At 41.1% G+C, this 72,089-nt stretch overlaps 1 protein-coding gene across 1 annotated transcript; it reads left to right on the forward strand.

Annotated features, from left to right (window-relative positions):
* The first annotated feature begins 6,984 nt into the window (after positions 1-6,984).
* On the forward strand, positions 6,985-45,888 carry LOC134624771 (nuclear receptor ROR-alpha A-like). Its single transcript, XM_063469818.1, has 11 exons — positions 6,985-7,088; positions 25,226-25,311; positions 28,473-28,614; positions 30,200-30,456; positions 30,542-30,740; positions 34,900-35,021; positions 35,405-35,537; positions 35,727-35,834; positions 37,351-37,461; positions 37,575-37,687; positions 38,557-45,888. Exons 1-11 carry the CDS (start codon positions 7,061-7,063, stop codon positions 38,719-38,721), a joined length of 1,464 nt encoding a protein of 487 aa, XP_063325888.1. The 5' UTR covers positions 6,985-7,060; the 3' UTR covers positions 38,722-45,888.
* Positions 45,889-72,089: the final 26,201 nt, after the last annotated feature.

A 72,089-nucleotide genomic window follows, 5' to 3' on the forward strand; every position in this document is an offset into this window, starting at 1 on the left:
CAGCAGGGTGGTGAATGAGTTCAGGCTTCGGTGGAACAGTTAAAGCCAGAATAGTAAAGGTATAGGATATTCTTTCAGGTTATAATGTCATGGTTAATAAGTCAGTATTGTACAGAAATGTGCAACTAGTTGTAGGAAAGCCACCGCCGTAGACAGACTCCCGCAGAGGTAATCTGTAGGGGATGGTGGATCTGTCACATCAGCTTCATAAATGTGGATGTGTATTTCAGCTTTGGGAAACTATAGGAGGTAAACATTTGATTTGGGTTTGTTTTTTCATTTTATTGGCAAAGTATGAAACTTTCCCAAACACACTCTGTTGCCTCTAACATTCTGTGGAGCGACGTCTATGGGAAGAACAAAAATTCCCAGCAAAAATCCACAAGATGAGATACTTACACTTGCTCTTGCATCGACAGTGAGCTAATAGTCTCTCATTCTACTGTCATTAGCAACAATAGCTACCACAATGCTGTGCACAACACAGACTCCAATGCAAAAACCACCGGAGACAAAAACATGAGATTGGAAAATCTGGATCTGTTCATTTGAAAAAAGGGGAAAAGCAACACTTTATCTCTGTTGTGTCTTTCGGGTTTGTCGGCAGCTGTGAAGAAGACACACTCATGTGAGTTCTGTTTTTGCATCACTGTGTATTGGTTGGTAAAACTGTTTTATCTAGAAGTTGTATTAATAACATGAATGCTCCTCATTTTTAGGCACACTGGAGAGTGTTGAAGAATAGGTGAGACTAATCAGTAAGAACAAGACAGCGAATGTAAAACTAAATCCAAAGCATGAGGGCCAAAAGACTATCAAAAGTTTTGCATGAATAGATTTCCTTTGTTTGCAATCTGGCCGCTGTCCCCTGAACTAATATTCTGAGGGTAGGTGGTCTAAGTCGATTCACTCGATGAGTTTTTAATGAAGTTTCCATTCACTGTGGAACACTGAAGGTGTTTCCCCCCAACATTATAAGCAGTTTTTACTGTAAAACATGCAAGTACTGTGAGAGTGAAGGATAGATGAGGACAAATGTGTGACAGGGGACTTCTGCTAGAGTGGAGTCTCTCTCATTAGAGCTGATAAGGCTGGATAATGAATGTGAGATCCTCCTGCAGTCATCTGTGCGTGGGACTGTCGGAGGGAGGAACGCTGATCCTCCAGGCGCTGCCCAAACAGCTCCTAACATGCTGCTGTGAATCTACTGACTGGGCCTGATGAGGGGAGGTGGAGAGCTCCGACATCGGCCGAGCGGCTTTTCCAAGCGTAAATCATCCCCATGTTCTGCCAATTTGGAGGAAGAATGAAACTCCTGCTGCACCTCAGTTTCCTCTCTCTGCTGGCAGGAGACACTCTCGCCTACAGCACTTTGATATTTACTCAGCACGGCTGTTTTCAGGAAGCTTAATCGTTTTCACTGATGCTCCACAGCTCAGTCGGGATTTGTTTTATGAAGCTGAGTGGGATGGTGGGTGAGGTGCCCTGTAAATATATCTTTAGCTTTATTTTATGAGGGAGGTTCTCTGTCACTGCACAGATTCGCTGAGACAACATGAGAGGAGGAGAGACACTTAAACACCACACTGCTGTGTTAGAGGGGATATTACTGCAGGTCAACTGGAGGCATTTTGTAAAGTTCCTATAAGCTATGACCTAAAGCTAGGTGCTTTGTGAGACTTACTCATAGGTTCAGGTTGTTATTTTGAACTGTGTAAGTGCTTAGTGCTTGAAAAAGGGAAATCCTACAACAATCAGAGTATACAAAACTGTTTCCTCAGGCACTGATATTCAGTAGGAGTTTGAAGATTGGTCTTAGCTGAATGATTAGATGGAACGGACTGTTGTGGTACTTTTCACCACTGAGTGCCTACAGCACTTCTACGTTACAAGCCACATTTACCCATTTATACATGGAGCATCTCGCTCATGGATATTTCAACATGTGAACTGTGGAACTCCCCTTTCTGTCAGTGGAAATGAAGTTTAACTCAACAATGTATCCCTATGAACATATTGGAGATAATTTATCTGAATTTTAGGAGTGGGATCAAACCTCTATACATGCCCCTACCGATTCTCTATCTTTATTTCATTGGATTCTCTTTCAGGCAATCCAAGAAACCAAAACTCTCTGAACAACATATCAGGTGCTTCAGAGAGACCAAACTCCACCGGTCATCCTTGGGAACCTCATAGCACTTTTTCTCACCGCTCGGCAATCCGGTCGGCTACATCCATCTTTCCGTACATCAGAACTCCTCTCTTCGCTCCATCCAGATATAAAGTGACTTTTACCCAAAAAGCCGACACACGTCAACGCTGACTCAGACGGCATGCCGTTCCTATGTACCGGGAAGGTCTCGTAAAAGTATTCTTCTGTTGAGGATCCAGACTGGACTGTAGCTCGGTTACAATGTGTCCTAAAAGAGAGAGGCTTTTTTTTTCATTGTTGTTCTAACTTTGTAGCTTCTTAACACTCGCATATCTAAAAGCCAGTTGAGCAGAAGCAAGTATAACACTTCCGACAGCAGCTGCTGTGTGCCTTGCAGCTTGACCCACCCACCAGCGCCAGGTAGCATAGACAAGCTCTGGTAACAGAAAAAGAAGCATCCCATCACAGTTCCATGCAGCCGCCCCCTACCACAATTTGATGCGCTGCTGGAAACCAGTCACTACTTCCATGCTCTGCTGCCCCTCCAGTGCTGTTTATCTTGGATAGGCATTAGGAAGCCAGTTTTTCTGTTTTCTATCCCTGCTTCGCCAAAGTGGAGAAGCAAACCTTTCTATCACTGGGATGGCATTTTTGCTGTTTTCAATGCCTGCTTCACAAGTGCAGAAGCAACACTTTTGGCACTGGGATGCCAGGTTCTGTCTTCTCTATCCCTCGTTCACAAAATGCAGAAGCAAGTTTTTCAACCACTGGGATGCCACCTCCTCTCTTCTCTATGCTTCATCATCAAAATGTAGCAGCAAACCTTTCTGGCACCGGGTTGCCAGCTTCTCTACAACCTATCCTATCGATTATTTACAAAAAACAACAATAAACATTACTGGCACCGGGTTGCCAGTTTATTGCTCTACTATCCCTTCTCTGCAATATGCAACAGCAAACTTTTCTGGCACTGGGATGCCAGTTTCTCTCTGCTCTATCGGTCCTTCGCATCATCATATGTAGTAGTATGAATTGGCTTGGAGGAGGTCCTTCATATTTTCCAGAGCTGTCCACCGGACCAGATTGGAGTCTTTGCTGGTCCATTTGTGGTCCAGTCTATGTCTTAGTAATTATTCCCATGTCCTGTTTTGGTTTGGTAAATGTCTTTGCTCATGGGTTCCTCTCTTGATGGTTTCCACCTTTGTCTTGTCTCCATTGGTGTCTGTTTTCCCTCCTTTGTGATTGCCTGTCCCTCCCTCATTGCTTTCATTTGTGGACAGTGTGCCCTGGATGTGTCAATAGGTATGTTTCTCCCATTGTCTGATGGCCATTCATCTGTTTTTCCTCCCATGCTAACAGTGTATGTATCTGAGTTCATCCTCTTCTGCTTAGTTTGGTTTTGTATGTTTCTCATATGGACTCTGGGTTTTTAACTTGTGTTGCTTAATTTAATAATCTTCTTTTTAAAGACTTTAGGAACTTCTTTGAAAAAAGTGCTGAGCAGAATTTTGGATACACAATCCATCCATTGCCTGAAAATGTTCAAAAGAGCTTATTTGTGATATCTTCAAAGGCTTGGCTTTTTTTTTCTAGTAGCCCCTTAAATGTTCAGTGGTGTTGAAGTTGGGTAACTGTGTATGAAAGTCCATGACTAGCAGGACTCCTTGGTCATCTTTGGTCTTCAAGTAGTTCTCAGATCTTTGAGGTGTGTTTTGGCTCATTATCTGGTTGTAGTATGAATTTTTCTCCATAAAGATGAAAAATGTTGGTTATCCAAAGCTAAAAGTGAAGGTGGACCTTTTCATATTCATTATTTCAATAATAATTAATAAACTTTGACAAGGGTGATGCATTTCATTAACTCCATTTCTATATTTATGCAACGGGAAAAACAGATCTTATACACTGTTTTCCTTGTCCCTTTATCTCCTTGCTTGGCATCAGACTCTGTGCTCTGTTAATGTTTGTAACTGTTCCCGACATCTCTGTAGGGTTATATCCAAACCTGTTGCTTTGGCTTTAAAGTGCTTGACATGGGTTTGCCGTCACCCCGGCGGGCGGGCAGCATGGACGCCAATATTTGGGAACATGATCACTGGAGATTGAGACGACGTAGGAAAAACTGATTCTAACTCGTCCGAGGATTTACAAGCTATTTAGAAGACTTGATGGTCAGAGGTTTTAGTTTTCTGAAAACCTGTGAACATGATAACTTGAGAGACCTCCTAAGATTTTGAAATTGATAACATAATGTTTGAATCTCAGGAGATCAAATTTTCTGAAAATCTTGTGAATGCAAGGCAGCACTAGCAATAACTTAATTAAGAAAATCTCAACATTCATGTCAGTTTTATTGTGAATTGTGTGTGTAATCTATGAACCGGTTTTTGCCAAATAAGACGTGCTAGTCCTTTGTTCTCTGCACTTGAAACCCGGGTTTGGTGGATATCTTTAGACTCGTGCTGCTGGAGGCCTGGATGTAACTGGCTGACAGATTTCTGCTGAAGCTGCGTCTCTCAGCGGTTTCTTGCTGCGTCGTCCTCTGTTATCTTCCTCTTTGCTTAGTTTTTGCTGTTCGTTCTGTCTGTCTTTGCATTGTGCTCTCTTCCTTCCTTTTCATGTCTCTCCTACCTCTTGTTTCTTTGAACTGTTTGTTTTGTCAACCACAGCGATGGAGGGCGGCAGCACGACACCACACGACTGCGTACTTTTTTCTTTGTCACATTCCTCTGCGTCTCTCCTGAAAGGGAAAAGTGTTTTTTATTTTCATTGCAGCAATACAACTCTAAATCCAACTCCAACTGAACATGAACTTCACCATCTTTTCTGCTAATCACTTTCAGGGCTTTTGTGCTTTTATTGTCATTTCTTTATTTTCTTTTTCTGTTTTTTCTTTGTGTTATTTCCTGTCTCTATTATGTCATTTTTCATGTGGTTGTGGACAATTAAGTCATTTTTTTATGTCTGTTTGTTTCAAATGCAAAACTGTGATTGGGTGTTGTTTTGTGTTTATTTGACATAATCTTGCTATTTTTAGGCATTATTGTGCATCTCATTTGTCTCTTTGTGATGTATCTGTGTCTGCACCGCTGCAGATCTAATGCCAGGGTTTCATTACGAAAAACTATCTGAAGTAATTGACCTGCGACATGAGAGGTTTTTTTTTTCTTTTTAAATTATGGGGCACAGTGATAGTGAAGAATGTTGTTTTCTTCAATTTGACCTAACGATAGCAGTGCCGTCTCACTGCTATAATGACCAAAATGCAAAGATAGCACAATAATGAGAAAGCCTGTTTAATAACTTATTGTCACAGAGAGAACCAGTCAAACATCTTTGGCATGTGGTAAAAAGTGAAACTGGCAGCATTAATCTGCAGCTGACAAATCGGTAGAAATGATGCACTATGGTTATGTTGACATCTCAAAGAAAACTTTCCAACGTCTCAGTTAGAGCTGAGGGTGTTTGAGAGGAAAGAGGAACCCCATTTCATTTTAGCTGTTGCTTTTAAGAGATCTGATAAACTTCCCATCTAAATGAAACCTCCTGCCTCACCAGGAAGCCAAATGGAGGAAAATACATAAATATAAAAAAAAGAAACCAAAAAATTTTCTTATTTTTATTTAATTTAATTTATGTGCCCTTAGTTTTAATAGTGTAAGAGACTCTGCTGCATTTTGTCGCCTTATTATGTTCATGCTGGTTTGTGTGTGTGAGGTGGAGAGGAGGGGAATGATGCAACACCAAAAATGACTTAAAAATACAGTCGGTGTAGAATATGGCTTCCTTCTTCAGAGTGTTTCTCAAGTGTTCGTTTCCATACACTGTTTAAATGTCCAACTGTACAGCATTAACAAGCATGTTTGTACTGCAACAAATTTTGGAATTGTTGACTTTGGAATCAGCCTGGATTACCTCACTGACGTTACTGTTTAGTATTTTAGATTGCAACATTATAATTATAATATTGATCAGCACCATAATGCCATTACTTTACCAGCGAATAACTGGTAAGGTCAAATAAAAACTGTTCTAAAAGTATGACTGGAGGCATTTAAAAGCATCTCTTCTTGAGATTTTATTTTTTCTTTGCTGGATCAGCACCTCACAGGTGGTACAGAACTACTAGGCTGCCTGACTACGGTCTACCTGATATTCCTGTGCTGGTGTTGTTCATGCGTCATCATAATGTTTGTCCAGGATCAACATTGCAACTGGCCTCTCACCTTGTTGCATGTCATATCTTTGGAATGTGGAAGAAGGAGAAAAAAAATGCCTTTGTTTATGTAAAACTCTCTTCTGGAACAAGTGCTCAGCATTTCAGGGTTTAAAAAAATTATTATTAAGTATTATCAAGTTAGGTTTGCTATTAACCAAATTTAGGTTACTCGTGTTCTTTTGCTAGTAATAGTTTTTCATAGCATTAGCTAACTTCTTGGCTAATGCTAACTGCTTATACAATGTGATTGGTCAGTTGCAATGTTGATCCTGGACAAACATCATGATGACGATGTAAGAACAACACCAAAAGTTGACTGACATTAATGTTGCAGATTGGTCATTTTGTTGATTTTGTGTCCCTTTGTGGTACTTTGTGTTTCTTTGGTGTCATTCTGTGTTCCTTCTCATCAGTGGTTCATATTTTCGTGTTGGGTTTTTTTGTGGTTTTATATAATTTTGAGATTGTACGCTCACGCTGTTTTAAAAGTGTCCTCTCATTGGCTGACAGCTGTGTCAATAAGAGGGGCAGGTAAGTGATGGGGCGGGGCCAGAACGATGACGTTGCAGTCACATGTATCCTCATGCTGTGCCGAGCAGCCGGAGGATGACAGTGCTGATAGAGCTGCCGCTGGTGTCACACAGGGAGCTGTGTTACTGTTTTCTCCACGAGCCTGGATTATAACTATGTATTTTGTCATTTCTGCCATGAAAGGTGAGTGTAAAAGGTGTGTGTGTGTCATTTTACTTTGGGTTTAGAGTTTTCTTTCAGCGCTTCAACATGATTGTTGGTCCACGGAGAAGCTCCACTCTGCTTTTTGTTTTGTACGTTTTCCCTGGTTTGTGTGCGCTCATCCCCACCGAGCTGTCAGCGCTGCTCTACATGTGTTGTTGTGTCTGATAACTGTTGGAGCGCAGAAACACGACACCCTCACTGATCGTGGAAATGCTATTTTGGGAAATGTGAGTCAAGTTAGTGGGACTTTAAAGTATGGGAGGTGGAGGATGAGGCGGACAGCAGTCTGTGAAAGTTGACGATACGGTCTTGAGATGCGCTCCGTGTAAATGAAAGTTGCGGGGAGGAGGATTAACTATTTCTTTTTTAAAGCTTGTGGCATTGCTCCAGGTTTCTCCATGTGCTTTTGTGTGTGGAGCTCTTTGCTTCACATCGAAATGGAAAAGAAAATCGAGGTGTGGGCAGGGGCGGACTACAAGACGGTGTGTTCCTGGGCAGTCGCGCATAAAAGCCCCCCCAACCAACTTAGACTTGCTGGATGTGCACGTTCTCCTCTGTTAGATAAAAATGGGACAGAGTTCAAAAGCTCCACTACATTTGTGGCTCTGTCTCATGACCAAAGCCCAAGTTTATGTATGCAGTATACATACTGAAACATTTGGACGGCTGATGAGCATGCTGGGAAATCCACTGCATGTATTTCCTTTGTGTTTTTGTCAAGAACTGAAAGGCTGTTCCGACTTATATGTTGAAAATATGCAGTCACATGTATGTGTGGACTTATGTGGTTGATTTATGTAGAAATTAGTCCAGAGGAAACAGTTATTGAATGAGTAACTCTATGAACGAGTGTGTTTGTTTAGTACAATCCCCCGTCCACTCAGCCTGTGAGGATCTGTGGTTCATGGGCTTCTCTCATTTGTTCCATGCTTACAGACTTTACACTCGTCTTCAGGTTACAATAGCAAGGCTCAATCTGTAGCTGAGTAGTCGATTCATTGTGAGCTTGTAGCATAAACTGAGGTTAAATGTGTCCATTCGCCCGACCTCTGACTGCAGTTGTTGTCCATGGTACTGATCAGAAGCTGGAAAAATGCTGTTGGTGTTATTGATTATTGCTATAAGATATTAGTTTTCAGTTTCTGTGTGTGTGTGTGTGTGTGTGTGTGTGTGTGGATGTGTGTGAGAGAGAGAGAGTGAGTGAGTTAGCAATGTAACAATAAGGGCTCAAAACAATGATCTGCCCTGGGGTTGATCACATGATCACAGATGTGTGGCACGCTCCGGTCTCATTTTACATATTACAGGGTTGTTTTTGTTGCATTTGTAGCTGTCAGTCATCTAATTTAATATAATTTATCAAAACTGTGCTTTGGGTTTTTTCCCTTTTAGGTCTTTGCTTTATTTCTTGTGTAGAGATGCAACAATGCTTATATTTTGACATTATACACGGTATAAAAATGAAGTGCCTTAAACCTGCATTCTGTTTAATGGTTACTGGAAGGGCAAACCCTGTGGTTGCACTTTTGGGTGTATAGAGGTTTATGGGAAATGGACCTTCAGCTCCCTTGCTCTGTGTGTTTCGGGTCTCAGTGAATCAAAAATGAAGTGCACTTTGTAAATGACTTTAGTCTTCTGAATGCAGAGTGAAATATCTTGCCACAGGCTTCAGCACTTTTACTGTGGTAAAAGTTTTCCCATCAAATACAAACACTGGCGGTCTGGCTGATCACTTCTTCCCCACTGAGAGCGAGACCTAGAAGTGCACTGCCCTTTGTAAGGAGATTTGTGGGGTAAATTCCCTGAAGGGTTGTTGAACTGGAAGTGCAAACTCAGGTCTTTCATAATCTTTTAAAAAGCCTCTATCTGCAGAGTTCATCTAGAGTTTAGCTTCAAGCTAAATTTTTAAATCCAGCTGTTGATGTCACTGTGATGCGTCGGCGCTTCTGATACGAGGCCAGACTGTCATGTTTAATGTGTCTGCAATAAGTCATAAAGACACGATTCTTTAATTGAGTTCAAACTGTCAGTGCTTTAGTCTGCCCAGCAGATTCAAAACCGTCATTTTTCTTTGTTTCATGAACGATTTGAAACACATGCTTACATTTGGCTCATCATTCATTTAGCCAACACCCAGGTGCTTCTCCTTTAGTACGAAACTTTACAGCTGTTCAAGTTGATTTGTATTTTCTCGATAATTGCAAAGTGTGTGTGTGTGTGTCTCTGTGTGTGTGTGTGTGTCTGTGGTTTAATGCTGTCTGTTCCAGATTCCCAATCTGTGAGAAAACACTGCAGGAGGCATTTAGCCAGCCTGTTATGTCAGAGGATTACAACAGCCAGGAGATTATTTAACTGTTTCTTAGGGGGAGGGGGAGCATGGTGACATCACTGGTGACATTGTGATCAAAAAGTGTGCGCAGTTGTTTACATAAACAGAAAAGACAGAAAAAAGTATGAATATTTTAAACAGTTTAGAAATATTGTCGATTATGGCAGAAAGCATTTTTAAATTCTGCACAATAATTCTAATCTCAGCTATAAAAAAAAAAAAAGAAAAAAAAAGAAGATGCTTGGGCTCGCTGATTCCCAAAAGGGCTCCAGTGGATGGATCCGCATGTTGATTTCCTTGAACTTCAAATATAAATTATGATAAAAATAACAAAGTGCTGTCTGGTATTTGGAGCTCGATGTGACTGATCGGCTTCGCTCGACTCGAGTCAGTTTTTAGGGTTTTCCATTAAGTGGTAGTACCTGGTGCCGGTTCCTTTTTAAGAACCTACTCGCTGGAGTTCCAAGCGCTTGGAAAACCATGATCGCAACAGACTGCATGCCACCGATTGGCTAGTCACTGATGTCACTGTGAGTCGTGAGAGCAACTCCTTCAAGAAAATCAAAACCACCATTTTTGAAAAACAACGATGGCAATAATTGAAAAAACAACATGAGTCTGACGCACATAAGGTGGGACTCAATTGTAATGGAAAATGACCGAGTACTAGCAGCAAAGGGCTGTGTGAGAATAACCGTGGTTCCCCGGTGTTGTGTGTCCTACACTGCCGATGTCAGCAGGTCCAATTGTGGCCTGTACGCGGCTCAGGCTACACATCTCAGGAAACCCACGCTGTACGCATGCAGGGAGTGATTTAGAGCTGCGAACAAGGTGACAGACCCTTCGTGATCCAGAACAGAAGAGTTTTAATGGCTTTTAGTTCCTCTTGATAGATCTTGTTGGCCAAAGGCTTTTTTGTTTTCAGTCATCTTTTTCTGTTGGAAGCCAGAATGGAAATTTCAGTTCAATTCCATTAATTCAGCAGCTGTAGCTCCAAGTGCACGTCAGATGAAATTACATGGAGCCGATGACGTCATTGTTTCTGAACCAGCAACGTTTTGCACAAACTCGTTAGCAACATTTTGTGAATGCACTGCATGACTCTGCTGCATGTGCTGCACACTCAAACTGTCTCTGCATTCATTTGTGTTTATAAATATCTCCCAACATGTGCAGGATACAGTAACTATTAAAATACCTACAGGACAGCGCTGGCTATCTAAACCTCACAGATATCCAGGAGTTATCCATGAGCACATGATGGAGTCTTTTAGGAAATATCTGTTGGGATATCACACTCTGTCAGCTGTCATTTATAAATCAGCATGCTACAACTGACCAGGAACTCTGCTCTGCGCTGTATGAATCACTGCCTCTAGCAGACTATAGGACTCCTGTAGTTTTTCAGGAGTGCGATAATCATAAGTAACCATAAGTTACTGTCCATTACAGCTGCCTGTTTTATATTTCCTGTAGGAAATAGTTGTTGTTTTTTTCTTAAGACAGAATGGATTCATCCAGTTTTCTGGTGGATCCAAGTCTGGCCTGGATTTTTCACTCTGCATTTAGTAGCAGCTTTTCCCCCCCAAACAACTAAGTTGGTCACAGTAAATGATAAAACGCCACACAAAAACAAAACACATTTTGTAAAAATAAAGATGAAAATAATTCCTCAGTAAAGCAGAATGTAAAACCACGCATGCATTTCAACAGAAGACAAAGAAGGAGGCCCTTTTATTAACCATCAAACAAACCTTGACACATTTCTGAGGCTGAGCGGCGTCTGCTCGGCCCTCCTCTCTCCCGCTGCTTTGATCCAGTGTCTGAGAAACGCTATTTTTTTTCTTTCTTTAGAGCTCAGTTTCTGATAATTTATCCATTAGGGATTTGTTTTGCTCAGGCTTTAGCATTTTTGGAGTAAACAGCAGTGGCTCTTGTGATATTCTTTCTTGCTCATTAGCCTTCACTTAGTGCTGCTATCTTGCTAATTACACATTATACTGTGGTATCTGTACAGTAAGCAAATGCAGCATCCCGAGGGAAAACTCTGGAAGTTCATCTGGATTCCTGGTTCAAAGTGAAAGTAAGATATTTTTTGTGTACTGTTAAATAAAGTAAAAAAGCAGTGCAGCGTTAGAGTGAAACAAAAAAAGGCAGGAGGTGTGGGGAAAAAGACAAAAAGATAATGAAAGAAAAATGAAATCTTTCATGTTTATTTATTACTAAACTCTTCATTTTAATCATTAATTTTTGTATGTTTTCCCCACATTGTTAAAATTCTTCCATGTTTTTAGTTATTTGGGCATTATTTCACATGGTTCCCTTTTCTCTGTTTTCAAAAAAAAGGTTAAATATCTTTTTTCTTCATTGTGTCTGCATGACAGTGGCAGACACCGGGTTATTGTGGCTTCTCACGTGCAGAAATGTGGCTTCTGTCGGTTCATTTAAGCCCCCTGTATGAACCAGTGCAGTCCAAATCAGCAGTGAGGTCTTTGAAACAGAACTATGGATGGTTACGCATGCGGAGGTGAAGCAGAGAATCGCGGTTTGGCGATTAGTGTGCCGACCTGCTAGAGAGGTGACTAATCGAACCACCAACTGTGGCTGATGAACAAGCTGCTGCTTCATCTGCTCACAGCCTGAATGAGCGTGTTGGTGCTCCATGTGTGGCACCATATGTCTACCGTTTTTACATCGACTCTGAGAATTTGGAAGCTGGACGAGGAGATTAAAGAACGGAGCCTGTTAGCAACGTCTGAGCAAGAGCAGTTGAGGCGAGATCTTGGGTCCTCCTGTGAGTGAGCATGGCCTTTGCTGTGTGGTGGACTGAGGACTAAACTCACGCTGGCAGCAGCAGCGTTTCATCTGTCACTCACTTAATACAGTGATTCAGTTTTGCAAGCTAAATCACAGAGGACAGAATTTTTAACTTCATATATCAGCCAGAGGCCAGCTGAGAAAAGTGTCCTATGATATGCTCAACAGCATAATGAGCAATGGGAGGGATCTGCACCGGAAAGCTGAGACAAATCCGAAAAAAAAATCTTATTTTGAACTTCAACCTCTGGATCTTGCCCAAGGATATTTAGGCATGCAGACTGGAGAAGCAAGGGGTCAAACAACCACCAACCCTCCAATTAGTAGATGACCTGCTCTGCTTCCTGAGCCGTGGCCACCCCAGACTCAAAGTGCTGAAACCTATTTTAGGGACATGTTCCACATCTTGGATCAGCGTCACCTGCCAACCCAACGAGTTGGAGTTGGACTCTTTCCAAGGATAGGTAGGCTATGACATCATTTTGGGGGAAGTAGCTGGATGTTAAGACCTACCACAATAACAGCCTGGCCTATGAGACAGCTGGTGAGGGAAAGACGAAGTCTGGAAAGGTCTGGGGCTGGCTCCTTAGCAGCGACCAACCTTTTGAAGGAAAGGTGAGCAAATCAATTGTCGGTAGTGTGTTCGTCTCAGATGAATAACAAATACAAAGAAGATACCCTAAAAGTTCCGTCCATGTACACTCATATTACTGTTAGTTTACCTGGGTCATCCACCCAAGTCCACATGTGGGAGATGCAGATAACTAGGACTGAGCTGAAAGCCTTCAGTGTCCAAATCAGGATTAATTTTTCAATAAGAAAAAGAGATGCCAACATTATTCATTATCCATCAATTAGAATTATTATCACTAATCACCACTCGTCTAGCCCTGACACCGGGACAGGGATACATAACCACGTGACCAACTTTTCTTTGATCAGGCTGTTGGAAAAGTCAAACATCTGGAATTAGTCTGTGGTCTGGAATAATAAGTACTATTGTATTTTTGCCTTTAGCATTTTCTTTTTCATAGATTCAACTAAAGAAATGTCAACAAATTATGTTTTTGTTGTCTTTTTTTGACAACCTGAAAGTGCCTAAAGATGCATTTTAATGTGTTTTGCATGATTATTTCCTATGTGTAGGCACAACATGGGTTCATCCCTTGAATTACACCCAGCAAGCAGAACATTATGAACACCTGCCTAATACTGTGTTTGGTCCCCCTTTTGCTGCTATTAACAGCTCTGACCCATCAAACCATGGACTCCACTAGACCATGGTTCTGATGCTCAGATACCCATTGTTGGCTCGTTTGGTAGTCCACAGGGTCAGCGTGAGCATCCTGCTTTGTTTGTTGCTACGCAGCAGCCATACGCAATAATCTGTGATGCACATCAGTGAGCTGATATGAGTCACCATTGTTCCTTTCTCTGATGACTTTAGATAGATCCTGACCACTGCGGGCCAGGAACACCCCACCAGAGCAGCATCTTCGGAAATGCTCTGACCGAGTCATCTGGCCATTAATATTTAGTCCCCTGTTGAAGGCGCTCAAGTCCTTACGCCTGCCTGTTTTTGGTGATTCTACACATCAACTTTGAGGACCAAATGTTCACTTGCTCTCTAGAAGTGCCACCATGACGAGACGATCAGTGTTATTCACTTCACCTGTCAGTGATCACCTGATCGGTGGACATGACTTTTTGTGCTTCGGTAGCTTAGCAAATAAAAAGAATTGCTCTTATTGTTGAGATAAAAGGACTGGACTGAAAATGATGAAGATGACATCATAATTGGTCTTTAAGTAGTGGAAATTCATATGTTGAGTGGTACCCAAGTTTATCCTTGTTCCAAGTGGTCTTTTCACTATGTTATATTAAAAACCACCGATGCAAGCATGTTATTCATCAAGTAACTTAAAAATATGTAGAAGATCGGGCAAAATGTATAATACGAAGAACAGTGCTAGGTACATGTTAGGGCCACTGATGGTAGGAAAAAATAAGGGTCAAAATGTGGCAGATATGTGAAAAAAAAAACTTCTCTGTACAACAACCCAAACACAACGCTTTGAATATAAGAGTCAGCAACAACCTTGGCATCGTTATTTGTTTTTTATGCCTCCATCCAACAACGGAAATCATCAGTGCATCCATGAATCCCTATACCATAAGGTTTATCCTAAGAGTCCATCTGCCAAATAGCGTTTGGAACTTTAGTGCTGTTGCTAAGATGTTGACCTCTTTGAGTCTCCACACTGTGGGGATCAGTTGCTTTAATAATCAGTCAGAGTGTGTCCTGCGGTACCACAAGTCCCATTCGAGTAGCTCAAAGATGTAACCAGTGATATCCTTGCATCTGTTCATTGTGCTGTTGTTCTTGTCTGCTCTTTTCGTTTGGATAGACCCAGGTCACAACAGCATCTCTGCAAAGTCTGCATGCTTATGATAATATGGTGATTCTCAGGTAAAATCACAAACATTTCTTTGTTGCTAAACCCAATTCAAAAGCATAATTTAATTAGGTCAATGTTGGCATGGTGCATAGCAAACCTGATGCCCAAAGTGATGAGTTTCCTTAACCAAAAAACACTATTTTCCGAGTTATCCATTACAAATGTGCCACGTTTTTCTCACAACTTTAAAACTTCAGTGTCAAAGTTTTTCCTTCCTTCATTGAGCTTCATATGCCGTCGTAGTACATTAGAAGATTAGACACATGAATTAATGTGGGAATATTAAAGTACACAACTGTAGAAGAGCTTATATCACCTTCACTTTGGCCATTTAGTGAGGAAAAGCTGCTAATTTCAGTCTTTCAGCACCTCCAACATGATCATTTTCTGCTTTTTTTCTGTTTTCTTTTTTAAATTAAATTGCTGTAAACTGATCGTATATAGGTCCAGGGCTAAGCAATGAAAAAGCATCATCTTGGGTTTTGTGAAATTTTGATGGTCTGACATTGTAATGATGTAAAAAATAGAGCAAGAAAATGTAACAAATGGTAATAATAGCAGTTGGTGGAAATAAATCCCCGAATGATCAGGATGAAATAGCCTTTATGTGACCTGGGGTTTAAATAAAATTAAGGAGTGATAATTATCATGATATTGATTTTTACCCTGCAGCTTAAGTTGACCTTTGGTTTTGATAAGTAAGCTGTGACAACGTGCCACCCCCACCTTCTTCTTCTCACTCTTTACATCAGTAACCCTCGGAGGAAATTGTTTTAATGACTCATCAGCTGTCATAGATGCAGCCATCAAACTTTCACAAAGCTTTAATGTTTGTCAGCGTCTGCTCAAGCGTCTGCTGTGAAAACACCCGTCAACCTGCAGAGCATGTGGCGAAGCCTCTGTTTGTGAATCGGTTTAAGCAGTACAGAGTTAGACCTGTGTATGAAGCTCCCTCAGAGAGAGCTCAGCTTCTGCTTCACCCTTTTTCTACCCTTCATCTTCTCTGCTCCTCTCAGATAAAACAGTGTTCATGGTCTCTGTCATCCTTAGTGCAGTCTAAGTGAGAAGAGATTTCTGACAACATTTCACCAAATACCAAGGTGGAAGGAGGAGGACGAGGTCTGACTCCTAACACTCGTAACAGCAACAAATAAATTGAGAGACCAACATTTGTCCATTTCTAAACAATCTTCCAATGTGATGATGATTAAGGATTAGGATTGTGTTGATGGGTGATGAAATCTGGGATCCATGATGTTTAAAGTGGTACACCACCAACCTGTTCATGTGTCTAACCGTTTTTCCCCACTCGGTGACACACCCGCCGGGGGTCAAACTCTGGTAATTGGTGATTCTGTTCTCAGACATGTGAAGCTAGAGACACCGGCAACCATAGTCAATTGTCTTCCTGTAGTTTTCTCTGGTCCCCTCCCCAATCAGACCAGGAGTGACATATTTAGCCGCATGTTCTCCTTAAATTGCTGGCTGTCTGAGTGGTGTCCCAGAAACGATGTGGGCTTCATAGATAATTGGCAAACCTTCTGGAGGAAACCTGGTCTTGTTAGGAGAGACGGCATCCATCCCACTTTGGATGGAGCAGCTCTCATTTCTAGAAATATGGACAAATTTATTAAACCCCCCAAAATATGACTATCCAGAGTTGGGACCAGGAAGCAGAGTTGCAGTCTTACACGCCTCTCTGCAGCTTCTCTCCTCCTGCTACCCCCCCAAAAACCCATCTCCATAGAGACTGTGTCAGCTCCCAAACAGACAAAAAACAAACTAAAAACCAGCAACAAACAACTTAAACATAAAAAAATCACAAAGAAAGAACAATACAGTATCCACATCTGAACCAAAGAGTAAAACAGTGAAATGTGGATTATTAAATATTAGGTCTCTCTCCTCCAAGTCTCTGTTAGTACATGACTTAATAATTGATCAACAAATCAATTTACACTGCCTTACAGAAACCTGGTTGCAGCAGGATGATTATGTTAGTTTAAATGAATCAACACCCCCGAGTCATTCTAACTACCAGAAACCTCGAAGCACAGGCCGAGGGGGCGGTGTGGCAGCAATTTTTCACACCAGCCTATTAATTAATGAAAGACCAAGACAGACTTTTAATTCATTTGAAAGCCTGATGCTTAGCCTTGTCCACCCCAGCTGTAAAACTCAGAAACCAGTCTTACTTGTTATCATCTATCGTCCACCTGGGCCTTACACAGAGTTTGTCTGATTTCTCAGACTTTTTATCTGATTTAGTGCTCAGCTCTGATAAAATAATTATTGTGGGTGATTTTAACATCCATGTAGATGCTAAAAATGACAGCCTCAACATTGCATTTAATCTGTTATTAGACTCAATTGGCTTCTCTCAAAATGTAAAAGAACCCACCCACCACTTTAATCACACTCTAGATCTTGTTTTAACATATGGCAAAGAAACTGAACATTTAACAGTGTTTCCTGAAAACCCTCTGCTGTCTGATCATTTCCTGATAACATTCACATTTACAATAATTGATTACACAGCAGTGGAGAGTAGACTTTATCACAGTAGATGTCTTTCTGAAAGTGCTGTAACTAAGTTTAAGAATATAATCCACCCACTGTTATCATCTTCAATGCCCTGTACCAACATAGAGCAGGGCAGCTATCTGAACGCTACTCCAACAGAGGTCGGTCATCTTGTTAATAATTTTACCTCCTCACTACGTACGACTCTGGATACTGTAGCTCCGGTGAAAACTAAGGTCTCAAATCAGAAGTCCCTGACTCCGTGGTATAATTCTCAAACACGTAGCCTAAAGCAGATAACTCGTAAGCTGGAGAGGAACAAATTTAGAAGATCATCATTTAGCCTGGAGAAATAGTTTGCTGCTCTATAAGAAAGCCCTCTGCAAAGCCAGAACATCTTACTATTCGTCACTGATTGAAGAAAATAAGAACAACCCCAGGTTTCTCTTCAGCACTGTAGCCAGGCTGACAAACAGTCAGAGCTCTGTTGAGCCAACCATCCCTTTAACGTTAACTAGTAATGACTTCATGAACTTCTTCACAAATAAAATTTTAATCAATAGAGAAAAAATTACCAACAATCATCTCACAGATGTAATATTATCTACAGCTACTTTCAGTACCATTGATATTCATTTAGACTCTTTTTCTCCAATTGATCTTTCTGAGTTCAATAATTACTTCCTCCAAACCATCAACGTGTCTTTTAGACCCCATTCCTACAAAACTGCTCAAAGAAGTCCTGCCATTAATTAATGCTTCAATCTTAAATATGATCAACCTATCTCTAATAATCGGCTCATGTACCACAGGCCTTCAAGCTGGCTGTAGTCAAACCTTTACTTAAAAAGCATCTCTAGACCCAGCTGTCTTAGCTAATTATAGGCCAATCTCCAACCTTCCTTTCATATCAAACATCCTTGAAAGAGTAGTTGTCAAACAGCTAACAGATCACCTGCAGAGGAATGGCTTATTTGAAGAGTTTCAGTCAGGTTTCAGAGCTCATCACAGCACAGAAACAGCTTTAGTGAAGGTTACAAATGATCTCCTTATGGCCTCTGACAGTGGACTCATCTCTGTGCTTGTCCTGCTAGACCTCAGTGCAGCGTTCGATACTGTCGACCATAATATCCTATTAGAGCGATTAGAGCGCGCTGTAGGTATTACAGGTACTGCACTGCAGTGGTTTGTATCATATCTATCTAATAGACTCCAATTTGTGCATGTAAATGGAGAGTCCTCGTCACACACTGAGGTTAATTATGGAGTTCCACAGGGTTCAGTGCTAGGACCAATTCTGTTTACATTATACATGCTTCCCTTAGGCAGCATCATTAGAAGACATAGCATACATTTTCACTGCTATGCAGATGACACCCAGCTCTATCTGTCCATGAAGCCAGATAACACACACCAATTAGTTAAACTGCAGGAATGTCTTAAAGACATAAAGACCTGGATGGCCGCTAACTTTCTGCTTCTTAATTCAGATCAAACTGAGGTTATTGTACTCGGCCCTGAAAATCTTAGAAATATGGTATCTAACCAGATTCTTACTCTGGATGGCATTACCTTGGCCTCTAGTAACACTGTGAGGAACCTTGGAGTCATTTTTGACCAGGACATGTCCTTCAATGCACATATTAAACAAATATGTAAGACTGCTTTCTTCCATTTAGGCAACATCTCTAAAATTAGAAATATCCTGTCTCAGAGTGACGCTGAAAAACTAGTTCCTTCCAGGCTGGACTACTGTAATTCATTATTATCAGGAAGTCATAAAAACTCCCTGAAAAGCCTTCAGTTAATCCAAAATGCTGCAGCAAGAGTCCTGACAAGGACTAGAAAGAGAGAGCAGATTTCTCCTGTATTGGCTTCCCTTCATTGGCTTCCTGTTAAATCCAGAATTCAAAATCCTGCTCCTCACAAACAAGGTCTTAAATAATCAGGCCCCATCTTATCTTAATGACCTTGTAGTACCATATCACCCTATTAGAGCACTTCGCTCTCACACTGCAGGCTTACTTGTTGTTCCTAGAGTATTTAAAAGTAGAATGGGAGGCAGAGCCTTCAGTTTTCAGGCCCCTCTTCTGTGGAACCAGCTTCCAGTTTGGATTCGGGAGACAGACACTAGGGCTGGGCGATATGGCCTAAAATCCATATCATGGTATAATTTGAAGCATGTACGGTAACGATATATATCGCGATATATTCTTTTCTTCTCTATAACGTATTTTACACACTATAAGACACACTTAAATTCCTTTAATTTTCTCAAAAATCGACAATGTGCCTTGTGTGAATTCTGGTTGTACTCACTGACCTCGAACCGATTTTATGTAGTACACGGGCGCAGAAATCTGTCAAAAATGTTTTAGTACAACTTTGGTAAGTTATGAAGCCGCACCGCTTGATGGATTGCCGGAGCATTACGGCTGCCGTAGTCAGGAGCCTCGCGGAGTAATCTGGGTCCAAAACTCCGTCTGCTTCAGGTCCCAAACGAACGCTGCGGCATCACTGAGAGTTACAAACTGTCTAAATTCTTTCATCTTTAATGAAATGATCAGTGTTGCTGCTTTACCAGGTGTAACACTTAAGTTTAACATCCAGGCATCCATGAAAACAGAATTTATTAAATTCAACGGAGTTAGAAGTTAGCAGGAAGTTAGCTCGCTATCTTCCACCTAAACATGCTATAGCATGTTCTGACTCAGAGATTTCTGAAAGAATTCAAACGTACAGCTCTGCTATCACTTCCAACATAAATGAAGACGGAAAACTAAACAGCAGTGACGTTTGTAGGGTTACTGAAGTTGGACTAGCTGGTATATAATGATGTGCTATGTGATTGCTAGCAAAACAGCTATGTTAGCATAACATTAGCACAGTGAAGCTGAAGGATGGCTGCTAACCTTTTTCCACTCGATAAAAGTTAACCTAGGGTTCCCGATGGTTAGGGACAAATGCAATTGCATGGTAATAATCCATCCACAATACCAGGTTAGTCATTAATATACTGCAACAACATGGGAATAGAGCAGCTGCAGAGAATTCAACATTAATGAATCAATGGTACAGAAGTGGAGGAAGCACAGTTTTCGGCTTTCCCCATCTTCCGAATGTGCTTCGTCTCTTTGCTGTTACTGTCGCCCAGCATAATTTGCAGATATTGTTGTTTGCAGCTGCTGCAATGCTTTCGACCAAAACAGACGCAGCTTGATGACACCATCAACATGCGCTATCGCGGTAGAGCGGTATAGTCAAAATCTCTACCGTTGGCCAAATTTATATCGTTTCTACCGTATACCGTTTATACCGCCCACCCCTAACAGACACTTTCTCTACTTTTAAGATTAGGCTTCAAACTTTCCTTTTTGCTAAAGCATATAGTTAGGGCTGGACCAGGTGACCCTGAATCCTCCCTTAGTTATGCTGCAATAGACGTAGGCTACCGTGGGATTCCCATGATGCATTGAGTTTTTCCTTTCCAGTCACCTTTCTCACTCACTATGTGTTAATAGACCTTTATGCACTGAATCATACTTGCTATTAATCTCTGTCTCTCTTCCACAGCATGTCTTTATCCTGTCTTCCTTCTCTCACCCCAACCAATCACAGCAGATGGCCCCGCCCCTCCCTGAGCCTGGTTCTGCCGGAGGTTTCTTCCTGTTAAAAGGGAGTTTTTCCTTCCCACTGTCGCCAAAGTGCTTGCTCATAGGGGGTCATATGATTGCTGGGTTTTTCTCTGTATTTATTATTGTACGATCTACTGTACAATATAAAGCGCCTTGAGGCGACTGTTGTTGTGATTTGGCGCTGTATAAATAAAATTGAATTAAACTGAGTTGTTGTAGCCCTCCCCTCAATGATATTTCCCAGCATTGCGAGTTACATCTGTTATAAAACCTTTACCTGTGAAATTTGACCCTCTAAATATTATCAGTGCTTTATTTAATTTTGCTATTAGCAATGCTGCTACATGTTTTAAACATTTAATCAGTTCTGCAAGTTAAAAAAAAAACCCTTCTGCATAGCATTATAATAATTAGCTTTTAATTTGTCCTACTTGCCTCTAATCCCAGCTGTATGGACAGAGTGGCGTTAATCTAGAAAAAGTGAAGATGGAAATGATTAATTAGAGCAGCCGTGATTCAGACTGAATATTCATCAGGATCACTGGTCCAGCCTGTTATGTGCTTCAAGTTATGTGTTTTCTAAATGTATTGTATATTTGAAAGCACATCATACCTCCTGTAGAGTTAGCTCTCTCTGACTAAATGTAGCTAAATTCAGTTATTAAAACCAAGTGACAAGTGTTTGTTTTTGTTTTTTACAAAAGTTTCTCGATGGACTTTAAACACTTAAAAAGTACAAACAGCTCGTGTGGTCACAGAGTAACATCTTGTTCACACTCCACTGATGCGTCTGCTCACGCTAACCACTACTTTATGAGCTGCTGAGTTTACCACATATAACATCTGGTTTGAGGGCTTCCTGTGCATTTCCAAGGACTTGAGAAGCGCTAACTCTGGGCTTCAAAGAATCATGTGGTTGGTGTACTGTTCGGGGGAGCGCTGACAGCTGTATGCACTCTGAGCTGAAGCTGGTGATCGGGTGTGATCAATGGGTGGTAAGCCCATCCATTGAACTGTGGGTTTTGAGATTGTCCCTTTCTATGGCGACCTTACCACACTGATTGTGCTGGATTTGATTTGTATAAAGATGATGAAGGATGAATGCTGCTCATAAAAGTTGTCTTAATACATAACTGAGAACTTTACAGCACTTTCCAGGTCTGTAGACAGACAAAACCTCTGTGGACTGAGCAGTACAGTAAAGGAAATATGACATGTGTGTGAACACATTAAGTTTCACCCCTGTTTTAATTCCATTAGATGGGCAATGAAGTTGTTGTCTCTGTCAGCCTTCAATTCCACCTGCATCAACCCAAACCTAACCACATTGTTTATTTGACTTGTAATCAATTTGATTTATGTAGCGCCAAAGCAAAAACAACAGTCACCTCAAGGCGACTGTTATAAGGAAACCCCCAAAATTAGACAACTCCCTGTGAGTAACGATTTTGGTGACAGTGGGAAGGAAAAACTCCCTTTTAACAGGAAGAAACCTGCAGCAGAACCAGGCTCAGGGACAGGAGGGGCGGGGCCATCTGCCACGACCAGTTGTGTATTGAGGGGAGGGACAAAAAGACATGCTGCGGAGGACAACCAGGGATTAATAATAATTCTTAATTAATTACAGAGTGGTGTAGAAACACATGGCCAGTAAAAAAGGAAGGCTCAGTGCATCATGGGAATCCCCCAGCAGCCTGGGCCTATTGTACCATAATTAAGGGAGGATTCAGGGTCACCTGATCTATAAGCTGAACGATATGCTTTACCAAAAAGGAAAGTCTTTATCCAAACTGGAAGCTGGTTCCACAGAAGAGGGGCCTGAAAACTGAAGGCTCTGCCTCCCATTCTACTTTTAAATACTCTAGGAACAACAAGTAAGCCTGCAGTGTGAGAGCGAAGTGCTCTAATAGGGTGATATGGTACTACAAGGTCATTAAGATAAGATGGGGCCTGATTATTTAAGACCTTGTATGTGAGGAGCAGGATTTTGAATCCTGGATTTAACAGGAAGGCAGTGTGGGAGAAATGTGCTCTCTCTTTCTGGTCCCTCTCAGTAATCGCTGCCAGGCTAAAGGCCTGTGGTACGTAGTCGACTCATAAAGACTGAAGCAATAATTAATGGTAGGACTTCATTAAAGTAAAAATAGTTTTAAAAAATAACCACTGTAACATTCTTTCTGTGCTGCTTTCTGTTCTATATTACTTAAATTGAAAAACCTGCATATACATGCTGAGTTTACAAAGGATATAAATCTCATTTATCAATGAATACACACTCATGCAGATTATAAAATCATTTTAAATACATTTAAACTCTTCTACTAACAAATTAAAATGTGTCATTTGCATTTTAAGTATTTGCATGGAGTCTTTGTTTTGTTGTTTGGTCATTTCCATGAAAAAAAACAAACTGTCCAAACCCCACTTGTCCTCTGAGTGGCTTCTGCTTAGGAGGGTTGTTGGAGATTTTCCTAATCTGAGTCCCGCTGTGGTCGACTGGGTTCAGCAGCGATCGTGCAGCCCTTCATTCACTGGGTCAGGTGGTCAGTCATTCTGTAAGGGAGGGGCGAGAGACTGCAGCGCCACACAGGTGTAAAGGGAGGGAGCAGAGTGAAGTCACGCCATACAAGCTGGGTGTCGTGTGTGTGTGTGTGACTGGAAGAAACTAACAAATGTGCAACAGCTTTAATATTGATGTTGTTTTATGGTCATTTTTGTCTTTGTTTCTTTGTACTGAACTGACTATTTTGGGGTTGTTCAAGCAAAACAAGACGTTTGAAGAGGTCGCCTTAGTAAATATGCAAAACTGTACATATCAATTAAGAATTCATGTTTTTTTTAATTGATTGAAATATAATAAAAATAATGTTTCTTGCACTCCTAGTTTCATCCTTGCAGACTAGTGAGGCATTCTTTATGCCTTTTATTAATTTTGGGGTTTATGATAAGTAAATAAATCTGTCTTTTTTATTATTTCAAATAAATTCAGGGTGAAGAAGAAGCTGATCAAAATACTTAAACCAAACCTGATGATTTCCATTTTCTATAATTGTAGTCTAATAATTGTACAAAGGCGGTTCTTCTCTGCGTCTTGTTTGTTGTGTCTCTACGTGAAGAAAGCTTGTGATTGTGTGTGTGTGTGTGCGTGTTAATGTGACTGCTCACTTACATAACTTTGCTCTGCTAAAAATAGCATCTCAGAGCTGAGCTGTCACTCTGTTCCAAAGTGCTGGGAGTATAAATACATGCAGTGAGTGAGTTTTCAGCTGTGCTGCTGTCTGAAAGATGAGCTCCTACAGTTTAATCAGTGCTGCATGTACCCGCTCTCTACAGGAAACCTGTAAAAATGCTTAAGAACTCCTCACCTAATATTAGGGGCTAATTTAGGCAGGAGCCTGAGTGATATTAGACAATATTTGCCAATATTTTTGTATCGGTAAACTGCCAGTAAGTGAAAGAAGTAAAGAACAGACAAGAGAAACACCCTTCAACCCTTCATAGCTCCTCCAGAGGGCGCTCTGTAACTAACTGTAACTTCCTTGTTAGCAGCTAGTGTTTGGCACAAATACATCCAGCCGAGCCCAGCAGAGTGAGACGAAATGTTTAAACTACATTATCATAGTTCGGACTACACATCACAAATGTTCAGAAAATCTGTTTGTTTGATTTGTATATAATTGAGGTAATATAAAAATATCATTACACAGAGGCAGACATTTTGCTGAATAATGTTTGACACAGACTGTTTTAACTTCATAGAGTTCCATCCACCAAACACAGATTACTCAGCACAGTGATTACCAAGCACACTGTCCTGATTACTGCAGAGAGCGCGCACTGTTCTACACCTGGATGGACAGATGAGTCGACTCCAGCATTTTTCAGGGAGATTTTCAAAGTCTCCTTTAGCTTTTGTAAATGGTGGCACCTCTTTCTTTTCTCCAGCTGTGACCACAGAAGCTTAAGGCTTGTGTTTGCTAAGGTCTTACAATCTTTCATATGAAGCTAATTGGGCCTATTTTTTTGTCCTGAATTTCTTCCAGTATCATAGAAATGCGGTTCTGCACTAGACCTGATGCCCAGGGGTTGCATGATGTTACTGTGGCACTAAATCACAGTGGTACATTTTGTTGTTATTGTGTCTGGTTTCGACATTGTAACAGCTGGACAACTTTGAAATTAAACAATTCATATACCGCATGTAACAAGGTATAGTGACAGCTGGACGGTTAAGTGGGGGCCAGTGGAAAACGCCTTTATTTGCACATAGATGAAACCTACATGACAAACTGTGATATATCAGCTGTTCTGATGTCCTGTGTGTGACCTACTGTCTTTCTTTTCCCGCTGCAGCTCAGATTGAAATAATCCCCTGTAAGATTTGTGGAGATAAATCATCAGGGATCCACTACGGGGTCATCACCTGTGAAGGCTGTAAGGTAAGCTCCTCCTCCCTCCTGTTGTCTGCTAAAGTCAATTTGAGCGTGTTATAACCTCAGTTAAACCCAACTCTAAAATACAGTAAAGGGTCCAAAATGTACGGCCTCCTTCACATCGTCCAAAGTTATCCACTGAGTCAGTTTGGATTCTGGCCCCCGGTGCTTATGTTTGATGTCCCTGCTTTAAATGATAAGCCTTTCCAAGTCGTTCAATCACAGACTGATCTTTGGTTACATCTGTGCAACAATTAATGTTTGAGAATAGTTTGCACTCTGAACCCTCCGTATTTTGTCTTTTTTTTCTTTAACCAGGAAAAGGCCTCTGCGATCATCCATCGCTGGCGTTTTTATGTGGCACAGCTCACCAGTGCATTTATTGTGGTGTTAAACCAGTTTTCACTGACGATGTAGTTGATCATTTGAGTTTAAAGTATTTACACGTATTGCAATATGATTTTATACTCATACCTGACCAGGCACGTTTGTATGTTTCGTACAGAATCTGGTCTGAAACATCAGTCACGAGCATCGGGCTCTAAACCATATTCTACCTGGTGAGAGCGGCTCTGTGAACAGGCAGGTGTGTTCAGCCACAGCAGCTGCTGATGTGACAGCTGGAGGCTTATTTCACAGCCAGCATGCAGCTGAAGCAGCCTCCAAACAAACCACAACATCTGCACTAAGTCGCACGTTAGATGTAAATGATCTGCTGCTAATATGACATAATGTTATTACATAATGTCATCTGAGAGAAATCAATGTTTTCCCTTTAAAGTTACTACTGTTCTCTTGAGCTTGACAGAGAGTGGCATCATTTGTTAATTTAACTATAATTTGAATTACAGACATTTTTATATTTTATAATTTTGATGCATTTCCATTCAGATCTATACAGGCTATAGTGGCTCTATGAGAAGAAGGGTTATAGGCCATCTGTGATGCATCTATAAACGTACCGGGGATATGGTGATCGTGGGCTGAACCCCAGTTTGCTTCATGTATTTCTTCACACTTTCAAAGTGCTGTGAACATTTCCTTTTCACTGCATGGTGCTGAATGTAATGTTGACTTTTATTCTATAACTATGATGCTGACATCTCTAAAGCATTCTCACATGTTTTATGTGGTTCCCACATTTCTTGAGGTAGAATGCAATAGAATAGAAAAGAATAGAATAGAATAGGCCTTTATTGTCATTGTGCATATACAATGAAATTCTGCTTTTTTTCCCCATCAGGTTGATAAACAGTTAACAGCTCCTTTGTGCTCTGCATGGCACATGGTCTCCATTCTTTGCCTTGTGATTACATTCACATTTCTGCATTGCCTGTTAGATATTCACTGACTGCTTGTGAGAGTGAGCTGCTGGCAAGCAGAAATAACTTTCATGTGTTTGTCATCTGATAGCCTTTGTGCTCCTTGGTTTATCAATGTCTCTGTATATGCTAATAGGCCAGTCTGCCATTACTCTGTGACATGGCTCATACAGAGGTAAACGGGTGGATACGGTTTGTTTGTTGTTGTTACTGTTGTTGGACATCCAATGAACACTATATTGTGAAGCATTTGCTCATCTGCCTTCACACAGTGACATTCATTTCTTAACCCAAAGGGTTTAACGGGATGTGCCTCATCCTTTGCAGCTGTAACAGCTTCAACTCTTCTGGAAAGGCTTTCCACCATGTTTAGGAGTGTTTATGGGAATTTTTGAACATTCTTCCGGAATCGAAAGGAGGAATGCTACATCACGTTAGACACTGATGTAGCATGACAAGGCCTGGCTCACAGTCTGCGCTCTAATTCATCCCAAAAGTTTTCTATTGGGTTGAGGTCAGGACTCTGTGCAGGCCAGTCAAGTTCTTCTTCGTCCATGTCTTCATGGACCTTGCTTTGTGTACTTGTACGCAGTCATGTTGGAACAGGAAGGGGCCGTCCCCACACTTCTCTAACAATTGTCTAACTTGGATGTCTTGGCCAAGATATCGTCATCATCAGTGATGATGTCAACCCCAACCTCAGCTCCAGTTCCAGCTCCAAAGCCTAATCCTTTGCTTTTTTTAAAAAAAGCATAGGGTTGAAAAAACAACAAATTAATATTAAAGATGAATTTAAAAAATAGGGTTAGGATTAGGATGACTCTAAATCAACCAGTGGCCATTAGTTGGAGCCTGGAAGCAGCAACTTTAAGCTGAGTTTTGACAAGATAACTGGCTTTGATGAAGAGGAGCTGTGGCTCTTGATATGATTGGAGACTGATGAGACCGCCTTGGCTTCACATACTTCCATATTTCAACCAGACCGTGCTCTGTGTATGTTTCAGAGAGTGAAATGTAGTGTTGTGTGAACAAGTGTTTTAAGTCTAGGAATGTTAGATTAGTAACTTTGTACATATTGCAAATATACTAAGTATATTGTAAATACTAAAAAGCAGTCCTAGGGAGGCAGTTTAGAGGCCTGTAATTTAGTTCAGTTTTTATGCTGGTAGGTTAGTTAGTTTTGTTCTATTTTATTTTTCTACAAAATCTCACAGTAGCTCCAGTCCTTGTGTGGGAGTCACATTTGCGTTGTGCTCTGGGCTCCAGAGTGCAACAAAAGACAACCCCCTAGACCCCAGACAGTCCCTCAGATTCTGATGATAGTCTGAAGCATTTGTCTCTTTGGTCATTGCAGTCTGGATTAGTTTATCATTGCAGAAAAATGTAAAAAAAAGTTTATTTTTTCAAATTTCATTTATTCTTATTAATTTTTGTTGTGAAGAATATTTTTGTCATTCAGTACACGTGTTTGTGAAAGACTTGATTTTATGGGGGTTTTTCAGTATATTTTATTTCCAATAAGAATTAGAATAGAAATGAAAACTGTCACATGAAGAAATTAAATGGTAAGTGATAATGGGGCTGTGCATCCTTCAGGAAATTCATTTTGAGTTGTAGCTCCATGAGTGCACTGAAGATGCCAAAAGATTGTAAAGCAAAGAGTAACCAGATTTGATGATTTTATACTGGGGGAAGGTCTCACAGTGACGCACATTTCATCCTTTGCCTCTATGATCTCAGACATGAGCACAAACATGAAGGCTTGACTGTTGTTTCAGTGACCGATCATAGAGATATTTGGTATGAAAACAATGATTTTAATAGAACTCTTTCTTGCTCTCTCAGGGTTTCTTCAGGCGTAGTCAGCAGAGTAACGCCACCTACTCGTGTCCTCGCCAGAAAAACTGTCTGATCGACCGAACGAGCCGAAACCGCTGCCAGCACTGCCGTCTGCAGAAATGTCTCTCTGTGGGCATGTCCCGAGACGGTGAGGCAAACACATGCACAGCAGATCTACACGTTACGAACATATCGAACCCACCTCTATGTCCAGAATCACCCGGAAGTACAACAACTGTGTGCCGTATGCGTAACCCTAACCTAACCCTGACTCTGATCCAGTGAATTCATAAAATGTAAATAGAAAATATATTTGATATAGGAATGCAACGATACCAAATTTTTCAAACCGATACTATACCGATACTTGGATCTGAGTACTTGCCGATACTTCTACTACACACACAAAAAAAATGTAATGAATTGGAAAACAGTTTTATTTTATTCTCTAAAATAATAATAAAAATGACCACAAAAATAAAATTTCAAGTGAAAAATAAGCACTTCTGTTAAATTATTGAATTACAAGTGTCCACATTGTAATTCAACTATTAGGCTCTGTCTCCAGCTTTCAGAATAATAAATAAGCACTTCTGTTTGGAATAAAATCAATAAGTTGTCGCTTTTCCAAAACCTGAGTTAAAGTTGGCTGTTCTGGTCTTGCGTTAGCCTTAGCAAACTCGGTGCATGATGTGTCCTCAGATGTTTTATTAAACTGCTTGTATTGAACGATTCCCTCCCCTGGACACCTTACCGGTGCACAGTTTGCACTCGGCCTTGCTTCTGTCATCTTCACATATTATAGGTAAGTCCACACGGACACTGACATTTTGTTTAGCGTAGCTACAGCAGCCTCCAGTTTGTTTTTTTTATCTGGAGCCGCCAGCCTCACTCGCCTAACCCTGTTCTTGTTTAGCGCGACATGTCCCCCCAGCGGCCAATCTAAAAAATTACAACAGAAATGACAAGCCACCCTCTGACTCATGAAATAAGTTGGTATCAGTTAACTTTTACAAGTATGAGTACACACACATTATACGGTACCGGCCTGATACCCGATACCAGTATTAGTATCAGTGCATCCCTAATTTGATATCATATAGATTTTTTATGTTGTTATTACATGAAAAATATACCAAAAATGTCTAACTTTTGTTTTAGACTAGAAAAGCACTACATCTGAACCAGTGTAGGATCTGATATAGTTTCAGTGTCTGTGTAATTTCTTTCTGTTTTCTACAATGAGATGTTCTGTAATGTTGGACTCATGTCTGCAGCATAAAGGTGTAGATTTGCAGACGGCTGTTCGATCAAAGATGCCACGCCCATAACTTCAATATTTAGGTGAATGAGAAATTTCAAACAATCCCATCTAGAATATTACTCAAGGCTGACGCTATCCACAGTTAACATGGGCGTCTGTTGGGACTGACCTGCTCTCACGAGGTCTCTGCTGGATTGTAACGGGTGAAATGTATGAAATCCTACGTTTCTGTCAGCTTGGTGATCTAGTATGAAGGCAGATAAGGAGGCTAATCAGTGTCAGCTCTACTTGAACACTGGTGGTGAGTCTTGTTAAGCGAATGAGTGCTCCGCCTCTGAAACCATAACGGCTAGCTTTCACTTTGGCTGAACTGTCACTCAGACAGAAATCAGCACGTTTTTGTTTCATTGTTTCCAGGCCTTCATTCTCTGTCAGGTGGCTAACTGAAATCATTTCCTTCTCTCCTCAGCTGTAAAGTTTGGTCGCATGTCTAAAAAGCAGCGGGACAGTCTGTACGCGGAGGTGCAGAAGCACCGCCTCCAGCAGCAGCAGCAACAAGGTCACCACCTCTTGTCCCATCCCAGCCTCGGCAGCCCGAGTCCAGTCGAGTCCGAGTCGCTGTCCTCTCACTACACCCTGTCCTCCACCGGCCTCACAGAGCTGCCTGATGAGGGGGGGCACTACGTGGAACAGAACTCGCCTGAAGGCGGATCTTTGTCATCTAAGGTTTGTTGTCTCTGTTTTCAGGACGGTTGATAAACTCAATGATATTTCCTGCGTTTTCTACGTCAATCTTTTCCTCCACAAACAGGGAGACTCTGCAGGAGGAGGGGAAGGAGGTGGTGGGGGGTTCTACTTGGATATCCAGCCGTCTCCGGATCAATCCGGACTTGATATTAATGGCATCAAACCGGAGCCCCTGTGCGACTATGGATCCAGTAACGGCTTTTTTTCATATTGCTCCTTCAGCAACAGAGACGTGCCACCCACGGTGCCCATGGCTGAGCTCGGTGAGTGGAGGACTCAGGAGAGTGAGATGTTTGTGCACATTTTACTGGAGTTTGTCTGTAACCTGCCTCTTTAGCTCCTTTCAGACTTGCTTCCTTTACTTAAACTTGTCTGGCTTTTCCATTAAAGTCATCGATGTGGCTCAGTAGGCACCGAGTTGTCCACCTATTGAAGGATGGATGGGGTAATCGTCAACAAACATGCTTTACATAAATACAATCAAACCATAATTTCTTCCTTTTTTTAGGTCAGCTGTCAGCCAGTTTGTGTTCCTCCAGATTAAAATAATTTAAAACACTGAAACTAATGTAAAAATAAACATTTAGAGAACAAATTCAAACAAACTGTACCTGAAAAATATCGTCAATTGTCTGTTACATATAGCAAAAAAACAGGAGGCGACAGACCAAGGAAGGAGCACAGGACTTGTATCGATGGCTTTTTCATGAGATGGAGCTGGAAAGGTTGTGCAGCAGGTCGGGATGATTAAGCAAGGAGATGGAAATGTACCAAAGAGTCAAGAGGGAGTGTTGAGAAGATGAACGGAGCTGATGGAAGACAGTGGAGGATGGATGGAGGGCAGTTAGTGAATCAGGAAGTGTAGGTGGAAGAAAGAAGAAGAATGACGAGTGGAAAGGCAGTCGAACCAGGTGACGTATGTGTGGCGGTGTGGAGCGGACCTCAAAGATGTGGGAGGAGTTGTTGAAGCTAAATCAAATCTCTTCACCCCCTTTTAACCATGTTCGCTTTGCTGATGGAGAAGGTTAGGAGTTGCACTTTGTGGATCTAGAGGAAGTGTGTTACTGTATGAGGAGGTCAGTAGTGGCAGAGACGTATGGTAGACTGGTGCATGACATGTATGATTTTTACCAATATCAAAACCCACTTTATCAGACGAAGGGCACACCTGAAATGAAGTGGAGAGGAGTTATTTGCATTGTTTTAATCCTACAAAGCTGCTCAGCGGCTTGAGTTTCATGTTTATTTCCATTACGGCCTCTCATCATGGATTTAAAAAAAAAAAGTCCTCCACCTCTGACTGTGCAGTGCTGAGAACAAGACAAAATAAATACAGTAATAAAAAGACTCATCATTTAGTCGAATGTTGTCGGCAGCTACACAAAGATGAGGAAATATCTTGAAATAGGTGAAGCAAAAAGAAAAGAAGGGGAGAGATGGAATGAGAGGCTACAAAGGGAGTCAGACAAAGAGAGAGAGAGAGAAGTGAGGGGCAAACGGAGACAGAAAGGTGGTTTAAAATAGCAGGAGGTTGGAAACTCATCTTCAGAGCTCATTAAAATCTCTGTGTGGTAATTAGCTGTCTGTTAATTAGGGCCAATTGGGACGTGGCAGGGCGCTCGTTGGGGGAAATCATCTTTTTTTTTTGTCCTGGGAGATTTTGTGATTCACTCTTTATTGTAATAACCCCCACCCTCATCCAGTGTGAGTCTTTGTTATGTCACTGTGTTTTTTTAGCATGTATTGAGTTGTGTTGGTTTCTAGTGTTGTTTTATTTGTGCTTACGATAAGCAACAGCACAGCGGGACAGTCTGTACGTGTGTTTATTCTGGGTTTGAGCTGCATTCACAAACATTTTGTCAACAGTTTTACACTTTACAGTAAAAAGTTCAACATACAGCTGGGAGTTCAGGGTATTAGTGTCGGCTTGATGTAGAAGGAAGTTTGTGGTTGGAATTATCATCACTTATACATGGACTGGCCTTTATTTTGGTCACAGTTAAAGACGGGCTGGGCTAATAACAGTTTCACTCTTCATGTTATCTCAGTGGTTCTCAAAGTGTGTGCCGCTCTGACAGGTGGGGCACAAGTTACCTGGCAGAGGAGTCATGCAGGACTAATGTTTAACATCGAATCGTGTTTACGGCGAAACAAAGAAATTCGTGGCAGTTACGTTAATAATATGCGCATCCGCGTGTGTAAGTTGACAGCCGCAATAAAGAAGTGTAGTGAAAAGTGCGAACATGTGGTCGGGTCTGTCGTGCATCGTTTGCAGTGGTGCTGAAACCCAGGACTGGGGCACGAGTGACCACGTGTTCACACTTCTTTATTGCGGCTGTCAACGTACACACGCGGCTACAGTGTACACACGTCATCATCATCATCAACAACAACAACAGGACCCAGTTCATTCTGTTTTAAGCCGGCGAGGCGTGATTGGGGATGCCGCTCAGGTGGGTCCGCCTCTCCTGCAGCCACGCTGCAGACCACGCCCCGCCACAGCTCTGCAGTCAAACACAGGCTGACTGCAGCCACTAACAGTCAATAATATTAAACTCTCACTAAATTATGTATTTTTCATCTCTGCTCACAAGTTTCTAGATTTCTTTTTTTATAAGACTAAGACTGGACTTTAGTTTTCCATCTTTGGCGATGTTCACGTTCTGTTTAACTGGTTGCTGTTTTGAAGATGTGCTGCAGACGAATGAAGCAGTCGAGTGCAGCGGTCCCCAACCTTTTTTGTTCCACAGACCGGTTTAATGTCAGACACTGTTTTCATGGACTGGCCATTAAGGTGTCGCAGATGAATACAACAAAATAAAACGATACGACCGAGACAAAAACTGTGGTGTTTTGTAAATATAATAATAAACACAAATTCTCTGTGTAATTGTGTAACTTTATTAGCAGCGTCCTCCTGAGATGCACCAACAACACTGAGAGTAACATCCTCCTCTCTGCCCCTTAATGCTCGCTGGTCGCTATGGTAACGCATAAATGTTTCTTTCAAAATAAGACACACAGGTACATCACGGGAAAGACCCAGGGAACCCCAGTTAACGATAAAAACCCTGAAAACCATCAATTTCACACCCGAGCCTCAACTCTCGCTTCCCGGTACCAAACGACTCACGGACCGCTACCGGTCCATGGCCCGGGACCGGTCCATGGCCCGGGGGTTGGGGACCGCTGGTCTAGTGACAAAAGTTACAAATAGTTATTTGAAATAAAAGTTGTTTATTTAAAACAGAAGTGACTGAAGGATTCATTGTGAATGAGTTTATTATGTAAATAAAGTTGCAGCTCGGCTTTTCTGTCATTGTTTGTTTAGATGGGGGTGAAAATGTTTCTGGTCTGGGAGTAGGGTTGGTTTTTGGTGACAATCTCACCTTTTTATAGAATTTTCACCCCTTTCACACTCTCATGAAACCCAACCCTGAGCCTAGATGTGCTGCTGGGCGAGGTTACCTTTTCGAAGCACACTGTCTGAGGCCGCTTGACATGGCAACATATCAGAGCAATGGCACTTGCTAGGATCCAATATTGAGACTAATCTGATGTAAAATATTGTACGTGACAGCTTCTTAAAGTTTTTGTGCGCCTTGCTACAGCGCATTCGTTTATGCTCCTGCCACCCATGGAATTAAGGAAAACTGGGAACTGCACTCAGAGATGGTGCCTGGTCTTTTGACTGAAAATTTCCTCCAGTCAAAGCGTAAAATTCCTTTTTGCTGGAATTCTGTTTCCGTCACACATCTGGCACCTACTCTGCTCAACTCGGCTTTTAGGGTTTTCCATTAGGCGGTAATACCTGGTACAGCGTACTTTTTTGGAGCCTTCTCGTCCGGGGCTCCAAGTATGCTGAGCTGAAAATGCGACTTCAGCAGGGTGCATACCGCTGATTGGCCAGGCAGTGACATCACTGTAGTCATGAGAGCCACTCCTTCACAAGACTCAAACCCACCAACAAGGGAAGTGGCTGCAAACAAACTTCCTTTACCCTGAGTCTGACAACAGCTGAGCAGCAGGTATACCATCACCTTGTGTTATCTACAAATGATGTCACGGGCCCTGCTGTAACAACCCCACCCACAGTGAGGTGGTATTCAATCATAATGGAAAAGGACCAAAATTAGATTCCATGTGAGTTGAAATGAGGAGGTGCTAATGGAAAAGAGGCTCGAGTTCTTCCTCATTGTGTCGGTATATTTGTAAACTGAAAAACCAAAAGTCCTTTCTGAGTGAGAAATGTAAAACTTGACCTTGTCAGAGGTTGATCGTGTCTTGTTTACAGGTTTCCAGACTTTTCTTTTAGACTTGTTGTCTCTCACACTCGCGTCTCCCGTGACTTTGCAGGAATCCGAGTAGGCCTAAAACTCGTGAGCAGCTTTACGTTCAGCTACTGCGTTTGATTTGTTTCAGATCACTTGGCCCAGATCGTCTCCAAGTCTCACCTGGAGACATGTCAGTACCTCAGGGAGGAGCTGCAGCAGATGAGCTGGCAGAGCTTCCTTCAGGATGAGGTGGAAAGCTACCAGAACAAGGTGTGCTTAAATATGTCCACCCATGAATCCGTAAAGCCAAAAGCCTAGCGTCAGGTGATGGTGGCAGCAGGATAAGCAGGGTAGTTTATCCATTTGTCTCCTCAGTACCTTTATTTAGGTCCCCCTGGAGAATCCTGCTGCGGTCCCTTTAGATATAAAATAATTTAGCATATTCTTAACTCCACGCAGAAACCATCCAAAACACATCTGAACTGGATTCTTTGACCTACATCTAGGGGCAGCAGTAATACTTTGCTCCAGTAATATTTTTATTATTTTAAACCCATTTATATTTTCTAGAGACGGTTAGATGTTCCACTTTGACAAATTCTTAATTCCCTTTTGTTGAGCTTGTTAAACTCTTGCTGCTCTGGTGTGCGCAGCCTCAGGAGGTGATGTGGCAGCTCTGTGCTGTGAAGATCACAGAGGCCATTCAGTATGTGGTGGAGTTTGCTAAACGCATCGACGGCTTCATGGATCTGTGCCAGAATGACCAGATCGTACTGCTGAAAGCTGGTGAGAGCACAGATTGGATTTATTTTCATTTAGTTTTTTTTTAAACTTGTGAAAAGCACAACAGCGACGTCTCAACAATCCAGATAAGGAAATCCCAGCAAGTCGATTTAATGCCCCGGGTGTTTTCAGCTGGAGGAGCCTTTCCTCTCAGTTTGAGTGTCCTCAGCATCTCCTCGTTTTCTCTGCCAGGCTCTCTGGAGGTCGTCTTTCTACGAATGTGCCGAGTGTTCGACTCGCAGAACAACACTGTCTTCTTCGATGGGAAGTTTGCAGGTCCTGAAGTCTTCAAAGCTTTAGGTGAGCAGAGTTCATGTTTTTACTGAGGTGGATATCATCAATAAAAACCCTACATAAGCTCCAATTGTAAATTAAAACCCCAAATTTATAAATTTAGGGTTAAAATAAATTAAAAGTATGAATTAAAAGTATAGGTATTTGTGTGGGCAGTGCTACTTTCTAACAGCTGATAATAATCTGTGCTAATGTAGAAAGTCTGGTCGGATCTACTTATAACTGTGATGTGTCAAAACTCTACAGGTGTGCACCTATAGCACAGTCAGCTGACTGGACACAGTCACTCAAACTACTTCTATTTCTAAATATGAGGATTTTATAAGTGCCAGTGCAGCTCACAGGTCTGGGCCGGTATTCACACACATTCTGAGAATCCTTTCAGAGAGTTTCTAATGTGGGCACGGTGGTGCAGCGGTTAGCACTGTCACCTCACAGCGAGACCAAGTGAATAGTTCAAAAAGTCAGCCGTCTCTCCAACCTCCCCTCCATCTCTAACTGTCTGCAGGTGGAGAAGGAACATCCTCTGAAGCTTAAACACTGCAGATATTCTTCTTCCTCCAGTACTGTTACACTTGGTTCTTCTGCCATTTTTTCCTCTCCTAAAGAAACTCTTAAGCCTCCTAAAAGTCTTCCTAGCCCCTCCTAACGGTTTTTCACTTCAGGAACTCTCTTAAGGGCTCAGACACTTTGTGAATAACTTTTATCTCTACCAAGATTCAGTGCTAACTTTCAGGGGAAATATTTTCTTGGAATTTCATCACTACAGGCTTCTCTTAGTACTTGGAAGCTTTATCTGTTCCTGTATTGATTCCTGAGAGTCGGGTGGGGTCGTGTAACGCAGAAACAGAGTTGGAAAAAAGCCTCAGGTGTGCAAAAGCTGGTGCTGTCCTTGTTTTTCACTGATGAAAGGGGTTTGTAAGGTTGGACACATGTGGACCAGGGGGCTTGTTTGGTTCAGGTTCCTGGTTTTCATGCGTGGAAAAGTTGGTGTAGCATGTGACCTGAGCAATTACCCCTGCTCAGAGTGATAAAGGAAGTAATGTCACATTTCCATCAGGTTTTCTTCCTGATCCTTTCCTGTGTGCCCTCTGAACAGAGTGGAGGCAGATGCCTGCTTTTCTTTCTTTCTCAGACTAAAGTTTGAACGCTCGTGCAGCTGCTTTGACTCTCAGCCTGCCACAGAGGAAGACCGTGCCTCAAAATCACATGTCCTCCTTCTCTTTAGTGCTTCTCTTTGACTGAAGATGCGTTTTTTAACTACTCCAAACATCTCAAGATGCATCAGAAAAGAAGCCACCCAAAAAAAAGTAACAGGGAACGTTTGACTGCTTCTTTGGATCATCGATCACAAAAGCACAGGAATGATGTCGCAGTTCTTGTCTGTTGGATTGTCTTAAATAATAAAATATGTGTTGATGTGATAAGTACTTTTTCTACAACGCTACTGATGCAATCTGACGTTTCTGTTGGCCTCTGTAAGTCACTGAGCATGTTTCCGGTGTTTTCCGTGTTCTCCCAGGCTGTGATGATTTCATCACGGCGGTGTTCGACTTTGCTAAGAGCATGTGCTCGCTGCACCTATCAGAGGACGAGCTTGCTCTCTTCTCAGCGTTCATTCTGCTTTCTGCAGGTACGTCCTTCCTTCACCACCTGATCAGATGTTCTACACCGACTTGTTGAGTTAAATAACTGTGTGTGTGTGTGTGTGTGTGTGTGTGTGTGTGTGTGTGTGTGTGTGTGTAGATCGGTCGTGGCTGCAGGAGAAGCTGCAGGTGGAGAAGCTGCAGCAGAAGACTCAGCTTGCTCTGCAACATGTGCTGCAGAAGAACCAGAGAGAGGACGAAGTCCTGAACAAGGTACCCGGGCTGCACGCACGCGCACACACACACACACACACACACACACACACACACACACACACACACACACACACACACAGTACATAAATGGAGCGTAAACATGCAGACGGGAACTAAACTAAAAATTATACACAAATTTGAGCCACACAGACTTTTCTGAAACGTCAGATCAAGCTTAACATCCAAAAAAGTGCTTAACTATTTTTTTCAGCATTTTAGTAAAACAGTTAATTTGAAAATGAATAGATAACAATGATAACTAAACATTTAAATATGATTTTGATTAAAGTCCTTGAGCAGACTGTTAGGTTCATGATTACAGAAACATACACAGTGATGTCTGCAATGAACGCACTGTATTGTGCTTGTCGATGTACTTGTCGACTCAGAAACAGTTTGATGCACAACTGAAAGTTTTTGGAGTTACAGACTTTTGTGGTTATCAGTATTCTTTTGTTGCACCAATGAGTTGGTTGTAGATGCAAAAAAATCATAATAATGTGCTGGCAGAGAAAACTAACCAAAAACATGACAAATATAATCCAGCAGGGCATGCCTAATGGAGAAATAGCTCTATGCTGCCCTGTTGTGGACAAGTGTGGAAGTACAACTGTATAACTCATATTTCTCCACTGAGCACCAGTGAAGTTGAGGGTGTAAGAATACTCGTGAGACTGTGTATGGTAGACTCTTTGTGATCACATTATTCTAAAGAGCTAAACATTAATTTATTCCCACTTCCTTTCTTCGTCTTCCCTTTTTCACTTCTCCGCTTCTATCCTAACTTCTCTTTGTCTCCTCTTTTCTATTCTTGTTTCCTTGTCTCCTCCCTTTCCTTGCCTCTTTCTTCTCATTTCTCCCATCAGCTCAGATGTAAGGCGTCAGCGTTGCGTTTGCTGTGCAGTCGACACACGGAGAAGCTGTGCACGTTCAGAGCCGTTTACCCAGACATCGTTCGATCGCACTTCCCTCCTCTTTATAAGGAGCTGTTCGGTGCTGACCTCGAACTGACCCTGCAGAGCAGCGACTGAACTGTGACTGGCACCAAAGCCGGTGTATCCAGACAGATTGTGCCCGTTTTCCATAGACACTGCGGACGGGGCGGCGTCCCACACAGCCGAAGATGGCGACTGTGCAGCTGCTGTACTTGATCTCCTGGAAACCTGACACAGACACAAAGAAACCCGAGTTCATCTTCTCCTCAGTTTGTTTCTCCTCCTCCTCGTCCTCCTCTCGTGTCTGTGAGTTTGCTCTGAGGAGTCAGGTGGTCACATTAGCCCACGTCATGTATCCAGGCTTCTGAACCTGGATCAGACTCACCTCTAACAGTACTCGCACTGAAACTTGGTTTTTGTTTCTTTTACCTGATTGTTAAAGCTTTGAGTTTCCTGCGTTTGTTGGAGAGAATGATGTTGGATCCATTGACTTGTCCACAGACAGTTTTACTTGATGATCAAAAGATTAAAAGGTAGCAAAAATAATTTCCTAATTTTAATTTGCAAAGTAAAATTGTTCTTATCCTTTGTGAGAGTGAGTGCATATGAAAAGCACCACATTCACACAGCTGCTTCTACAACTTTGGATACTTTTTGGAAATGTTGTGTTACATTGATCATAGTGTCAGCTGATATTAGAGCAAAATGATCAAATAATCCCAAAGTCCTCTTGAGTTCCATCCAGTGACATCAGTTGCACCATTTTCAGTGCTATTTATAACTGAGAATACTGTATGAGCCATTGCTCAGATACATAGCACAGCACCACAGCCGTGATCTCCAGCGTGGAAACAGGAAGCCAGTTCCAAAGTGACAAAAACTGCAGTTCCTTTAATCACCACTTGAGGCTAGCTCTGAAAGTGAGTCAGTGCATAGAGACTCGTATGTTGGAATGCCAAACTTACAAAACAATACAAACATTTATTTTGGAATCTGTAGTTGTTGTTTTTTTTTTTAACTCATCCATTTGACTTAAAGTCATTCAATTCAATTTTATTTATACAGCGCCAAACAAGTCGCCTCAAGACGCTTTATATTGTACAGTAGACCCTACAATAATACATACAGAGAAAAACCCAACAATCATATGACCCCTATGAACAAGCACTTTGGCAACAGTGGGAAGAAAAACTCTCTTTTAACAGGAAGAAACCTCCGGCAGAACCAGGCTCAGGGAGGGGCGGGGCCATCTGCTGTGATTGGTTGGGGTGAGAGAAGGAAGACAGGATAAAGACATGCTGTGGAAGAGAGACAGAGATTAATAACAGATATGATTCAGTGCAGAGAGGTCTATTAACACAAGTCCCATGATGCATTGAAGAAATACTCAGTGCATCATGGGAATCCCCCAGCAGCCTATGCCTATGACAGCATAACTAAGGGAGGACTCAGGGTCACGTGATCCAGCCCTAACTATATCCTACTGTCATGGCTGCTTAATTGATGGCTGTCTGCCTTTATTGAAATTATGTGACAATTGGTATGTGCTGCTGTGAGGTGCAGACCGTACAAGCTCTGTGCTTTGTTTTTGGTGAGTGAAATTATAGTCATTTATACATCTATTACTAACTAGCAGATAGCACATGTGTTTCTGTGCATTGCATTCATAGCAGCTTGCTACCCAAGCTTGCTACCATCAGCTCATACCTCATACTCAGCAAATATTGTGACATCCATCATAAAAAAAAAAGGTTCAAAAAAGATGGGTGGTCGTCCATCTTTTATATACAGTCTATTAGGCCCACTAAGGAAATATCAAATCAATAACTGAGAAAAGAAGAAAACTCAAATGAATCCATGTGTTAAACTAAAGTTAAATTAAAGCTGTTCCTGTTTCTGCAGTGGTCTGGGACCAGTCTGCGTTCGTTTCCAGTGTCTATGAGGCGCACAGTGCAAAATCTGGTTCTGTTTGTGTGCCACGATATTCATACTGCCATCAAAGCAACTCGGTGGTTGTTCACAACACTTTCGATGAGCTCTTCTCCTTTGAACCCGGGTGAGGTGTTCTGGTGTACATGTGTGGCCCCCTGTGTATGCAAACCTTTTATTTTATGTTATTTTTAGCTCAAGCTGTCTGCCGTGTCGAAGAGTTGTAGAGCTTTCACATCATGTTGTATCCGCCCTCTGTGACTGTCATTAACTCTGTCCTAACTTTCACTGCAGGGCCCAGGGTGGAGCTGATTCAATAACACAGGATAAATACAGATTCTGCTTCATCAGTCACTATTTCTTTGAATTTACCTGAAGATGAGTTGTTTTTTCTTTTTTGTTTTTTTTAAATCTGCAGTGCTGTCAGCAAGATTATATTGAGGCCTCATCCCTCCCGAGGCATCAAATCCCCAAAGTTCTCTGTTTTAGATGTTAATGTTGTGTCTTTTCTTGTAGCCAAGGAGACAAACTAAATAGTAAACATGATGAAGACAGCTGATTAATTTTACCCAATATAACGAATGATTTTTATCGGTTAAATTGTGTGTAATTAAAACACCCATGCGACAGGTCCTCCTCCCTTCAGCAGCAGAGATTTAGCAGCCATAGATTCAGTCTCTATGATTTCACCGTGACCCCCCATCCTCCCTCGCATTCACCCAGCCTCCTCCTCCTCAGCTGCCCATCTGTTGCATGTGTCCAGGCACCTCCTGCAGATATTCACAGCAGTAAATCTTTAGCACCACCTGGTGGCTGTGACACTGAGGAGCTGTATATTTTACTTTGTGTGTGCTTAAAAGCTTTTCACTCTGTTAGATGCTGGAAAAAGAATGCAACATTTAAACTGCAGCTTTTCCCTTCCCTGTAAAGCAAGAATATGCAGCAAGCCTCCACTCAGGTTAGCAGACACACTTTACAAATTACACAGAGGATTACAAAAGTAAAAACAAAGAAACGATTAAACATGTGTTATCCCTCCTGTATTTTCAAAAGAAAAATCATGTTAACATGATTAGAATTCAACATAATAAGAGCAATACTACAAAAAACAAGCTTTGAGGAGCAATACTGACCCTGCCTCATAGGAAGAAACAACAACTATGCAGTGTGAAGAAAGGGATGCGTTGCACTAAAGGCAGTCTCTCTACTGCCTAGAGTGTGTGTGTGTGTGTGTGTGTCCACCCCTGTTTATGGAATTTTTACCCACGTGCAGCATCAGAACAGAAGAAGGTCACAGTGAATGAATCCACGAGACTTGCTGTCAAACATCTTCTGTTTGGTTGTTTTTGTGCCTCTTAGGCAGCAAAAACACACCAATCACAGGTCCCTGACTGTGGAAGTGAGATCCTCTGAATCTTAATAAAAAAACCACAACGCATGGCTTCAGACTTGAGGAAGTCACAGATAGCATTACACCAAAGAGTAGAAGTTACCAAGACTAGTGATTTTACTTTGGAAACGGGATGATTCAACAGTCTCGTTCGATCTAATGTTAATTCTTTCTCTTTTTGTTGTAAGTTCATTATATATATAAATATTCTTATTTACATATTAAAAGAAATGTTCTGTAATACGTACACAAGATACTGGCAAGTGAAAAATCCAGGTTTCAGTCTCTGTGATCAAAGTCACAGGATTGTCCAACATCCTCCAGAGCCGAGCTCTACGCCCACATCACTGATCTATGATTAGTTACATGTCAGAGGGTTAATTATATTTTTAGTAATGACCTAGTAAAACTAAATTTCACCTTATTTGAAAGAAAACTACCTGGATGATGATCATCACTGGATAATCTGCTAGGTGGTAGGGTCGTCTGTATGTTTTGTGCTGTAATTTAAAGAAATGTATACGTTTATAGAAGGCTGAAACAGTGTAGAGATGCAGAATCATACATCGTTTTTATTACCTGCACCACCTCCCAGGTGGCTCGGTCTGTGGCCGTTCCTGGTTGATTCTTTGTCAAGTGTGTCATCGAAACATCTAAAAACTGAGATTAATGCTGATACTTCAAATTTAATTTGCAATCTTTACACAAAGTCTGATATTTTTGTAGCTCAGGATGCTTTTCTGTTAAAACAGGATGTGTTTGTGTTGGTTACATTTTCAGAATGTACCTGCTTTACCTGCTGGTCAAGTTTTATTGTAAAAGCACATTACAGACGATTGATTTTGGTTAATGGGTCACAAAGCTTGCAGGTTTCTCCACCTACAGACTCAACTCTATCATAGTCCTAATCATATCAGTCCACCTATGTTGGCTGCCATCCCTGTTGCCATTGTACAATCTGCTTCATCTCATCACGTCTCAGTCTTTAGCCCAGTAACAGTAAGTATTTCTATACCTAACTTTAGCCATAAATTATGTAAAGCAATAATGTAAATCTTGCCATTTTATGCTTTGTCTATTGGTTAGAGTACAAAAAAACATGTCAATGCAAATTTTAATTGATAAGTTAGGAGCAGGCCTAGATAGACTCCACTGTGGACACAGGAGCTAACGGCGAAGTAGTGTTTTTGTTATCTGGTTGTTAAGTGATGACGTATTAACCCTGCTTCCAGGTCCAAGCTCCTACTACGTTCCTCAAGGGTCTTGCCTTTTTAACGTGTTGTGTTACTTTGTATCTTGTTTTATTTAATATAAAAAAGCCACTAATAACCCGTAGTCATTGTGAGCTACTGTGGGGTTGTTTTTTTGTTGTTTGTTTTTTTTTAGTGGCATTCATGTGCAGCACCTTTTTATGCTCATATTTAAAAATGTTACTATAGCCCATAAAGCAATTATTATTAAGAAATAGGTGTTTAAGTTTTATTATTGGAACGCTTCAGTCTCTCTGTGCAGAAGATTTCAACGGGTACATGAAGCTTAGGATCAGGAATTTTCCTCGTGTCTTCCAAACCAGCATAATAAAGTGGACATGAAATGTATTAAGGCTAATTTACACCATAGAGCCCTACTCTAAATTAACTTTTAGGGTTGTCCAACTCCAGTCCTCGAAAGCTACCGTCCTGCAGCTTTTAGACGCATCCTTGTTCCGACACGCCTGAATCACATGAATGGCTTGTTATCAGGCCTTTGCCAAACTTGATGCATGCTGAAGAGGTAATCCAACCATCTGATTCAGCTGCGCTGGAGTAGGGATAGAGCTAAAAGCTGCAGGACAGCAGCTCTCGAGGACTGGACTTTGACACCCCTGCTGTACGTGAAGCTGGATTTAAGAAATACGTGTTTAAGTTTTTAGAGCATGTTTAGTGCCATCGTGTGGCAGTACAGAATGTGACATTACTGGGTTGGTTGGTTGCAGCTAATAGACTTACATTACTTTATGGTAGATAACTCAGCAATCTAAGGGGTCACTTTTGTACTGCCTCTGACTACAACAGTGTGTTTTATCTTAAAAAACCAAGCATATGATGTCCACTTTTACTCTCTCCCACTGGGTCTTCGTTGTTGGCTAGCTTAGCTGAAACAGGAAAATCCACCTGTTTGCCAGGATGTTGGGGTTTGTTGAGCATTTTATGAATGAAAGCAGTGCGGAGGAGAGCTTGTTTGAGTCTGGTTCATCACGGATTTGAGTTTATTGAGCAATGTAACCAGATGATGTCCAAAGATGTAATCAGGCCTGTTTTATACAGTACAGTAGTCTTTCTTTTACTTAGCACATCAAAGCAGTTTACAGATATAACAGCTTACTTACATGCACATCAAACCACAAACATAACTACCCTTCGTACTCAACCCAACAAGGAAAAATCTCTTGTGTCAGTGCTGTACTGGCACAAAATGGCACTAAACATGTGTTTCAGTTTAATGACTAACCTTGCAGATGAATCAGGTGTTCTGGCTCATTTTCCACGTCTTTTCCCTGCCATAAGGTTTCCTTTGTCCCTGCCCATCGGGGACGCTCACATTAAATTTATCGAGGGGAAAAATGTTGTCATTCATCCCCTTTACCTTTACTGTGTTAATAATTATCCTAACTGTAGCTCTGTAGCTAGCCACCAGCTAGCCCAACTTCCAAAACCTTGAAACATTGCTGCTGTTTAGTTTTCTGTCTTCATTTAAATCCAAAGTGACAGAGGAGTCTGAACATGGTTTATCATCTTTAGACGGAGACTAGCGAGCTAACTTCCTGTCATCTTCAGCTCTATTTGTAAATCTTCTTTTTCATGGATGTTAAACTTTATTGTAACCTCTGTTAGAGCAGCCACAGTAAACATGTCATTGAAGATGAACAAATTTGGACCATTCTTAACTCTCAGTATTTGAGTTGGGAAACCAAGGAAGAGTCTGGACCCTGAAATGGCTAATGATGCCAGACTTAAGAGGTGGATACTTCTTTGAAGTGTGCCACCTGGGCCACATGCTAGTCGGTGCGTTGTAATATGAATTCTCTGCCGATGAGTCAACGCAGTCACAAAAAATGGCCAGCACGCAGATGTCCTTACTCAGGCTCACTGATTAATGATGAATCTGACCGTAGCAGACTCACAGACATGGAGATTCTTCATTTACCTATTGAATACTTCTGTGTTATCACTTTACATTTTTTGTTGTCATTATCCATCACCAAAATGCATACCCTCCATGTCCGCCCCTCGTTCTGTAAGTAACTTCATCGATTTTTCTGTACAGGCCATGAGAAAATACTGCTATAGATGCTGCTGAGCATCAGTCTTTTTAGAGTACCTGCTGATTTATATGCATCACAATGTATGATACATGGTTTGATATGCACAGCTCTGTCTTTAGTAACAGTTGTTTTTGTGTTTTTGAAATGCGTAAGGTGCTAGGTTAACAGGGTCTCGATTTTACCAGCTTTGCTACATGTATGTTTCCTCACAGGGGGACACATTAAAGGAAACCTGTGTTTTACTGGTCGTTTATTATAACTGTCCAACAGTAACATTTAGACAGGTCGCCATGTTCAACTTTTTAACTGATCTAAATTTTCCGTTCAGTTTATATAATGTGAACTTTCACAAAACTTTCACTGTCAGAAATAAAATGTGCAATCTGACACATATTCCTTCTAAGACATATGCACCTGTTTACTGTCCTTAGTTGTACAAAAAATGAATTTTCCTTTAAATTATCAAATGTAATTATGATTATGAAATATCATAGTACAGTAACGTTATTTCCCAGCCTGTACCTGTATCAGTGTGTTAGGCCTGGGGCTGTCAGTTTCTCATTTCAACTGGTCAAACATGACTGCTTTTGATACAAACAGAGCTGCTGTATGTGAAATGTAAAAAAAAAAAATAAAACTGGGAAAGAGAATGTTTGGCTTTTTTTTTATTTTTTTAATTCCTTTTATTTTTGCTGGGGGTTAAAAATAAATCCCCAACAGTTGGTTGCACTGTTTTAGATTTATTCAAAATTAAAGGCACACTGAACCAGCATGGCTACCACAGCATCCTGCAGCGACATGCCATCCCATCATTTATTTTTCAACAGCACAGTGACCCCAAACACACCTCCAGGCTGTGTGAGGGCTGTTTGACTGAGGAGAGTGATGGAGTGCTGATGGCCTCCACAGTCGCCTGACCTAAACCCAGTGGAGATGGTTTGGGATGAGATGGAGCGCAGAGTGAAGGCAAAAGGACCAACAAGTGCTCAGCATCTCTGGGAACTCCTTCGAGACTGTTGGAAATCATTTCAGGAGACGACTTCATGAAGCTCATGGAGAGAATGACAAGAGTGAGCAAAGCAGGAATCAAAGCAAAGGGGGGATATTAGGAAGAATCTCAAATATAAAACATTTCACACTTTTTTGTTTATTACATAATTCCACATGTGTTCATTCATAGTTTGGATGCCTTCAGTGATAATCTGCCATGTAAATAGTCATGGAAATAAAGAAAAACCATTAAATGAGAAGCTGTGTCCAAACTTTGACTGGTAGTGTACATGTGTATATATATTTCTTGGTGAAATTGCATCAGGTCATGCAAAGCAATGATGATTCTAAAGGTGATGAAGAAATGGAGTTCACTGCAACAGTTGCACAGATCAGGAGTGGCAGCGTCCGTTTAAGCTGGGTGGAGTACCTCAGTACTTGTATATTTCAAACAATGACAGGAACACTTTGTGCTTCTGTCTGTGTCTTGCCGACTCATCTAATCCTTCCACGTGAGGAGCAGAACCAGCTGCATAGCTGTATGTATGGTGATGCTGAGGCTACAAAACAGGTTGTATCGATGAAGTATGGCACTTTCCCAATAAGACAGACACGCTGTTTAAAAATTACATCCAAACTTTTTTACAATATAAGCAGGAAGCATCCAGTTTCTCATTCCCAACATACTGACGATTTATCACGTCCTGAGGCATCTTATAGTAAGACAAAAGCTGCCCTTCAGCATCCTTACGATACGCTCCGGATTCATAATTGAATCCAGTAGAATGCTGCTCGTGGCGGTAACACTCGCTCCAGCTGTCTATTCCAGCCCTAACCCTAACCTTAACCCCATCAGACAATGTTTTCCAAAGTGATCATGATCAGAGCGTAAAACACATTTACATGTATAGATTCATTCCAAACGGCTCTCATGGCACCAAACACGTAACATACAGACGATTGGTCCCATGGCGTCGGTGTGTTGGGATGAGAACGTGTTGGTTATCCAGAAAATGTGAAAGCTCCTGAGGACCAGCAGAAGCACATCGATGACTATTATGAGAAAGACGGTGTCAGAGGAGATCCTGCAAGCATATTTATATTTACCTCACAACCAGGTGAGTGGATTCCACCTTTAGGAACTTTCCTGGGTGATCTCACCAGTGAATTAGATTGTGGAGAGAGAGAGGAGAACAGACACACGCCCGGTTGCTGTCTCTGATACCGTCGTGTGTGATAAAAAGAAGTTTCATCTGAAGAAGGATGCAACTGTGAAAAAAGTCCAAGTGGTCGACAACAAACGCAGAGTGCTGCCTGATTATATAACACTACCAGACTACAGAGTTATTTCACAATTTCATAATTTAATAAATGAGTTTGCCAATAATTTAGAAGTACAACAAGCTTTCGCCGCATATGTCCATCATAAGAATTTAAGTTGTATTTATTTAGTTCAAAACCTGTTTATTCAAGTAAAATCTAGCAGAACATTGACTAATTATGTTGAATAAACCCAGACTGAGGAGGTGAAAGGATGCTGGAGAGTATGCAGACGAATCTGGCACTGCTGGAGCTGATATACAAATCATCACCAAGTGTGAGCAGGATCATTATCAGTAATGCAAATGTTACACACTGAAGGAAAACAAGGTTCATCCAGGTGCACATGAAGGTTTATTGCGCTGAAACACAGCAAAACAGTTCAGTGTTACTGTCGGCTTCCATTGTAATAACTGGCCTGCGTTACTTTTGTGAGAGATTATTTTGCCAGTTACCTGTTTGGCTGAGCCGCCACTGCCACCTACTGGCGAAACTAAATATCGCCCTAACATCACATCAGGTGGGAGCAAATGAGCTTTTCGCTCTGTGTTATGATGCAAACTATTGTCACAACAAATAGCAAAAAAGATGATGGGGGGGGGACACGAACACAAAAGGAACACATCTGAGACTTGTTCTTAATGCTCAAAATACTCAGGATGCCACACAAACATAGATTTTATTAATGCAATGCATTAAAAAAAGTACTAAAAAGTACTCAAGTATTCTTCAGAGATGCCTGTCACTTGTGAGATGGGGCGAGAGTGACGAGAATGCGCTGACTTATGCATCTGTGCATTGAGCTGATGACAGTGCCAAACATACAGGAAGGAAAAATGTTTTATCAGCTGTGACCAGATCAGCAGACGTGACGTGGAATGATTGTTATTGACAGACAACAAGAGCGTTACAGCCACTGCAGGGTGGCATTTATTTTTTACAAACCCTCGCAGGTTTAAACACACTAGTACGTACAGCTATTGGTCCATATATGAATGTTTTTTTTCTTATTACTGCTAAAAGATAACAGAACAAATGTTGTATCAGTTTTGTAATGCTAAAGATGAGAGGATTTTCTGTTATTGTTAAAATATGTCAAAATGAATGTTTTTCCTATTATTGCTCAAGGTTACCTCAATGTTTCTTTTTTCTATTATCATTGCAGAAAGATGTCCTGTTTTATTTGTACTAAAGTTCTTAATAAATAGTTATTGCTCAATGTAATTATTTACTTGTATTGTTTTTATCTGCATTGTACACGTGCACAGTTATAGTTATGAAATACACAAACATATAGTCTGTTAAAAATATAACAAACCATAGCATAACTACAAGCAAGATTAGTCCCATACATATTTAATTCAATTTAATTCAATTCAATTTTATTTATACAGCGCCAAATCACAACGACAGTCGCCTCACGGCGCTTTGTATTGTAGACCCTGTATAGTATAGTAGACCCTACAATAATACAAACAGAGAAAAACCCAACAATCATATGACCCCCTATGAGCAAGCACTTTGGCAACAGTGGGAAGGAAAAACTCCCTTTTAACAGGAAGAAACCTCCGGCAGAACCAGGCTCAGGGAGGGGCGGGGCCATCTGCTGTGATTGGTTGGGGAGAGAGACAGAGATTAACAACAAGTACGATTCAATGCAGAGAGGTCTATTAACACATAGTGAGTGAGAAAGGTGACTGGAAAGGAAAAACTCAATGCATCATGGGAATCCCCCAGCAGCCTACGTCTATTGCAACATAACTAAGGGAGGATTCAGGGTCACCTGGTCCAGCCCTAACTATATGCTTTAGCAAAAAGGAAAGTTTGAAGCCTAATCTTAAAAGTAGAGATCGTGTCTGTCTCCCGAATCCAAACTGGAAGCTTTTAAATACCCTAGGGACAACAAGTAAGCCTGCAGTGTGAGAGCGAAGTGCTCTAATAGGGTGATATGGTACTACAAGGTCATTAAGATAAGATGGGGCCTGATTATTTAAGACCTTGTATGTGAGGAGCAGGATTTTGAATTCTGGATTTAACAGGAAGCCAATGAAGGGAAGCCAATACAGGAGAAATCTGCTCTCTCTTTCTAGTCCTTGTCAGGACTCTTGCTGCAGCATTTTGGATTAACTGAAGGCTTTTCAGGGAGTTTTTAGGACTTCCTGATAATAATGAATTACAGTAGTCCAGCCTGGAAGTAATAAATGCATGAACTAGTTTTTCAGCGTCACTCTGAGACAGGATATTTCTAATTTTAGAGATGTTGCACAAATGGAAGAGAGCAGTCTTACATATTTGTTTAATATGTGCATTGAAGGACATGTCCTGGTCAAAAATGACTCCAAGGTTCCTCACAGTGTTACTGGAGGCCAAGGTAATGCCATCCAGAGTAAGAATCTGGTTAGATACCATATTTCTAAGATTTTCAGGGCCGAGTACAATAACCTCAGTTTGACCTGAATTAAGAAGCAGAAAGTTAGCGGCCATCCAGGTCTTTATGTCTTTAAGACATTCCTGCAGTTTAACTAATTGGTGTGTGTTACCTGGCTTCATGGATAGATAGAGCTGGGTGTCATCTGCATAGCAGTGAAAATGTATGCTATGTCTTCTAATGATACTGTCTAAGGGAAGCATGTATAATGTAAACAGAATTGGTCCTAGCACTGAACCCTGTGGAACTCCATAATTAACCTTAGTGTGTGAAGAGGACTCTCCATTTACATGCACAAACTGGAGTCTATTAGATAGATATGATACAAACCACTGCAGTGCAGTACCTGTAATACCTGCAGCGTGCTCTAATCGCTCTAATAGGATATTATGATCAACAGTATCGAACGCTGCACTGAGGTCTAGCAGGATAAGCACAGAGATGAGTCCACTGTCAGAGGCCATAAGAAGATCATTTGTAACCTTCACTAAAGCTGTTTCTGTATTAACCATATGTTACAAGCATAAGGCCTGTATGTACATGACACAGAAAAAACAGAGTGTTGGCCGCAAGTTGACAGTGCTTGATGCTGAGAAGTGCCCTTCATCGACCTCCAGGTTTAGGCAGAACAATGTGTAGCCTGCACCAAAATCCTCCCTTCAAAATCCTCACATGTTATAGCAAGTGACCTGTCCTTCAATTGTGTCCCTGCTGCATGTATCAGCTGGTTTCACTCTCTGGTGTAGTGTCCCCTCTGAAAGTGTGGTTGGAATGGTTTGGCCTGGTAGGTGTGCTCTTCACTTACTGATAACTTCACTATCACAGTTTTCGAAGTAAAACAGGTTACGTGAGCATGTAGTCACTGGTGGACGTTCTGGTTGCCCTCGGGATCGAGAGTAGTGATGGTAAATTCGACTCTTTTTACTGAATCGAGTTTTAATGAGTCACTCACCAAAGTGAATCGGGTTTCTTGAGTCATTTGAGTCACTGAGTCAGTTGACCAGAGAGTGCAAAAATGTATATTTTCACTCAAACTTAATTTGTTTCTTGCTTAATGTAAATCCTACTGCTAAGATGAATGATTGTAAAAGAAAACAACTATTTTCTTTAGAGCAAAAAAGAACAAAAAAATTCTAATGGGAACATTTATTAATTTTTATTTTATTTGTATTTTCCTTAAATGTGTCAAATATATATTTTCTCATCTAAATGTCCACTGAGCTGTGCGCCAGGGGGCGATAAAGTGCCTTAACATTGGTTGCCAACCAAGAAGAAGAAGAAGAAGAAGAAGAAGAAGCTGTGAGCCAGGAGGGAGGGGGTGAGTCAGTGAGTCAGTGATTCGTTCAACTGGTTTGAGCTGTGAGCCAGGAGGAAGGAGGTTAGTGAGTCCTGAGTGATTCGCTTATGCTATGATTCAGCACAGGAGGGAGGGGGTGAGTACCTCAAATGTGCTGTTAGCATGCTAGCTGAGCGATGCTACTGTGAACCGAGGAGCTATTGTCTTGATGTGAGCTTCTACTCAGGGTTTTTTCTTCCAGTTCAGAGCAGAAATGTTTATGTTAAGAAACTGGCTGCTGTTTTTCCCCACAGTTTTAACTATAAGCTAGATATATTTCTACTAATGGAATTAGTTTGCTAACAGCAACAGGGATGAGTCAGTGAGTCAGTTGCGCTTGTGAATCATGATTCACGAGTCAGTAAAGTGATTCTCGAGTATTGAACTATTCGTTCACGAATCGAACATCACTAATCGAGAGTGTTTTTAAAGATACTGCTTTTCTGTGTATTTAGCATTAGTGTGATGTTGAGTATGTTCAGTCTTTACGCATGTAAAAATATAAGAGTCATTCAAATCCAGATAATCTTCACTGCCAGAGGATCTGTAGACGGCCACAGTGAAATCCTGCTTCATAATAATGCAAAACTCTAATGGTACGTAAAATACTGTACAGCAAGAGATATCATTCTGCAGCGAGCACTTACTCTTAAAAATACTAGTATTTTCAATCCAGGTGTTCTACATGTACAAGAATATTCTCACAATATGGTGTCACTGTTTCTCCCCTGAAGGGGAGAAGTAATCACAAAAGTGACAAGTTGGTGTTTCTTCACTGATGATAGAGGTGGTCAGATCGATACATCACTGGTATCAGTGTCAGATCGATACTAATGCAATTGGATCAATACCTTTTGCTGCCCTCAATTTCCAGTTTGAATGCCACTGAGCCGTGTTAAATACATATTTATTATCACGCAAACTCCGCACAGAAAGACCCCGACCCGATGGTGGCGCTGCACAGTTCTTGCTGTGAGGCAGCAGTGCGAACCACTGCACCACCGTTAGGGTCGGGTTGGTCCACAGCTGTGAATGTTTTCAGTCTCCATGTGTCAGCTCTGCGACAGAATGGTGACCTGTCCAGGGTGTACGCTGCCTCTCGTCCTAAGACAGATGGGATAGGCTCCAAACCCGTGGGTGGAGACAAAAGCAATCGATCTCAGGTGACCTGATTCAGGCCACTTTGTAGATCACAGATAACACTTATTAAAGCAATACTTAACAACAAAGGATGAATGTGTTTTTAGGATTTTTAAACAATTCCTATATTGTCTTTATCTTGTCTTCCTTCTCTCACCCCAACCAATCACAGCAGATGGCCCCGCCCCTCCCTGAGCCCCGAGGTTTCTTCCTGTTAAAAGGGAGTTTTTCCTTCCCACTGTCACCAAAGTGGTTGCTCATAGGGGGTCATATGATTGTTGGGCTTTTCTCTGTATGTATTATTGTATTGTCTACCTTACAGTATAAAGCACCTTGAGGCGACTGTTGTTGTGATTTAGCGCTGTATAAATAAAATTGAATTAAATTGAATAAAACATGTCCTGTGTGATCTAGTTAATGAATTTACCGAATACCAGTACTAAAACCAGTTGTCAGATCATTACTTTTACTTAAATAAAGGACCTAAATGTATAAAGCACTGCTGCTTCTGCATCTGCCTGCCATCTTTTTTCTGTCCAGTAGATGGCAGTAGTGTACTGGTGTAGCTATTCTCACCTGCAGTCGATGGAAAGCAGCATTTTCAGCCTCAAACAGGGAGATTAAACCAATTTTCTTGCTGACATTCTCCGCAGAGCTCATCACGGTCCCGATGCTTGTATCACACACTGTTTGAATCACATTGCTTTGCAACCAACAGAGGTTGCGTCTATGTTTTTCTCAATTACAGGATATGTTTTTCAGTGTTTTACACAGCAGGAATGTCACTTGTCATGGAGCACAGTTTCTCTTCTGCTTATTTTGTATTTCTCCCCCGCTGCTCACATTTCAAGCTTTGAGATTTGATCCAGGTTTAGAAGGTAGAAGTAGCCTTTTGTGAGCTCCTGTCTGAGGACTTTTCAGTTCTCTGTCAGACCCTTTGTTTTCACTTCTTACTTCAGTTCTTCCATCCACACATTGTCACATTTTAGGGCAAAGACACAACTAAAAATAAACAAAGGCATAAATGAGGACTTCAGGGTTTTGGGTGACATCTTTATTTTCTGATTCCCAAAGAGCAACACTGCAGTCAAGGCGAAATAGTACCCACTGTGTCCTCTGTGAACAAACACATATATCGAACACACACTGTGTGAACACAGCAGAAGCTGCTTTCATTGAGCAGACCTTAAATTACAGGTCACAAGGAACACGTGACGTCGTCCTCATCCAATCAGAAAGCCTAAAATGAACTGGAATGAATAACACACGTGTTTGAAGTGTGACTACGAATCATGCGAGCTGAGAATCTTGTAGTTAGGTTTAGTGTACGTGGGTGTAGCCACCAGCCAGCTGGCTGTGTTAGCGTAGCACGTAGATTTTCCTCTCTCTGAATCATTTTGTCTGATAGTTCGCATCTTCCAGGCTGTATCTCTGAGTCATCATCAGTGACAGTCGTAATTCTTGGATGCTTGATATGATTTGGACCTTTTCCCTTTCTACAGAGAAAATGATGGGAGATGTCTAACTCATTTTAACTTTCCATGGATTTGTTTTCTCCATAGCAAATGTAGGGAACCTGTAGGGAACTCAGCTGCAGCTGAGACTAAACTAACCAAGGCTTTACAGGACTGAGTCTGAAAGATCAACTCATCCTAATGCCAGGACGGAAGATACCATGCTTTAATGCAGGGATCCCTGCAGTACCAGCCACAAGGAGTTTATGGTCCTGATGGAGAACTGGCGGTCGCATAAATCACAGGTTTGGTGACCCAGGTGATTCCTGTTCGTGGCCACTTGGAGCCACAAAGTGGACCAAAGTTGGCCGTCATGCATATCAACTTGTGCGAATATCCATAAATCTTATAGATTTTTCATCATTGCCATTGCTTGTGGGCGTAGCTGAAACAAAGCTGATGAAAACAAAGCTCACACATCCAGTGGCAGTATGCAAGTGTGCAAGTGAACCAAACAGTGGGCACTGTGGGTGCTCCACGAGGACGAGCTTTGTCTTTCAGTTCAGCAGTACAAGCAAGATGACAGGATGTGTCAAAGTTTAGGCGAGTCCACGGGACACATGAGTGGCAGCATGCTGTGTAGCAGTCTGCCCTGCTGCAGAGGGAAAAACAACAGAGACGCACATTGATGATGGAGTCAGTGTGTGTGAAAGGTCCCAACATTCACAGACTACATGTTTCTGTCCAAAATCTCTGTCTTTATCATTACCCTTTGGTTGCCTTGAGCAGCTGCTGTCAAGCTCTAAAAACTGTTCCACATCCAAAAACACCAAGATGGCGAAGGTAAAACATCTCAGCATGAGGCTTTGTAAGACCATCTTTTATTTACAGTCTATGGGAAAATCCTGCATGTATCCTTAAAGAGACTCTGCACACATGTGCACTTCAAACATCATCAGTAGATAGATTTTTAAGGAGACAGGCTTTTATATTAGACAAGCTGACAGATAATCAGTTAGTGCTGACAGCAGAACTTCATCTCTTGTACACTTCCTGATAAATGCACTCCTTATAACACTGCTCATGTTTACCGACTGTACCAAACTCTGAGCTAAAATACACTGAGTCGTAGATTCACAGGGTTTGGTCATGCCTCTTTAAATCTGTTTGGGAGCGACGAGGCCATGCCACGTTTTGAGCCACTCCCACGTTAGATCTTTTTCTTTGAATTGCATGTAATTGGATTGGACTTGCTTGGTGCTTGGGCTTAATTAAGTCCATATTCTACATCCACCTCTCATGCTGTGTGGGTTAAGAATATATCCAAAGATGATGTTTCCATAAATGTGTCGACTGGGAAGCAAACACATTTACCAAGCCATGGAAGCCCTCTGCTCTGCAACAGGCATACATTTAATTTTGATATGCTACCCTTTTTTTTTTATCCTTATAGAGTTATTAAACCATTAGGTTATTTCTATTTAGAGGTCAAGTGCACATACTTGGTGAGAAAAGACTTCTGTAAGTTATTCATGTCTTCTTTTTTTCCTGTGTTTGATCCTTGTGATGCTGGTGCAGACAGTTTGGCACATTGGCAGATGCCATTAATGTAATTGCTTTATGTGCTGACAGTTTATCACAAGCCTTGAAAACAGACAGGAAGATAAAGTAACTATACTCTCACAAAGGATGAGTTGTAGTTTGGCACCATTGCTGATTTTCAAAATTGGATTGAATCCACGCTCCTCAAAATGTTCCGCTGTCTGTATCAATTTTTCAGTAATGATGATTTGGCGCTGATGGTGGCTGATTGTTAGCTGGCAACTGTTTGGCAGCTGTTCAACACAAATGAATACTGATTCATGTGGACTGAGGCAAGGCAATGAATGAGAGTGAAAAGTTCATGTCAGTGAAATCATACCAACTGGTGACAAGATGAGCAGCAGGAAAGGTGCGTGGGGGCGGTGGGGGGGTTTAAAGTTAGCCATCCATAATTGGAATTCCTTTGGCAAATTAGTGCTTCACTAATGAACACGTATCAGAGGATGTAAATGGATTTTAATGAAACGGGAAGTTTTAAACAGGTTACATCAACATCAGCTCACACTTTTAATCTGCTGCTCATTTACTTCATTATCACTTGTTTAGCCACACACAGCATAAAGAACATCGCTGTGTATTAAAAACATTGTAAAAACCATGTCCTTACATACAAAGTAACAGGACCATAATCCTTGGAGTGCATATATGTGTATTTTTCTACTCATTGACAGACTTTTAAGAAAATTTCACACACAACTAAAAAGCTTTTACAAACTCTAATCCAACCTTTACCCAGACCATTAAAAAGCTTCTGTACATCACAGAAAAAGATCAGTTTAAAGTTTTGCTGAATGCTGTGATTATGGCAACTCTACCTGTTGTTGAGATAAAATGATTTGCAGTGCCTCAATAATGCTATGCTTTTTTATTAATAAGTGTTATAAAGTCATATAGAGTAGTATTAAGTGGACACAGCCCTGAAAAATAAAGGCATGAGACTACGTGTCCTTGGGGAGTAGAAAGCTGCAGACTCTCGCTCACGCTTGCCTGGGAAAAAGTAGATAAGAGGGGACCATCTCTAGTGGAAAGTTACTGAGACACTGTTGTTTAGACTAGAATGAGAGAGCTTCTGTAATAAAACTATCAGGGGCACATCACCATTTTGAGATCCGCCGCAGCGTGTCATGCAGGGCGCATCTCCCTTCTAGAAGTAATAAAGTGTTAAATGGTCTGCTGAGCAGTGTTTGGTCTTCCATCGGATGCCTCTGAGGAATCAAAAGAACTCAGTGAAGTGTTGATATTTACACTATAAAGACGTAGTAATAATGTTAATTGTCAACTTGTCAATACCAGATGTATGTCGTGCATCGAGCTGGCTAACTGCCTCCACCATTACATAAAGCTATGCATCTTAGCTTTGTACAGTTAGCTGGTTTATTTCACATAATAGCACCAAGAATCACTTTGGCAGGTGCGATTAAATTAGCAAACTAGCCATCTAGCATTTGGACTCACTCAGGTATGATTTTGCTACCAATAATAAGGTAATATTAGCCCCTTAGCTAGATGTAGATCAGGGGTCGGCAACCTTTCAGATGATGAGTGTGCCATATCAACCATTGCATTAGCAATACATTTAATAATCTATATCTATATCAACAGTTACACACTATATAGAACAACTTTACAGAACTATTTGTTCGCAGATGTTGGCAAAGTGCAGATCAGCTATTTTGAAGAAAAAAAAAGACACTTTTTATCCATAACAAGATCATCATAACAGCAAATGAACTGTACAACAGAAAATAAGAGAAAACAAACTGGGCCAATATGGCATGTTTGTTAATACAGAGATACACATGTTAATGTGATCTCTGGTCTCACACTCAGAGACACAGGTCTCCGAGTGTCCAGCATTCAGACGGCTACCTGAGGACTCATGTGAGAGAAAATCTGCTCACACAGACATGTAGAGCCAAATACTGTCAATAAGGCCTCTGCAATGTTCTGAAGACAGTTAAACTTGTCAGGTAGTGATGTCCAGCAGGTGAACATGCAGCTCCATGAACACGCACAGCTATGGAGTCCAGCTGCTTCGATGTCGCATTAACTGGCATTAACTCAGCCAGTTAATGCAAGACAAATCCAGCTGCTCATTAAAGATTTCTGGTTTGATCAGAAAAGAAAACATTGGTCCATACACCTGAAAGTCCCAAAAACACATTGTGAATTCTGTCTCGAGTCTACGGATGTATCCGTGTATTTCCGTGGTGCTGATGCTGCGCTGAGCCGACAGCTCCTGAAGCATTTGAAGTGTTGGAATGAGGAAATTTCAACATGGCTTGAAAAAACTGCCAGCTAGCAACGTCCCTCTCACCGGTAGGCTAAGTTATTTTTAGCCAATTACAAGTTGAATCTGGTAGTTGGGGTTGTTAGCTAAGATACTGTCATTAAGAAGCGGCACAACTAATGTGTCTATGTGAGCTAATTTCCGGCCGTGGATATTTATTTTTTAATGCACCCTGTCAGATTAATTCAAGCGTGTCGTGCCATCAGTTCGCGTGCCAGCTGTGGCAGGGTTGCCGACCCCTGATGTAGATAAACTGAATGAACATTATGATGGCTAATTGTCAATTTTAGTTGATAGTCATATGAAGCAGGCAAGCTAATCAAACAGATCAGCCCAAGAAATTTTGTTGAATTAACAGACTTTATCTGCTCAAGACAGTGTTTGTGTAATGTGGGTTGGCTTTCAACAACAACCTGGCAATTCTTTTCATGAACCTGAGCTTCACATGAACAGTGCTCGAGAGAAACTGCAGATGGAAAAACTGATAAATAAATCATTTTCTGGGACCTAGCCACAACAGAGTCGTTAGCAAGAATAACTGCACATGTTTGTGTGAAGCCACACAGATCGACAGATACATCAACAGTTCTTTATTCCCAATAACGTTTAACAGCCCAGTTAAAACATTATAGCCAGAAACTGAACTGAAAGAGTACGTGATGTGTTCATTATTAATTGTCTAAATTCTTTACCCTCTGAGCTTGAAGTTGTCATCAATGAAGACCCCGCCCCTAGCCCCAAACCCTAACCCTATGTTTTGGAGACAAGACAGCCAATGATACTCAGACCTCAGAAGGTTCATTTCTAAAACATGCCTTAAACACTTGGTATGACGCTCCATTAATGGGAGATATCAATAAAATACATATAAATCTTTGCAAACACAGGATGACTGACTCAGCTGAAGAGTGGCAGAAACATGAAATGAATCATATCCCACATCTGTCCTGTTTCAGAAACACCAGCTTATGTAGAGGGTAGCAGTGTGTCATGATTTTTGAAATCAATCATTAATTTGCATATTCTGAAGACACTTTAATGACCACTAAATCACTGTGCTTTTTACATTCCACAATAATTAATACGATAAAACACAGCTTTCAGCATCTCGTGTATTTTGAAACTGGGTTTTCTGGGGACCTGTAATGTAAATGTGCCTGTGTCTAAAGCAGCTTCTGTTGTTCACATGTGCTATAAATAAGTTCAGACATTTTTCATTTTCATTTCCAAAAAACTGTTTATTTAACATAATTCAGTGAGCTAGATGATGAACTCGGAGGATAGAAACAAAGTATCAGTCCTACTGTGCTGTAGTATCGATCTGATACTAGTGATGTGCCAAACCACTGATTTCCTTTCTGATCTGATACCAAGTAAAATTCAGGATGGGATCGACGATACTGAGCCGATGCGATACTTTGTACAAAAACTTAATGTGTAATTGTATTTCAAACTATAGCTTCATAATGATTGCAGGACATCAGACTACTTGTTCTTATTGTTTAATAATGAAGAATTATCATATAGAAATGAAAAAACCTGAAGTTGTGTGTTCATTGATGCTATTTGAACACGTAGATCTTGTCATTTAACATGTGTATACTTGCATAAACATTCAACATTCACACTCTCCCTCATTCACAGTAGTGCTGTGCCACACTACACACTCTGGTATCTAGTAAATACAGTGTCACTATTGCTAATATCAGTACCAATAATTTGAAGTTATTCAGGCAGCTGATTGGAGGAGAGTAGTGCGCCATGACCTATGAACTGAATTCTCAATTTGCAAATTCTGAACACATTTCATCACTGTGATTGTTACTGTCCACAATAATTAGTTAACACTTTCAGCTTTTCATGTGTTTTGAAACTGGGTTCTTGGTAAAGTTTTCTGTCTCTAAAGCACAAAATAGTTCGGACATTTTTCATAGTCCATGTTTCAGGTTCATTTTTCTTTCAAAGAAATAATTAGCACAGCTCAGCGGGCTACATACTGAACTTGAAGGATAAAAGCAAAGTATCGATCCAACCATGCTAGTCTTGATCCGATACTAGTGTTGGTATTGATACTATCGATATTTGGATCCATCCATCTCTACCACCTCAGCTCTGAGCACGTTCCCAATGACTCACCATGTTAATTGGTTGTAATGATAAAAGAAATCAGCCCAACAGTTGCTGTGGGGTTGATTTTCTTTTAATCCTACTGAAACTGAGCCTCGTGCTTTTTTGCTTTGTTTTTCCTGACAGAATATTGAACAGGTCTAAATCACAATCCTTTGCACGCAGCTTTTCACGGTTGCATGTAAAATATGTGAAATGGCTGGTAAATTGCTCAGTGAGCCAACTTTCTTAACCGCATTAGCGTTCCCCGCCCCCTCTGTGTTTGCAGCGTACAAAAAGCAACGGTTTACACTAAGCAGCTGCCTCTCGTCTCCTTTGTCTTCGTCATGGCTGTAGACAAATTCTATTAAATCCTGTGAGAGACCGTATTAGCACAATGAGGATACAAGACACAGCCAACAGGGCTCAGCAGCGCCTGTCCGTTCATGCTGGAATGACCAAACACTCCCTCCGTCCCCCGAATGAGGCTTTGATTCACACAAACAACTTACACGAGCCTCCTCTGCGTTTACCTCTTTACTGCTTCATCCAGCCCTCCGGCTCTAATTACCCGGACGCTCAGGAGGATGTCACCAACAGACTAACGGAACGAAGAGAGGAAAGGGGGAGTCTCTTGGGAGGGCTGTTTGTTAATGAGATGTATCAAACTTGGCAGGCGACAGAGCCTGGCAGCAAAGTGTGGGCCGAGAGAGACGGACGTCCAAATCTGAGAACTGCACTCGCACTTTACCAAACAAATCTGGAGCAACAGCAAAGACCTGGACTGTAAACAGCCTCGGAGCAACATTTTAGACTCTGGGAATTATCTGGAATTTTCATACCATCAGTTTGGTATCGCACATGATTTCACGGTGAGGGGTCAGAGCTCTACTTATCAGAAGCAGGAATAATCTCGCTGAATAATCAGACAGAAAAACAGAGCTGTTCTCTGTGTTTATCACATCAGACCACACCCCTACCTGTGATGTCAGAGCAGGTGTTTTTATGGGAAACATGGTAGCAGTACCCATATTAAAACACTGTTTAGTTTACCTTATACATAGCATGCTAACACTGGGATGCCTTGCTTCATCCAGTTGCAGAATGAAGGCTTCCTTTCTAACCCTCAGCCCAGTGCGAAATACATCAATTCATTGATCTGCGTCTCTCGTAATGGAAGTTATTTAGCAATCATAACCAGCAACATAGCGTTCTTCTTACTTACATTTTTGGTAAATATGTTTGTACAGACGTACGTGTGCAGGACATTAATCCTGCTACCTCTGGGAGCCAAATGCTTCCTGTTTGTGTCTGAAATGCTTTTCTTCCAAAACAACATCACACGACTTTAGAAAGAACAGAGTGAGGCTGATGGCAGGAGGATGAGTGGCATAAGAACACAGAGCTGCAGGACAGACACCCTCTGGCTGCCATTCACCTCAGCTGGATTGCATTTAAACGGCTTTCACCCCTCGACATTTCTTTCTCCGCTCTCCATTTTCCTGTCTCCCTCTGCCTTCATACACACTCACACTCAGCATCCATTTCTGTCCATCATATTATCCTCTCAGCAAGGCCACATCTCCTGTCTGCCTGCCTTCCATGTCTTCAGCAGTTTATCACTACATCAGCCCACTCAGGGCTGATCGCCTGATGAAATCACCAGACCTTCTGTCCAGCAGCATGCCTCAAAGTGCTTCGGGCAAAGCTATTAGCCACACTTCCTGGAATTTTTCTTTCAGGTCCTCGTGCGCCTCTACCACTGACTCCAGTTATTTTACTCTCATGAGCCTCTGACATAAATGAAATATAATTTCTATTTCAGAGGTTAGTTTTCACACTTTTCTTACATGTAGTGCACAGCAGGTGATGCTAATGAAAATGCAGAAGATATGACACAGGTAGAACACCTGCTGGTGTAAATATGTAGGCCTGCACCTTTACACACCGCTGTAATCAGACTTATAGATGAGTTCTAGGGAACTGCTGGTTAAATACTATTTAACATCCAGTTTGCTGGATTTATATTCCTAAGGCTAATACTGCCAGTTTTATCACAGCTTACATATTGTTTTCACAGACCATGTGCAAAAATCATTAATGTCCTAATAGAAACATAACATAGATGCAGAGAGACTGCTGTCACAAAGAACCTCTTTCATTACATCCACACACACTAGGTGAGCATCATCTTTGACATGCATGGCTAATGGTGTGTGTGGACGTGTTTAATCTAGAATGGATTTATTTTGTTAAACCTAAGCAAATAAGTTAGTAAATATGAGGGAATGGGGTTGATTTATTAGTTTGATTATAGTAAAACAGTCAAATGTAGCTCTTTGAAGTACATATCTAACAGCTATTTTTGTGCAAGGCTAAATGTGCCTCTTGCTACGCTAATATAATAACATTAGTAAATAGGAATACAAACTGTCTTTGACTTTTCATCCAACCCTAAATAGAAAAATGAGTACAGTCAGGAGTTAAAGTCGTAGGGTGGTGGAGCCCCACGACTGGGTGTAGTGGCTCAGCGTGGGAAAAGACTCACAACTCACAATCGTTTCTATTGAGAGCTCCAGTAGATTTTGTGTGCAGGCTGTGATCAGTTGACAGTGTACAGTTGGAGTAAAGGTGGTTCATTAAGCATTGTAAGTTTGAGATTCATCCCTACATCACTTGATGTAACTCAGAGCCTCTCAGTGGAAGAATGGAAGAGTCACGTGACCTTTGTTCACTCCAGTGGAGCTTCTGTTTTACAGCAATGGCAGACGTCTGTATGTTATCAGCACAGATTCCAGCAGCCCGCTAAGCACTTGCAGGAACTTCATGACCCACATGACAACCCCGAATTACTCAACTGTAATCAGAGTAACAGCTAACCTGTGCATCCTGCACTGAACTACCAAGTCTTTGAATGAAACTAATTTAGTATACATCAGTTTGTTTGGCACAAAGTTTTACAACATGGAAAAACACAAGTTCGCATCACACACTCATCCAAATGAGCTCATTTTAAATTCCCGGTATATGAAATACCTCTGAGCAGCCCTTACCTTCACTGGGCTGCTCTTTTGTTTTTCTTGCTTCTTCCTTCATCTCTGAGTGAAGTCATCTCACACTCTTCTCTCTCTCTCTGGGTAATACAGCAGCTGGATCTGTAGCTAGCAGATACACTGTGTGACAAGCTGCAAACAAACAGTTTGTGCGTTTACTGATGTTTGTTGAGCTGTTACAAACCTTGCATGTTAAATTACTTGCAACTGTGAAAAAGGTATAAAGCATGCATAAATGATATGGTTTTGCATCTTTCATCTCTCAGTGTGCAACAATCACTGTTGATTGATATTGCAATAGGACTGTCTTTATGTGTTACTGCTCTCTATATTTGGGTTCAGAGCAGTTCGATGTGGTGCACAGTGCTGTGAAATAATATCTTACCTCAAATGAACCTAAATGTAAGAAGTAGAAAGAACAGATATTTGTGTTAAAATGTAGAGAATGAAAGTAAAAAGTTACCAGAAAGAGAAATACTCAGGTAAAGCAGTAACAAAGTATTTGTATTTTATTTCTTCCCACCTCTGAAAATAAAACACACACCTTTGTGGCTGACAAACTTCTTAATCCACTGCAAACCTCCAGTCGGTTACTTTCTCACCCTTTAAAAGAGAAAAGTGTCGAGTATTCATGCAGCTGTTATGTAAGGGCTCTTATCCTGCAGGACACCTTGTGCATCTCTCGGTGACACCAGCAGCATCTGACAGAATAACAGTATTTGATGAAAGCTGTATTTGGCTTCTGCTGCAATCAGATATTCCAAAACTTTGAAAGTGTCTCTCAGGAGAAATCCCCAATAAAACAGGATAAAGAGTCTGCTGCAGGAGAGGAATGGCTCCCGTACTTCAAACAGATCTCAAGATCAACTTTTTGGTCACAGTGAAAATGCGAAGACAATCAGGACAAACAGCTTATAGTGCAGGAGTCCTTTTATTTAACAGGCGCTACAGTGGTTGTCTTATGAGGTAACTGAAGTTTTAGGAGCTATAGATTATTATGTTACATCACTGCACGCACACAGAGACAGTTTGGCTTTACTAGTCAAGATTTCACCGTTCTGCGGAGTCATGGAGCGATCTCGTTATCTATTTCCTGTAATTCACAGAGAAACGTTTCAGTTTTCATCTCCCCCTCAGACACCCTTTAACCCCCTACCTTAAGTGCCATCTCTTACTATCTGTCATTATGCATCTTTTTCCCCTCTTGCTGTGTTTCTCTCTCAGTCATGTTGTGGAAGGGGTGTGGTCTTTGTCTCCGCTGCAGGCGAGGGGTGGTGCAGCACACAGCCAAGCATCTTTTCAGCCATTATTTTGATGTTACCTGTACTTAACGATCTAACTGTTAACTGAGTTGTTTCTATGAAAGTTTCCACTCTCACCCCCCTCCACTCCAGTTTCTCCCCATTTTGCTCTGTCCCTCTGGCCTCCTCATGTTTCAGACACAAGTATGCAAGTAAATATATTTTTACAGCCTCTGTACTGCAGTCCTTCCAGAGAAGGCCTGCTACAAGAGAGCATAGACGTATTAATCTAGCAGGTGTAGCACCACACCTCTGTTTACAGGTAACTATTTCTGAAACTATAATATTATGGATTGTATTTACTCACTTTTAACTGGACAATAAAGCAGACAGGTCCCGCTTTTGTTTGTAAATAATCTTTAAATTGTGCAATAATGTTAAATCTCTTTGGCTTTTTTAGAATGAATAAATTACTGAATTCTTCTAATATGGCTTTCTTAACCAATTACATGTTTGTCATTGACATGTGTTCATATTCCTGTATATTGGCCTACAACACAAACTCTAGGTCTGTCTTCTCAGCCAGAAATGTTTCGTTCTACTCAAAATATTAGTTCTCAGTGTTTCTGTAATAGTTTCATTGGCAAGTTTTAATTTAATAGGTATAAAATTCTTATAAAATGTAAAAACGATTGCTGATTACCTTGTTGAGTCCTGATTGTTATTCAAGTTACTTTAGAAGTTGTCGATGAAGATTTTAAATTAAGTGAATGTTTCTTCACATTCTTCATGCAACGTGAGAATTTATTTTCTATGATTTGTTAACCCAACAATGTTTTTTCTTAAACTTTTTTAAACAGGAGGATTATTTAATTTGATACAAATTCTCAACAAGTTTTTTGAACATTGTATCAAAGTGTTTTCTTGAGAGAAACATTGTTAGAACATTAACCAGTGTTTTGTTAACACTCACAGTTTCAGATGCTCTAAGACATTTGAGGGCTTTAAGTATATAACAAAGAATACAAAGCTATAATGCTACCAACGTATAGAAGCATAGACATAAAATACACAATCCCTTTACTGTAACTTATCAATGCTTTGTATAATGAGTCCTAATGCGGCAGGCTGTATTTAGCATGCATACAGGTGTCTTCTGCTGCAGTGCTTGATGAGCTGAATACAAATACTTATTAATTAGGGGCTAATTTTCCACTCCATTGATTCCAGCTCCCACATAGCTTTGGTCCTCTCCTCACTGGATCATTGAGTGCACAGACCAGCCTCCCAGGATACGTACTGTACATGCATGCAGACTGCTCTGCCAGTATCTCTCTTAAGCTGAGGATTTTTTTCACTGTCATGGATTTTTGGAGTAGAGTCAATAAAGTGGGAGCTTCCAAATACTCCTGATATCAGGGGAGAATGGTATAGCCTCAAGGTTTTTTGAAGGCGGGGTCAAAATGCAAGAAAAACACCCCACTAGGTCAGAATACTGATCAAACTTTGCCTTTTCCCTGCAATACTTCTTTAAGAAGATACATGTCTTGTAATATATACAGAAAAATAAATGGCATGGTTTTCACATCTCCTTTTTACTTGAATGGCTGCTTTGGGCAACCATTCTTATAGCAAACAGCAGTTAATTAGTTATTTAATGAATAAATACTTTTTAAACATTTGCAAATCTTCAAGTAGGAAAAATGTTTTAAATTCAAGAGATGATGTTTTATTAATCACTTTGACCTTGATGGAAAACAATCAGACAGGAGGAGGTCAGGAAGGACATACGGAAATACTTTTCATAAATGTTTACAGTATAACACCAACTACTCTGTATACTGTACTGTTTATTTATTATTTCTTAGATGAAATAATGATGATCCTGAAATTCTAACTTGAGTTTAATAACACTTTCATTTTCATTTACATTTATACAGCACCAAATCACAACAACAGTCACCTCAAGGACCTTTATATTGTAAGGCTACAATAATACATACAGAGAAGAACCCAACAATCAACAACAATGGCCACAGTGGGAAGGACAAACTCCCCTTTAACAGGAAGAAACCTCCAGCAGAACCAGGCTCAGGAAGACATGCTGTGGAAGAGAGCCAGAGATTAATAACAAGTATGATAATTATTATGATATTACACTTTGAGTGTAATAAAACTTTATTAACATAAATGCACTGAGAAGAACCGAAACACCCAGCACCTTTAAACTATCAAACCATTTCAAAACATCAAAATAAAAACATTGAGACTTCCACTGCCAAAGTCAACATCATCATCCCTCCGTTCTCTCTGTTCTTCACACGTTTCACAAGCTTTGAGATTCCTGCCACAGTATAATGAAAAGAACTCAACACCAAAAACTGAACAGTCGTAAGACGTTTTGTTGCCGCTGGTATTGTGCGACTCCTTTTGGTTGGAGGTTCCAGGCCATCTCTGAGCTCTTGAGCAAATTTATAATTAGCAGGTTTGTTAATGTATATGTATGTGTGATCCCAAATAAACTGACATATATCACTCTTCAAGCATGCACTCTCACATCGCTCCAACGCCTCCTCTGCGCAACATAACTCAATAAACTCAAGCAGAAAAAATACAGTGCTTTTACTCCGTGTTAAATATCAGCACAATTATCAGTAAACTGTGCTGCACATATGTTCATAAACCAGTTTCTCTCTATATATTTTCCTTCTTGAGTAAGCATCGCCCAGAAATGTACAATCAAGAGGGCTCAGTTGCGAAAATCTGATTTCTTCCCTTCAATCCTCTCACTGTGCACTTATTGGAAATATGACAGTACGTTTTTTTAGGGCAAATTCGAGTTTTCTGCTGGTGCAATGCATTAGTAAGTCTTGCCCAACATAGAAGCCTAGAAACTCATGCTTTATGAATAAAACTGAACTGAGATTGAATAGAACACATCCAGTGCAAATGATTTACTGTGCAAAACGGCAACTCCTAATTCTGTTCTAATTCTCTAAACGTGGTCTGAATGTTCTCATTTTATCGCTGCTGCAGCAGAACTCATTGATGTATTATATGTTAAAACTAGTTAGACATAATCTGCACAGCGTAATTCAAACTGTCTGTGCACAAGGAGACAAAAGTATCCTTAGCCACAGAGCCGCACATAGGGGATATTTTAAATGTCACATGTCTGAAACATCCTGATAAAAATAAAAACACAAAGAATTTGGCAATGCTGAGATCAACCTGAAATTGAAATCAATTGAAACATACAGCTAAAATTGGACTTGTTCTTTAGAAACAGTGAACCCAAACAAGCCCGACACAAAAACACAACTTTTCCACTTCAGCTCTGACCAAAGAGGACCCGCTCTGATTTGATTTATTGCAGCATGTTGTGCACCAGACGAGAAAGCAATTCTTTTTTCTTTCTTTGTAAGTTTAAAGGCTTTCCACTCCCTGACACGCTACAGCTCTATCACTTAGGCGCTGTCAGTTTGTGGACGGCAGCCCACAGAAGGTTCCTACGAGCAATCAGCAGGTGGGATCAGTGTGCTCATGGTAACTAGATGCCAGTCAGAGTAAAAGGATCACGCCTTTCTTCCGTGCTTTGAGGGGAAAAGAACCAAACTGTTCAGTCACAACTCAAACTCAATTAGCGTTCAAAGAGCTGTGTGCTGCTTAAGTGATCAAGTGGGACCATCTCTGTAAAAGCTGAATTTCTGGCCATTTTCAGGTATGAAGTGTTCGTGTGGTTTAACATGATGTCACGTTTTCCCTGGAATGGATGTCCTAGGAAGTTTACCCAAGATCAGATAATACTCTGACCCAAACAACATAAAATAAAAAAAATAAAAAATCCCAACATCTCAGACTCTACAGCTCTCGATTAGCATATTAAATATAAAAATTCATGACATCACAGTTAGAAAGGCTGAACATACATGGCCTGTTTGCAAGGTTTGTGAGAAGAAAGCCTCTTCTCTCTAAAAAGAGCATGGCGCCAAACATGTGTGCAAAAATGAATGATTCTGTATAGCTGTAATAGCCTTTTAACATCACATGGACATACGTTTGTGAGTATTTCACAAACTGCTGTGAGATTTTGACATTGCGTGGGCATGAAAAAAGTTGTTATAACAGACAAAAAACAAAATCCAAAAGCATGCCAAAAACAGAAACTTGAGTTGTAGAGTTTGATTGCAACCATACATGACCTGGTAAACAGTTGGTGGTACATTTACTGAAGTGGGTGTTAAACCGATTGAACACAAGTGTGACACAAAAAGGGTTGGCAAACAGAAGTACAAGCACACGTGAAACTGAAGGGAGTTCGAGGAGATGGAGGATTTTAAAAAGCAGTAAATGATAAATAATTTCCCCTAGGGATCAATAAAGTATTCTGATAAATATCAGAACCAAAATCCAGAATCATAACAGGTATGTTTTATCAGGGGTAAACAAATTTGTCTCTATCAAGTTGCAGCTTAAATTTGTGACATGCGTAATGAACAAAGTGACTTTGTGACCGTTTTATCAGACAGCAGTATGAAAGCAGATTTAACTGGATGAGGATATCATCATCTGTGATAAAGTAAATAAACAGCATTGAATCTGCTTAGGAAAACATCCTCCCTATGCTTTTAAATCCTGAGAATCTTAAAACTTTAAAGGTTTTTGTTATTTTGACATTAATCAAGTTCAATAGTTACCTAATTTCAGACAGCACATGCTAAAAGGTAATAGCATTGCTTTGTTGAATTCAATTCAATTCAATTCAGTTTTATTTACATAGCACTAAATCACAACAACAGTCGCCTCAAGGTGCTTTATACTGTAAGGTAGACCCTACAATAATAGATTCAGAGAAAAACCCAACAATCATACGACCCCCTATGAGCAAGCACTTTGGTGGGAAGGAAAAACTCCCTTTGAACAGGAAGAAACCTCCAGCAGAATCAGGCTCAGCGAGGGGCGGGGCCATCTGCTGCGACAGACAGAATAAAGACATTCAATATCTGTGCTGTAAATAAATACAGAAAAAACTCATCAGCAACAAAAACATAACCTCTGAGCATCCACTGAGTCACCAGCAGCCCATCTCAGATTAGGGGCAGGGTTTGGATCACATTTGGAATTTTTTTTTGTAAATTTGCAGAAAGTTATTACAAAAAGTGGCCTTTTTGTAATCAATCACACAGAAAACCTGTACAACTAAAAAGAATACATGAGACTTAATTTGAAAAGTAATATCTTCTAGTTTCTGAATATGTGCCTATATGAAATATGTGGTTAAACTCAGTATGTGGATATTAGGAGGTTAATGCCTATAAATTGATGTTTTTTTCGTCTTATATTTAAAGTGGGTCCTTTGGTTCGATTCAACACCTGCTGGGTCTCGTACTGCTCAGCGCCAAAGTGAGAAAGACGACAGTGACGACCTGGTTGTACGTGTTTCTCAGCTGTGTGTGTGCTGAAATGTAGCTTTATCTATGTGCACATTTGTCTCTGTGAGTCTGTAAAAAAAGGTTTCCCGTCACCGAGAACAGACAGCCTGTCTGACAGTGATGCGAGCTGTATTGAGAAATCTGAGCTGTTGTCACTTTTCTTTCATGCCTGTTATCTTCTATATTTCCTGCCTGATCACAGTGAAACAGCATTATGCTCAGAGAAACCCACCAAGCTTATCAACACTGTTACCATCTTGTAATGTGTTTATCCGGCTTCCTGGACTTTAAAGTAGCTTTGTGCTGCTCGGATTTATCTCAAATGAAAGTTCTTATCTTGCTGTGCACGCTGCAGGAATAGTAAAAAAATAAATAAAAAAAGTTAGATATATTATAACTGTCAACATTATCTTGCTGTAAACACAGTTTTTTGCAGCATGAATATACAGGCATTCATACAAACACGTGTAACTGTCCAAAGTTCTTAAGAACTTTAATCTGTGCTGACAGTTTACACACACACACACACACACACACACACACACACACACACACACACACACACACATATGATTTGCCTGGAATCTGGTGAAACCAGTCTTCCAGTTTGGCGACTACTGGTCCCAATGCTCCTGTTAACACTGGGACCACTTTGATGTTCCACATCTACTCCAATTGTTCGTTCAGCCTGTGGTACTTCTCTGGTTTCTCATGCTCCTTCCTGTTGTTGGTGTCCAATGGGACTGCCATATCTATCCCAGCTGTAATTTGCTTATCAACCACCAGTATGCCTGTTTGTCTGTTTGGAGCTCCTACAGGACCTTAGTCCTGATGCTGTCGACCACATTTGGTGGTGTTTCCCATTCAGAGTTGGGGACTTTTAATGCATATGTGGCAGCTGTTTCTGTACACTATTCCAGCCACTAGGTTGTGCCTCTCAGTGTACATTGTCTCACCTTGCATCTTAAATCCCGCTACTAGGTCTTGGATAGTCTCCGGTGCATCTTTGCAGAGGTTAGGGTTAGATTAGGGTTGGATTCTGCCAGCAGTTGTTGAGCCCTGCCTCTATGGATTTGGTGCTTAGGGCGTGTTTATGATTAAGAGAAAATAACTTTTGTGCCTTAACATCAGCGGCATTTACCTCCTCCTGTGGTCAGCTTGTTATTCCAGCTGGGTACTGATAGAGCGTATGTATTGATGGCTTGGATGTTATTCCTACCACTGAGCTGGCTTCTCAGCACCGATTCAAACTTCTGGAAATATTTGGCTGCAGCTGACCTTTGTGCATCTTTGTCATGGTTCTCATTGCTTTGTGGGAGATCCAGGTACTTCTAACTGCCCACTATCCTGCCTTCTGGGACCTCTACCCCTTCAGTCCCTCAGGTCCCCGACCTTATAAATATCCACCCACACTAACCAAGTCAAAAAGAAATCCCAATGTCCTCGCTGTAGAGCCGGGTAAGGTGGATCACTGAGTAGACATCTCACTCACTCTTGGCACACAGCTTAGTATAGCAGGTACACAGATGACCATCAACTCTTGGAGTGACCAGGAGTTGATGGTCACTCCACTCCTGAATTTATATCTGTATCCACTCTTTATCATGAGCTGGCTTGGGGGGTTAAGGCCTATGCAGAATATCAGTGGGGACAGTACATCAGCTTGGTATATTCCACACTTCATGGCAACTTGTGTCATTGCCTTGGAGTTGGCCTTCAGTATTGTCTTCCAGAGTCCCACTGAGTTCTTGATGAACGTTATCAGCATACTATTAGCCTCGTATTGTGCCAAGCACTTCATTATCTATATCACTGATTCATAGGATTTCTTGTACAAAATCCTGCCAGTGCTCAGGTTGGTCTGCCTGGTTTTAGAGTCCCGGCTGAGTGTGCAGCTCTGTGAACCAGGAGCTGGTGCTTTGACCCTTTTATTCATTCTATTAACCTAAATGTGTTCAAGTTTAAACGCTGGAGCAGAGTGCACTTCTGTTTCTCTGGTAGGTTTGAGAATGCCGTAGCTATTTTTCCTCTGACATGATATTTGATGCTGTTTTAATGAATGCAAGTGTTTCCATTTCTCTAATACATTTCTGGACTCTTTTTCATTTTAGCCCACAGTAATCAGTTGGTTTGTTCAAGGGGCTGAAGCCTATCCCGTTTTCAAGATCTGTGCTGTCAATCAAAAAGTCCGTCACTTCTCTCAGATGGTGATCAGTCATTTAGGAACAGAGGGATGCTGTTAGGTGTTTGGTGTGATCAGCACTGCCATCTAGAAAATGTCTTTTTTTTTTGCTTTTTGTCTTCTGAAAACCTTGAGTAGGTTTGACTGTAACACATAATAGAAGCACACAGCTGCTAATCTGCTCTGCTCTTGCCTTTAAAAGGGGAGAAGGAATTGGGATGATTAATTAGTCTGGACTGCCTAATTAGCCACAGTGCACTGCAGGCT

Source organism: Pelmatolapia mariae, linkage group LG1, assembly GCF_036321145.2.
Source record: "Pelmatolapia mariae isolate MD_Pm_ZW linkage group LG1, Pm_UMD_F_2, whole genome shotgun sequence".
Lineage (NCBI taxonomy): Eukaryota > Metazoa > Chordata > Actinopteri > Cichliformes > Cichlidae > Pelmatolapia > Pelmatolapia mariae.

Excerpts from the sequence above, each read along its gene's own strand:
- LOC134624771 (XM_063469818.1), top strand. The coding sequence starts at position 7,061 with ATGTATTTTGTCATTTCTGCCATGAAAG. Across the intron at positions 28,615-30,199 it reads TGTGGGCATGTCCCGAGACG|CTGTAAAGTTTGGTCGCATG; the intron begins GTGAGGCAAACA and ends TTCTCTCCTCAG. Across the intron at positions 37,462-37,574 it reads GTTCATTCTGCTTTCTGCAG|ATCGGTCGTGGCTGCAGGAG; the intron begins GTACGTCCTTCC and ends GTGTGTGTGTAG.